Source organism: Oppia nitens, unplaced genomic scaffold (assembly GCF_028296485.1).
Source record: "Oppia nitens isolate AA-2021 unplaced genomic scaffold, nextdenovo-longstitch-racon4-pilon3 scaffold19_pilon_pilon_pilon, whole genome shotgun sequence".
NCBI classification, from domain to species: Eukaryota; Metazoa; Arthropoda; class Arachnida; order Sarcoptiformes; family Oppiidae; genus Oppia; species Oppia nitens.
Window position 1 is genome coordinate 1,298,647 of NW_026533198.1, and position 72,089 is coordinate 1,370,735.

The following is a 72,089-nucleotide window of genomic DNA, read 5'->3' on the forward strand; positions in this document are numbered from 1 at the left end:
TTAATAAATTTATATTTTTTATTAAGCCTTTAGAAGTGATTACATTATTAAACGATTTGTATATCGGTTTCGATGAAATTATCAACAATTTTAATGTATATAAAATAGAGACCATCGGTGACGCCTATATGGTTGTGTCGGGTAATTGTTTTTTTTATAATAATTTTTTTGTAATTAATTAATATTTTATTACTATTATAATTTTTCACTAATTATTTTCATATAATAAAGTATAAAAAAAATTATTGAAATAATTCGCAGAAAAAATTATTATTGAAATAATTCGCTGAAAAAAATAGTTATTGAAATATTTCGCAGAAAAAAATTATTATTATTATTAAAATAAAATTAATTTACTATTTCTAGAAATAAATTTTTTTTTTGAGCATACATTTTTAAAACAATTAGATTAATTATCCAAATATTAAATTAATTATTAATTTTTGTTTTGTTTTAATATTAACATTGTATTCTAAGTAATCAAATTTTTTTTTAGATTTTTAATAATATTTTAATATATAGTAATATATATATATAGTTTTTAATTTTAGATAATACAAACAAAAACTAAAACAAATATAATTAAATTAACAATTATTTTAATTAAAATATTTATATTGACTATTATGTCTCTAAATATGCTAAAAATTAAATTATTGTTGTTGTTGTTGTTATAGTCCATAATAATTATATAATTTATAGTTATATAGATATTAAACAATAATAATAATAATTTTTAGCTTATATTTTCCATAAAAATTTCTACTATAATAGTATTTATAATAATAATAATAATAATAATAATATTGTAGTGTTTATGTTGTGTTTTATTTGTAACAAATTGAAATGTTAAATGAACCATAAATATAATTGTTATTTATATATAAGTATAATAATAATAATAATAATGTGAAAATAATGTGTCAAAAGATATATACAATTTTTATGATATGTTTTTTTTACAGTCAATTGAATCCAATGATCCAATGTTTTAGACATGTTTTAGACTTTAATAATGGGATTTAATATATCAAAATAAAGTTATATACAGTATATATAAATATATAAAACATTTTATTTATTGAACAAAAATATTTATTTTTTAAAAATGAGAAACATTTCCAATATATATATATATAACAGTTATTCATTAATATTTATTTATTTGATTTATTTGAAAATTGAATTAAAAGTAAACAATAAAATTTTTAATTTAATATTTAATATTTATATACAATAACTTTTAACTCAAATAACTATGTGTTTAAAGTTTAATACAATAATAATGATTTACTTTGAAAAAAAGTTATTATTATTATTATTGCATTTATAGTTTAGTAATATTATATAATAGTATAGACAGCAGTTTATTAATCAATATTTGTATAACTTTGACATTACATTATTATTGAAAAAGTATAGCAAATCTCGTTTTTATTATTATTATTATTATTACTATTTATTGATAAATATTATTACAAATATGTCATCTCAAAAAAAAATGTTTATTACATACTGTATATCAATACGGGTAGTAAAGATAAATAATAATAAAAAAAATTAATTAATTAATTAATTAAAAATATTTAGATACCAAATAAAACAAATTTTTATTAGATATACTGTATTAATATATATATCTATATATATTTTTCCACTATTTCTATTAAGAAAAAAAACATTTTTGTTTGTTTGGTAATTATATATATATATATCTATAAATATATTAGTGAAGTACAGTTTAAATAATACCAGTATTAATATATATATATATATATAAAGTATATATATGTATCTAAAATAATAATAATAATATAATATATACTGATATTTGTATACAAATTTAAAAAATAAAATCAATTATTAATTACCCAAAAAAAAAAAATAACTAAATATTAATATATTATATATTATTTTTTTTTGTGAATATATTATATGTATTTTTGATGTTATTTATGATGTCTTCACCATCTTCTAAGGTCTTCCCAATCGCAATACGGATCACTCGGAAGAGATCGCCTCAATGGCACTGGAAATCCTACATTTTTGCCTACAATTCAAGATGAGACATATGCCTACCATTCCCCTGAAGCTCAGATGCGGCATACATACCGGTGCGCTATACAAATACATATACAGTATATATATATAACTGATAATATGACTGTTTTACTTATTTTTTTAGAAAATAAATTTTTAAAATAATATTTTTTATAGACATATTAGTATTAAATAGTATACTAATCAAGTACTGTATGTCAAACACCAATATATACAGTACTGTATACACAGTATATATATACATACTGTATATACAGTATATATTGTGTATATATATATACACTATAGTTTTAGTAACAATAAAATATATGTAATAAAAATAACCAATTTTTTGTTGTTGGCAATTTTGATGTCAATTTATATATTATTATTATTTTTTTATTAATGAAAAATTGTTTATAAATTATTTATAAAAAAAGTTTTGTTGTGTTTGTTTGTTTAATATTTTAAAATAATAATAAACTTTAGAAAAAATTATTAACTTTTTTAAAAAAAAATTATTATAATTTTTTTGTTTTCATATACTTTCATATATATAAGGACCGGTAGTCGGAGGAGTGGTCGGCAGTACTAATCCCCGGTACTGTCTATTCGGTGATACAGTCAATATAGCCTCGAGATTGGAAACAACGTATGTATTATAAATATATAGTATATATACCGGTATATGACTGGATATAAGCAAATATTTTTATAAAAAAATATATTCCTGTATTTTATAGTATTATTTTTGTTGTTATTGTTATTGTTATTGTTATTGAATGAATTATATTTTATTATTTTATTTACTGTATTATATATAATTTTTTTAAAAAAAAATTTTATGCTAACAATCATATTTATAAACTCTCAAAAAACATACATAAAATCTAAAATTTTTGTTCAATGGACTTAAAAATATATATATATATATATTTTTAGTATTACAAAAAAAATCATAAATTTAAATTTTCTTTACATATGTATAAATATATATATATATATATATATATATATATATATATATAGTATATATAAAACTATGTAATTTACTACTACTACTGTATAGACTCTATAATAAAATACATACATTTACTACTGTTTATGTGTTAATATTCCGGTAGTTTTATTAAATCATATTTATATTTATATATATATATATATATATATATAAAATATTTTTATTTATTTATTTAAATTATCAAATTATCATAAAAAACACAAACACACGCACATGTGTTGCTGAATGTGTTAAAAAAAATAAATATTTTTTCTGTTATTTGTTTTATTGTGTGTAACAAATTGTTTGTATATTTTATTTTCATATATATACTGTATATATATATATATATATAAATAAAAAAAATTTACTTTATATTTGTTTGTCTGTAAAAATTGTTGTTAAAACCAATTTTTTTTTGTTTTCAATGTTATTATTATGTAATAAATTATTATTATTATTATTATTATTATTATTATTATTATTATTATTATTATTATTATTATTATTATTATTATTATTATTATTATTATTATTATTATTATTATTATTATTATTATTATTATTATTATTATTATTATTATTTTGTTGTATTATTAGTAGCAAATCGTGTCGCATACACATCAGCAAAGCCACCGAAGAAAGGCTTAAACGTAGCGGTGATTACATAATCAAATACCGGGGAGAGATTACATTGAAAGGTCGGTATAATTAATAATAATAATAATTATTATAATTATTAATAATAATTTAATTTAATATAATTATATATAATAATAGTATTAATAATTTGTCTTTAAAAAAAATTATTAGTATTAGTAATATTTATTTATTTTTTAAATTTTCAATAATAATAATAATAATTATTATTATTATAATTTAATTATTTATAATAATTTAATTTAATATAATTATAATTTATAATAGTATTAATAATTTGTCTATAAAAAAAATTATTAGTATTAGTAATATTTATTTTTTTTAATTTTAATAATAATAATTATTATTATTAAAATTTTTTTTACAAATAAATATTAATAATACCTAATAATTTTTTCTATAGACAAATAGTATAATATAATCTATCGTTTTTAACTTATTAGATAATATTTTTGAAACTTTATTATTATTATTATTACTGTATTGAATGTTAATCTATAAAAACTAAATGTTAGTGTTTTTTTTGAATATATAATGTGATATAAAAAAGTGTTGTTTTTTATGTTAACATAATTTTTTTATATAAACTTTTTGTTGTTTTATTTCAATTTATTATTACACATACACAACAACAATAAGTCATATATTTTTTTGATCATAACTTATATATTTTACTAAATAATAAATAATATTCATTGAATCGTGTTTTATTACAATATAATACATTAATAATAACTTATATATATACAGTATATATATATCATTATAATATAATGGGTATAAAAATATTTATTTATTTTTTCAATATTAATGTATAATATAATATTAATACAGAATAATAATAATAATAATAATACATAAAATAAATTACTTACTAATATTTTGACTAAACTTTTTTTGTTGTTTACTTTTTATATATATATTATTAATATATTTTATTTACACTGAATTAAAAATATATTCCCAAACATAACTTAAGTTTTTTTTATAGATATATATATTAAGTTTCATTTAATTTTTTTTCACTATTTTGAATATATTTTTTTTTGGCTAAACATTATTATCTAAATAGTGTATATTATAAATCAGTTACACAATAATAAAAAATATATTTAATTTTTTTATTTGTTATTTAAGAAAAAAGTATTAAATTACGATAAACTCCATTAATTTCTAGAAAAACAGCTAATATATAATATTATATTAGTGTTAATATTATCATATATTTACATATTATTTAGTATTATTATTATTATAAACTGATAGATGATATTTATTTTTAAATAAAATAAAACTAAAATACAATATTTTCTAACTATTAAAATGGGTTTTTTAAAATAAAATATTAAATATATAGTGATATAAATAAATATTAAATTAATTATAGTTTATAAATAAACTAAAATACAATTAAATAGATTTTGAAATTTTCCTTTAAATTAGATATATTTAGTTTTAATTAAAACAATTTTTTAAACATTGAATTTTTTAAAATGTTAAATGATATGTAAATTTCGAATAATAATAATAATATTTTTATTTAAAAAAATTGTTTTTATTTACTTATATCTGTTTTTTTTAAGTTAAATCAATAAAATTAATTAATTAATTAAAATTGTGGTTAAAAATTTGATAGGACGTGGCAAACAGCCTACCTATTATCTAATGGGGAAAGTTGGTTTTGATAAACCGTTACCAACATCGACCATACATGAGGAAGAGGAGGACAATCCAGAGTATCTATTGAATACTCTTAATAAGTTTATATACAATATATATATATATATATACATATAAATAAAAAAAAATAATATAAGATTTTACAATTTTATATTTTATTTTTTTTTAAAAATAATTAATTTTTTATCTCTCTGTGTCTCTCTCTCTCTGTCTCTCTGTCTCTGTCTCTGTCTCTATCTCTGTCTCTCTCTCTGTCTCTCTCTCTGTCTCTCTCTCTGTCTCTCTCTCTGTCTCTCTCTCTCCTCTCTCTCTCTCTCTCTCTCTCTGTTTTTATTGTTATTAATATCATCATCAGTGATGACCAGCAAAATCATGGCATACCCGATGAGGAAGTGTTTACGTCGCTTGGATTCAAGAAACAAGATATTTAAGACAAATCGGATGATATTATATGATATAATAATAATTATTAGTTTTTAAGGTATTTTTGGTTATATATTAGTCTAAAAAATTTTACAAATATTTTATTATTTTCTCTCTAGAAAACAGTCGACTTATTATTATTATTATTGTTGGCACTGTTTGTTGTTGTTTGGTCTGCACTGGCATTATCTGCTATACACCCCATCACTACTACCACCACCACCACCACCACTACCAGCACACTATCATCATTGCCATCATTACCAACCATTACTACAACTACTATCACTACCACTACTTTTTACGTAACTTTTAGTATGCAATCCTGTCATCCAATTGCTTCCGGGAGTTTCGGGTATATTGTCGCGGGTTTTAATGTGTGGCTATTTAGGCCACCGATCCCATTGATGTCGGGATATCAACCTGAAAATCAATGATAGGGTACGTCTACCGCAAACTCGGCTACCGTCTACTGGGCCCGTCTTCAGTGGCCAGTACTGTCCATAATAATTGTATGCAATCGATGGCCAGTGTCGGAGTCCGTACAGTCACTAAAAAAAAAACTTATTTTCCCTATTGTTTGCGTAAAAAATCAGATGAATCGGTACCTAATTGTTTGATAGATTGATTGATTGATTGATTGATAAATAGTGAAAAAAATCAAAATTTAATTATCAATTATAAAAAATAGATACAAAAAATTAATAAATCAAATTACTTCATATAAATAGTAATTTTTTAATTGTATTGAAATTTTTTTGTGAATTTGTTTTTTGATCGTAAATAACCGATAATTTATATATATATATATATAACAATTAAAAAGTGAAAATTATAAATCATAAAAATATATAATATATCTATGTTGTAATTAATATTGTAATGGTAAATTAATTTTTAACTATAATTAACTTATTAATAATTTTTTATTAATATAAGTTAATAGAATATATATATTTTATATATATATATACTATTATATATATATATATACTATTATATATATATATATACTATTATATATATATACTGTTATATATATTTATTTATTTATTTGACAATCACTAACTACTAAATACTATTATACTATGCACTTATACTATTAAGATAACAACAACAAAAATAATCATAAATATGTAAAAAAAAATATAATTATAATTATTTTTAATTTAGTTATAATAGTTTAAAAGTTTTTTTTAAAAAAACACAATGGAAAATATTAATATAATTATAATAGTATTTTCATAAGTATCATAAAATATTATATTATTAAATATGAATAATATATATCATAATAATAGTAGTAAAGTACAGTAAAATTTTTACAAAAAATTAATTTAAATATGCAGATTAAACTATTAATCTATATATATATATTATTAATTATTAATTAATATATATATATAAACTGAATTAATCAAAATTATAATTACGGGTATTAACAAAAAAAAATTTAATACTTAATTGATAACCAAAAAAAATTATTATTATAAATGTTAAGTTTGAGTTGTTTTCGTATTTATATTATAACTAAATAAATGTTTTATTAAATATATATTAATATTTTATCAAATTATTAATTGTAACAATAATTTTTTAAGTATCATAGCTGTGTGTGTTTCTATATATATATATATATATACAGTATATATATAGTACTGTAGTAAATGTTAATTGAAATTTATGTAATAAATATCATTATATAATATGATTAAAAAATAAAATGTTCCTAAAATTATTTTTGTTTCCAATTATCGATAATAATAATAATACTAAAGTAATTGTTATTTAATTAAAAAAATAATAATATTATTATTAATTATTTTTGTGTGTAATTTAAATAGTCTATAACAACATATTTGGGATTAATTTATGTAATTTTTAAGTTTTCAAAATTCAAAATATTATTATTATTATGAATATATATAAGTTATAAACTTTAAATTATAATTAATTTTTCTATAATTTAAAATTTTAAGCTAAAATAGTTTATTACAGAATAATTTTTTTTTTAAAAATTTTACAATAAAAAATTAAAATAAAGTCAATATTTTTGCTAATATTTATGCAATTATTTTATATAAGTATATACAGCTATCCAATAGATTTCACCATGGTACCCAAATCAATTGGCACAGTTTGTAGTGCAAGATTGTAATAATTATTAATTGTTTTAAAATTTATAATAATCTGATTAATAATTAATAATAATAAAAAAAATTATTAATAATTTAATGACTAAATTATAAATAATAAAAACTATTCTCTACTAAAACATTAAAAATAGATAAAACAATAAAAAAAATGTTTCAATTCATTTATTTTATTATGTATTAATAAATTTAATTTTATAATAGTTGACAAAATTATTACAATATTATTATTATTGTTAATTATTTTTAATCATTAGTTGCTATAATACTTTCTATAACTGTCTATAAAAATCAATTATTTTTAAGTATTTTATTTTATTTAAAATATATTATATTAACAATTATAATAATGAAAACTAAATATATTTAATTTATAGTATTATTATTATTTTATGTCTTTCATTATATTTTTGTCGTTATCACTAATTATCAATTTGGTTGTTATTGAGTTTTTATTATATAAAAGTTGTATTGTTTTCTATGTATGTTATAATAATAACTAATTAAATTAATTAATTAATTAAAGTTATAAAATTTTTTTAAAAATATAAACATTTATTGTTAATAATATTAGAATTATACAAAAAAAAACTAAAACATATTTCTACAAAAAAAATTATAAAAAATTATAATTTTTTTTGTTTAAAAAATTTATTTATTTTAATTAGGTATTAATAAATTTTTCCGGGTAATTATTTCTATAATATAATTTTTATACATTTATATTACTTGATTATTAATTTGATTTAGTTTTTTTTAAGCATTAGTTGCAATAATACTGTAGGCGTTAGCTATTTGCTGGCCAACTATAGCAACATAGACTAGACTATGTTGTTGTTGTTGGCCGGTTATGTAAATATGATCAGCAAACTGGCCATCATTGACAGCCGATGACGGATGTGGAGTACTGTAGGCATAATAACCCTGTAGTTTGCCTTTAGTTGTCTGAACGGTTAGGTTTATACCACCAGCTGTTTTAGGTAAACCAATAATATAATATCGTTTTTCCTGTTTGACTGTTGTGTCCTTAAATTTTTGGCCAATAATTAGCTGCAATGGTTCAGAACATACCGTTGTCTTGAATTGATATAAATAGCTATCCATTGAACTGTATTTAGTTAGTTGTTTGACATTTTCGGGTAAATTGTATGCAATTTCTAACAATTCCCGTACATAAACACCCCGACCGACACCCCAAACCCAACTATTGATATCGGCTAACTGGGCATTGCTAACGGCTGGCTGAACACCGGGCGTTATATGGTTAGACTTGCCGTCAGTCAATACAAACATTGTCTTATAGGGTATCTGTGCTATTGGTGACGACGCCCGCATAATGTCAACTGTTTGTTGAATACCTCCTCTAGTATTGGTAACGCCATTCGGTTGTCTAATATTTCTGATTAGATCCAATCGTTTAGGTTTATTAGTTAGCGAAAAATCATAGATAGTTTGGACACCAGTTGAAAACAATACTAAACAAAACTGTCCGTTTTCTGAACTAATTTTATCGGTAACCTTATACAAGAAATCTTTGGCCATTTGAAAATCATTGGGCGCTATACTACCCGAACCGTCCAATACATAGCATAGATTAATATGTGGCGTACATTCAAATAGATCTTCTAGTTTGTGGACATCCCGAACAAATTGTTGGACATCAGCCTGGACACTAGTTGTATAATGTTGTTTCCAATAGTGAGCCTGGTCATCAATTGTTTCAGGTATAGGCTGTCCACTTAAATGCAGAAACATTTTTGAAGCCAATGCCGAATATAATGGTCGTTGCATATCATCTAAATCTAGTCGTTGCCAATCGATATCATATTTATCGGCCAATTCATAGTAAATCCCCAACAATTCCGGATATTTTTGAATTTCTTGGGTTTCCCGAAATTTTTGTTCATCTATTGACCAAATATTTGGCGATTCATTGTTTTTCGTGTTGTTGTTGTTTGTGGCAAATGTTCGGGGATTTTGACCGAAATTTGTTTCAACTAATGCCAGTCTAAATAAAAACCCTAAATCATCGGCAAACAATTTGATCTGGTTCACTTTGGCTAAACTAGCTTGCACTACATCCTGGCCAATTGATCCGGGTACCAGGGTTAAATCAATTGGATTGCAATTAATACTATTATAAACTAATTGGATAATTATTAGCAAATATATTGATTTCATTTTTTTTACTGTAAATAATAATTTCAATATTTTTTTCTAATTTAATTTCTTAAGCTTAAAATAAAAAATTACTAATTAAAAAATAAGTAATAATAAATGTTTATATATATACTGTATATTTATAACAATAATAATCTGATCGTTGCATACAAGTAAACATATATTAATAAATAATAGTATAATTAAACTAATAATATATTAATAATAATCTATAACAATATACTGTTTATTTAATTTTACTTTTTATGTAATAAAAACTTTTTGCTATTTTTAGTTTAAATAACAACATTAATGATAAATATTTATTACTAAATATCGAATAAATAGTGTATTATTTGTTTGTCTATTATTTATTTATTTATTTTATTTTATATATTATTAAAGAAAAAATATAATAATAATTGAAAACTATTTGATGTATTTTATGATAGTATATAAAGCAATATCGTTATCACTATTCGGCTAATATTTTCAAATAGGAAATTGAATTTTCATTATGAAATATATTATATCTAAATATATTATAACAAATTTATAAATGTATTAATAAATAACAGATTAATTGGATAACTTTCAAACATAATAAAATCTAGCATTTCATATAATTCATAAATATAATAATAAAAATTATTAAGATTATTTTTGTTTACAACTAATAATAATATTAAAAAAATATTAATAATTATAATTAAAAAAAAGTATTATTATTATTATTGTTTATTATATAATTATGTCGTTATTACTATTTATAAATTTTAGCTATTATTTCAGTAAACAATTATTTAATTTTTATTATATGTTATTAATATATATATATATAACTATATTATTATAACTATTATTTTTTCAGGATTTCAAACCAAAAAGTTTATTACAGTAAAGTAAGTTGTTAAAATTTTTATTTAGTTGAAAAGTTTTTAAAAAAAACATTACAATAAATAATAACTAATATTTTAAACTATGACTAAAATAAAATATTTATTTAATTTGTACTACTCTATATAAGTGTGATTTACTTTTATCATGGTACTTTTCATAAATTATACTAATAACTATCAAAAATTAATTATTTAGATAATAGTACTTTAGTTTTTCAAATAATTAATATCTATTAAATTTGATTTGAAAAAAATAATACTATATTATATTTTGTAAAATTTTGTTTAAATTATAGCATTATTGGGTCATTATTTGTATTATTATTTCTATAGTTAAAATATTAATTTTATAATATAATAAGATTTTATATTTATTTATTTTTTAAAAAAGTGAGATTGAAATTATTATGTCTCAAAGTTATGCAATTAAACTTAATTATTAATTTTGTTAACAATAAATGTTTATATTTTTAAAAAAATTTTATAACTTTAATTAATTAATTAATTTAATTAGTTATTATTATAACATACATAGAAAACAATACAACTTTTATATAATAAAAACTCAATAACAACCAAATTGATAATTAGTGATAACGACAAAAATATAATGAAAGACATAAAATAATAATAATACTATAAATTAAATATATTTAGTTTTCATTATTATAATTGTTAATATAATATATTTAAAATAAAATAAAATACATTAAAATAATTAATTTTTATAGACAGTTATAAAAGTATTATAGCAACTAATGCTTAAAAATAATTAATAATAATAATAAAATTATAATAATTTTTATCAACTATTCAAAAATGTTTCTGCATTTAAGTGGACAGCCTATACCTGAAACAATTGATGACCAGGCTCACTATTGGAAACAACATTATACAACTAGTGTCCAGGCTGATGTCCAACAATTTGTTCGGGATGTCCACAAACTAGAAGATCTATTTGAATGTACGCCACATATTAAACTATGCTATGTATTGGACGGTTCGGGTAGTATAGCGCCCAATGATTTTCAAATGGCCAAAGATTTCCTGTATAAGGTTACCGATAAAATTAGTTCAGAAAACGGACAGTTTTGTTTAGTATTGTTTTCAACTGGTGTCCAAACTATCTATGATTTTTCGCTAACTAATAAACCTAAACGATTGGATCTAATTAGAAATATTAGACAACCAAATGGTGTTACCAATACTAGAGGAGGTATTCAACGAGCGGTCGATATTATGGAGACATCCATAGCTTCTATACCCTATAAGACAATGTTTGTATTGACTGACGGCCAGTCCAATCATGTAACACCCGGTGTTCAACCAGCTGTAAGTAATGCCCAGTTAGCCGATATAAATAGTTGGGTTTGGGGTGTAGGACCCGATGTTAACGGTACGGAATTGTTGGAAATTGCATACAATTTACCGGAAAATGTCAAACAACTAACTAAATACAGTTCAATGGATAGCTATTTATATCAATTCAAGACAACGGTATGTTCTGAACCATTGCAGCTAATTATTGGCCAAAAATTTAAGGACACAACAGTCAAACAGGAAAAACGATATTATATTATTGGTTTACGTAAAACAGCTGGTGGTATAAACCTAACGGTTCAGACAATCAAAGGCAATCTATTGGGCTATTATGCCTATAGTACCCAACATCCATCATCAGCTGTCAATGATGGCCAGTTTGCTGATCAGGTTAACATACCCGGCCAACAACAACAACATACTAGAGTCTATGTTGCTATTGTTGGCCAGAAAATAGATAACGCCTACAGTATTATTGCAACTAATACTTAAAAAAACTAAATCAAATTAATAATCAAGTAATATAAAAGTAGAAAATTATTTATTATAAAAATAATTACAGGAAAATTTATTACTATATAATTAAATAAATAAATATTTTTTAAGCAAATTTTTTCTATTTTTTTATGTTTTAATAGATTTTATGTATAATTCTTATATATATATATATATATATATATATATTTGTTATTTTAATAAAGCAAATTAAAAAAATAAAATCTATTAATCATATTAATAATAAAACAAAAAAAAAATTAAAATATTTAATAATATATATATTCATAACAATATTACAATAATAATATATCATATTTATAATCAATAAAAAATTCAATAAAAATATACACCACCACCTAGACCCACCCCTATATATTATAGAATAAGTAAATATTTATATCTTTATTAATTTATAATTAAATCTATAATTTTAATTTAACATTGGTATAATTATAAAAACTTTTTATCAATTTTTTTTAAAAATGAAATAACAATTCTAATGATAAAAAATGATTACAATATATTTTATAATACTGTATAGTATTGTTGCTGTCTATAAAAATAAATTTATAAATTTTTTTATATTTTATTTTTAAATAAAAATATATTATATTAATAGTTATAAAGCTAAATCTAAAAACTATAGTATTATTTATTTATATCACAATTTATCTATTTAGATGTTTTTCGCTAAAAAAATTAAGTTTTTATTATATATTATACAGTAAAATGCACTCAACTCGGATTTCAACTCAATTTCTATGTAATTTTTAACGCTAATTACAAATGTGTTAATAAAATTTTTATACATCGAATAGCCTTTGAAATATTCGACTTTAAAGTCGAAATATTTTAAGTAACGTAATTTATAAATATAATACATCTTTTCTATGCAATTTTTAACGCTGATTACAAATATATAAATAAATTTTAACTACATGAAATAGTTTTTGAAATATTCAGAAAATTTATACATTTTTTAGTTTTTTAATTGATCTTTTAATTGATTTTAGTTTCTAATATCTTACACCTAGCTGGTAGTGATGGACATAATGTTGAAGTAAAACATATTTAATAGTAATTTATATAACTATTTTGTAAAATTTATTTACATATTTGTAATCAGCGTTGAAAATTACATAGAAATGATGTATTATATTCATAAATTACGTTATTTAAAATATTTCGACTTTAAAATCGAATATTTCAAAATTTATACGATGTATAAAAATTTTATTAACATATTCGTAATCAGCGGTAAAAATTACATATAAATCATTTAAAAATTTATTTGGTCACAAGTGGTCACAAGATATTGATGCTAACCGTAATTTTAAAATATTTGACTTGTATTACGATAAAACAATATATTTCTGTATGAACGTGTGAGAATAGTATGGTCTTATTGTCTATAGCTCTAATGCTCTCAAAGGTTTATTATTAATTGGTCCCTGCAACGTTAATTATACAAAAAATACTAAAAATAAATAAATAAAACAAATATAACATAACAAAATTTATTAGGGTAGAAAATTTTTAATTAATAAAAAAAATGTCTCAGTACAAATAAAACCAAAACAATAGCAGACGCACCACAAACACATAGATTACACTTAATATATACATACAAAAATACATATTGTTTTGTATAAACTCCGCCCCTAAGCATTATACCTAATAATATTGCGCGAATATACATAAACTACTGTGTTATAGGGTATCATTGTGTGACGGCAATTATTGTTTTGGTTTTGCTTATATTGAGATAGTTTTAAATATAATTTGACAAAAAATAATTTTGATATTACTGTAATAGTTTATTTGTAAATGAGTAAAATATATTATTAACATTAGTATAAAATACGTAATAAAGTTTAATTCAAAAATCTATCATGATAGCAAAATTGATCATCAAAGGTCTATAGCATTAACAGTATAAATTTTGTAGATCATGCGCACCGAGTTAGCTGGATTTTACTGTACATTAAGTTATACATTATATTATACATAGGGTTAGATTGAGATTCCCAGGGAGGGAAGTTCCCAAATAAAATCCCTCCAATTTTCCCGGAAAATATGGAAAATATATTATATTCCCTCCCTTGATCGTTAGAAAGGGAAAATATAATTTGTCATACATTAAAAAGTACCTAATCTCAATGACTATGTGTTTCAATTAGGACTATTATGTTAGTAATAACACAATCAAATTGTGATTCAAATAATATTAAACATTTAGTAAAAACATTAAATACATTTTGTAGACATTTACTATACAAACGTGTTTTTAATTAAACATTATGTAAAGTGAGTTAGGGTACGATAGGTGGTACCACAAGGAAATGTCTTCCCAGGGAATTCCCAGGGAACAGGGAATATAAGGAACTTATGGAAAATAAGACGAGGGAGGGAATCTGATCTAACTCTAATTATACATAACATTAAACATTAAATATATCTTTATAACTAATTATATTATAATTTATTTAATTTAATTAAACTATTAAAATATTTCAAGATAGTTAAAAATTTATGGTTATTTTGCATTAATTATACTATTTTTTTAAATAATTAATAGCTTTAAAAATTTTGTTATAACTTAAAATTTTATAAAATATAGTATTATTAAATTACTTAAAAAACATTTTTACAAAAAAATAAAGTTTTATATAATTTAATTTATTTATTTATGTATTTTTCTTCAATAATATTTATATTTTTTGTAAAATTATTTTTTTCCAGTTTAAACATTAGTTGCAATAATACTATAAGCGTTATCCATGAGCTGGCCTTCAATAGCAACATAAACTTGTTTATGTTGTTGTTGGCCGGGTATGTAAATCGGGTTATGAACATCAGCAAACTGGTCATCATTGACAGCTGATGATGGATGTTGGGTACTATAGGCATAATAACCCAATAGTTTGCCATTAGTTGTTTGAACCGTTAGGTTTATACCACTGCCAGTAGTTTTTGTTAAATCAATTACAAAATATTGTTTTTTTCTTTTCGCTAATATATCATCAAATTTTTGGTCTATATTTAGTGGCAATGGATCAGTACATACGGACTGTTTGAATGCATATAATTCACTACGAAGTCCACTATATTTAGTTAGTTGTCTAACATTATCGGGTAATTTATAGGCAATTTCCAACAATTCCTGGACATTAACACCCGGTCCGACACCCCATACCCATGACTTGATCCCTGATTTCTTGGCATTACTTAGAGCTGGTTCTACCCCATCGTTAGACTTGCCGTCAGTCAGCAAAAACATTGTTTTGTAGGGCAGTGTCGACTGGGATGACTGCATAATATCGACTGCTTGTTGAATACCGGCTCTTGAATTGGTAGTCATATGAAATTGTTTAAGATTTCTAATCATTTGTAATCTATTGGTTAAATTAGTTTCCGTATAGTCATAGATAGTTTGTGCATAATCTGAATATAATACCAAACAATAGTTACCATTCAATGAACTAATTTTTGCGGTTATATTATACAGAAAATCTTTAGCTAATTGAAAATCTTTTGGTCTAATACTACCCGAACCGTCCAATACTATACAGAGATTAATATGTGGCTGACATTCGTATAGATCTTCTAAATTATATACCTGTCCTAGAAATTTGTCGACACTGTCGACATCACCGACACGGGTAGTGTTGGTTGTATAGTATTGTTTCCAATAGATAGCCTGTTCATCGACTGTTTGTATAGGTATAGACCGGCCGACAGTTAAATGCAGAAATATTTTTGTAGCCAATGCCCCATACAATGGTCGTTGCATATCATTTAGACTAACTGTTTGCCAATTGATATGAAATTTATCCATTAATTCTGTATAAATCTGAACCAATTCCGGATGTTTGACAATATCTTTAGTTTCCCGAAATTTTTGGCTATCGATTGACCAGATATTTGACGATTCATTAGTGTTGTCGTTGGCGGTAAATATTCGGGGATTTTCACCGAAATTTGATTCAACTAATGCCAGTCTAAATAGTAGCCCTGAGTCATCGGCAAACAATTTGATCTGGTTCACTTTGGCAATACTAGCCTCGACTACATCCTGGCCAATTGATCCGGGTACCAGGGTTAAATCAATTGGATCACAGTTTATTATACTTATATAAAATAATTGAATAATTATTAGCAAAAATAGTGATTTCATTTTTTTAAAAATAATAATAGTTTTATATTTGTGTAATTTTATACTGTAATAAACAAAAAAAACTAATTTTGCTATTTAAAAACAATTTAAATCATATAAAAAATATTTATAATAAAAGTTATATATATATTTATAACAATAATAATTTGACAATATAATCAACAATAAAATTTAGATAATTAATATATAAATTATATATATATATAATAAATATTTATTAATTATTTACTCAAATAACATATAGTTAGTGATAACGATATACTTTATTGTATAAGACAACAGTAATACTATACACTAATAACTTTTATTTTTTAATATAATATAATATAATTTATTTTTAATATAATATAATTTTTTTAAAATAATTTATTGATTAAATGCAATTTTTATTATTATTTTTATTATTGCAAAATTAATTGTGAATATTTTTATTATATAAAAGTGAAATTTTATAATTAAATAATAATTATTAAAGTTATATAATTATGTATAATGTATAAAATATACAATAAAAATAAATTATTATTAATACAAATAAAATATAAATAACTTATAAAATTTAATTATATTTATATATAATACAGTATTATAATATAACTTTAGATAACAAACATTTACAGTACAGTATAGTTAGTGATGATTTGCAAAATTTTTAATATATATATATTTATAGATTCACTTTTAGATAAAATAAATATTATAATAAACTGATATAATTAAACAAAACAACAAATAAAATAAAGTACTATTCAAACAATAAAAATCTATATTATTAAATCTATAACTTATAACTAAAATAATACTACTATATTTGGTAAATTTTTTTATAAGTATTTTATAAAATTTGAAGTAATAACAAAAAGATATTAATTTATTAAAAACAATATAATAAATACAAAATAACCATAAATTTTTATCTATCTTGAAATATATGCATAGTTTAATTAATTAAATTAAATTAATATAATTAGTTATAAAGATATATTAAATATTTAATGTTATGTATAACTTAATATATAATATAATGTATAATATATTAATAAATAATTAATTTTTAAGCGATAAACATTTGAATTGATAAATAGTGATATAAAAAAGTCAGTAATAATAATAATAATAATACTATAGTTTTTAGTTTTTAGTTTTATAACTATTAATATAATATATTTTTATTTAAAAATAAAATACATAAAATAATTAATTTTTATAGATAGCAATAATACTATACAGTATTATAAAATATATTGTAATCAATATTTATCATTATAGTTGTTATTTGACTGTTTGAAATGTTTTTTATAATTATATGAAAGTGAAATTACAAAAATTATAGATTTAATTATAAATTAATAAAGATTTTATTTTATAATATATATATATATGTTATTATAATAATAACTAATAAAATATACTCAATGAAAAAGTTTTTATTATATGTTTGAAAAAGATTACACTATTGTTATGACTATATATATATATAAGTTATATATAAACTTTTTATTATAACTAATTTTATATGATTTCAATTTTTTTTTATAAAAAGCTAAATTAATTTATAACCAAATAAAATATAATAAAAATATAATTATTGAAAATGAAGTCAATATTTTTGCTAATATTTTGTCAATTATTTTATATTAGTATAATATATTGCGATCCATTAGATTTAACCATGGTACCCGGATCAATTGGCCAGGATGTAGTCGAGGCTAGTATTGCCAAAGTGAACCAGATCAAATTGTTTGCCGATGACTCAGGTTTTCTATTTCGGCTGGCATTAGTTGAATCAAAATTCGGTGAAAATCCACAAACATTTGCCGATCAAACTAACAAATCGCCAAATATCTGGTCAATAGATAGCCAGAAATTTCGGGAAACTAAAGATATTCAAAAACATCCGGAATTGTTACAGTTATACTACGATTTGGCCGATAAGTATGATATCGATTGGCAACGATTGGATATATATGATATGCAACGACCATTGTATTCGGCATTGGCTTCAAAAATGTTTCTGCATTTAAATGGACAGCCTATACCCGAAACAATCGATGACCAGGCTCAATATTGGAAACAACATTATACAGCCATCGGTGACGGTAATGTTGATGCGGACACATTCGTTCAGGAAGTCCACAAACTAGAAGATCTATACGAATGTTCGCCACATATTAGTCTATGTTATGTATTAGACGGCTCCGGTAGTATTGGTTCATCCGATTTTCAATTGGCTAAACAATTTCTATACAATGTTACCGATAAAATTAGTTCAGAAAACGGACAGTTTTGTTTAGTATTATTTTCATCCGATGCCCAAACTATCTATGATTTTACGGTAACTGATAAAACTAAAAGATTGAATAAAATTAAAGATCTTATACAACCGGATATGAGTACAAACACTAGAGCCGGTATTCAAAAAACAGTTGATATTATGGAGACATCCATAAACCAGGTACCTTATAAGACAATGTTTGTATTGACTGACGGCTACTCCGATGATGGGGTACAACCAGCCGTAAGTAATGCCCAGAAAGCCCATATCAAAAGTTGGGTTTGGGGTATAGGTGATGGTGTTAAGGATAAGGAATTGAATGAAATTGCATACAATATACCCGATAATGTCAAACAACTAACTAAATACAGTTCAATGGATAGTTATTTATATGAATTTAAAAAAACTTTATGCGACGAAATCATACATCTAATTGATGGCCAAAAATTTGATGACACGAGTGTTCAAAATGAAAAACGATACTTTAGTATTGATTTACCGAAAACAGGTGCTATAAGCCTAACGATACAACTAACTAATGGCAATACATTGGGTTATTATGCCTATAGTACTCCAAATCCATCATCAGCTGTCAATGATGGCCAGTTAGATACTAATCCGTATAACATACCCGGCCAACAACAACATAGTCAAGTCTATGTTACTATAGTAGGCCAGGGCCCGAATAATGTTTATAGTATTACTCCAACTTATATTTAAAAAAAAAATAATTAATAATAATTAAAAAAAAAATTATCGAAATTTATTATTAGATAATTTAAATAAATAAATATATTTTTGTAAAATTAATTTTTTTTACTAGAATATAATTTTTGCTTAAAATTTATTTAACAATAGAGATAATGAAAACAAAATTATATTTATTTTAACAATAAAATAAGCAAGATTAAAATAATTTTTTTTGTAAAATATAATTGTTTAAAAAATAACATACTATTATCTAAAAATAATAAAAATAAATCTATTAAATCTAATAATACAATATTATATTTTGTAAAATTATAACATTATTGGGTCATTATTTTATTATTATGTTTGTATAGTTTTAATTGTAAAGTAATATTAATTATAAAATATAAGATGTTATATTTATTTATTTTTAAAAAAGTGAGATGCGAAATTATTATAACTCAAAGTTATGCAATTAAACTTAAATATCAATTTTGTTAACAATATATGTTTTATCTAAAAAAATTATATCTTTAATTAACTAAAATTTAATTAGTTATTATTATAAAATACATAGAAAACAATATATATATATTATAACTTTCATAATATATATTTAAAAATTAAATTTTAATTTCACTTTTATATATAATAAAAACTCATCAAAACAGCCGAATTGATAATTAGTGATAACAACCAAAAATATAATAAAAGACATAATAATAATGATAATAATATAAATTAATTATATTTAATTTTTATTATTATTATTGTTAATATAATATATTTTTTTAAATAAAATAAAATACATTAAAATAATTAATGTTTATAGACAGCAATAATATTATTATAACCTATTATAAACCAAATCATATTTAGTATTTAATATTTATCATTTATAGTTGTTATTTCATTTTCAAAAAATTAATGATAACTTTTTTATTATATGAAAGTGAAATTAAAATGTTGTATTTAATAATTATGAAAGTTATAATAAAAATATATAATAAAATTTAATTAATTATTTTCTTATTTGTTAATTGTATGCAATGTGTAATAATAAAGATAATCATTTCATCATTAATTTTATTTTATAACTTTTAACATTAATTATTAATTACTAATCAGATTATTAAAAATTTTAAAACAATATTGTTAATTAATAATTATTATTTATAATAATATACTATAGAATAATATACAGTATATAGTATTGAAAATCTAATAATACATTATATTACTAAAAAGTTTTATTTATTTATTTCTTCTTAATTATGTAGTAATAATTTTCAGTAGTTTTTTTTTGTCAATAAGTTTTATTTTCAATAATTATTTTATAGTTTAAACATTAGTTGCAATAATATTGTAGGCATTATCTGATTCCTGGCCAACAATGGCAACATATACTTGACTATGTTGTGGTTGGCCGGGTATGTGAATATGATCGGCAAACTGGCCATCATTGACAGCCGATGATGGATGCGGTGTACTATAGGCATAATAACCTAATAATTTGCCTTTAGTTGTCTGAATCGTTAGATTAATACCGTTGCCACCAGTTTTGGGTAAATCAAAAATATATAAACGTTTTTCATGTTTAACAGTTGTATCCGAAAATTGTTGACCCGTTTCTAGTTTCAATGCCTCCGAACAAACAGTTTTTTTGAAGGCAAACAATTCCGATTGTAATGAACTAAATTTAGTTAATTGTTGGACATTTACCGGTAAATTGTAGGCAATTTCCAACAGTTCCTTCAGATTAACACCGGGACCGACACCCCAAACCAGACTCTTAATACCCGCCGACTGGGCATTGGTTACAGCCGGCTGTACCCCATCGTTGGACTGGCCATCAGTTAATACAAACATTGTCTTATAGGGCAATGTCGGCCGCGACTTCATAATGTCGACTGTTGTCTGTATACCGTCCCGTGTATTAGTACCACCCCGGGGTTGGCTAAGTGTCCGAATTTTATCCAATTTATTTGATTTAGTTTTTTCGGTATAATCATAGATTTTGTTGGCGTCATCCGAAAATAATACTAAACAAAAATTTCCGTTTTCTGAACTAATTTTATCGGTAACCTTATAGAGGAAATCTTTGGCCATTTGAAAATCATTGGGCGCTATACTACCCGAACCGTCCAATACGTAGCATAGATTAATATGCGGCGAACATTCGTATAGATCTTCTAATTGTTGAACTGATTTGACAAACAGTTGGACATCACCTGTAGGTAGTGATTGATAAAAAAAATAGGAGAAAAATTTATAAAATTATAAATAAAATTTCTAGAAAGTTTCTGTTAAAGAAATTTCTATTTATGGGAACCCTCCCCCCCCATGGTTAATTTTGTTTTTTTTCTCTCTCTCTCTCTGGATATTTGTTATCGTTAACATTGTTTTTACAAGTAATAATTAAAATATTATATTATCAGTATTTTAATTATTAATTATTAATTAAAAATAAAAAATTAATTAATTTAATTATATTAAACTATGATATAATTAGGGTTAGATTGAGATTCCCAGGGAGGGAAGTTCCCAAATAAAATCCCTCCAATTTTCCCGGAAAATATGGAAAATATATTATATTCCCTCCCTTGATCGTTAGAAAGGGAAAATATAATTTGTCATACATTAAAAAGTACCTAATCTCAATGACTATGTGTTTCAATTAGGACTATTATGTTAGTAATAACACAATCAAATTGTGATTCAAATAATATTAAACATTTAGTAAAAACATTAAATACATTTTGTAGACATTTACTATACAAACGTGTTTTTAATTAAACATTATGTAGTGAGTTAGGGTACGATAGGTGGTACCACAAGGAAATGTTTTCCCAGGGAATTCCCAGGGAATAGGAAATATAAGGAACTTATGGATAATAAGACGAGGGAGGGAATCTGATCTAACCCTAGATATAATAAAATGATGAATAAAATTTTTACAAAACTGATTATTATTATTAAATAAATATTAAATTATTAATATAGGTATCCAATTTGTATAATAGTATTATACAATAATCTACATAATATATGATAGTATAATATTATACTAGTATTAGTATTATGTGTCTCATTAATATATTTATAGTATTACAATAGCTATAGATATGGGGAGAGGATAGAGGGGATCCCATAATAAAACAATAATGTTAAATTTCTATAGAAATTTATTCTACGAGAAATTTTCTAGAAATTTGTCCCATCATTACCTGTAGGTGTATAATGTTGTTTCCAAAACTGAGCCTGGTCATCAATTGTTTTCGGTATCGACTGATTGGTTAAATGTAGAAACATTTTCGTAGCCAATGCTCCGTACAATGGTATCTGCATATCGTCTAAATCCAATCGTTGCCAATCGATATCATATTTTTCGGCCAATTCATAGTAAATCAATAGCAGATTCTCATGTTTGACAATATCTTGGGTTTCCGAAAATTTCTGTCCATCGACTGACCAGATATTTGGCCCGTTATTAGTTGTGGCGTTAAATGTTCGGGGATTTTCACCGAAATTTGATTCAACTAATGCCAGCCTAAATAGAAAACCTGAATCATCGGCAAACAATTTGATCTGGTTCACTTTGGCAATACTAGCATCCACTACATCCTGGCCAATTGATTTGGGTACCAAGGTTAAATCAATTGGATCGCAATTAATAATATTATTATTATAAAATAATTGGATAAATATTAGCAATAATATTGATTTCATTTTTTTTTTTTTTATATATATTATTAATAATAAAAATAATTTTTGTACACTATTAAACTAATTAAGATTAACTGATATTAGTTATAATAAAATTATATATATATATATTCCTCAATAATAGTAATCTTAACTTTGAATCTAAAATCTATTTTTCTAAAAAAATACAATTTAATTAATTATATTTATTAAACTATCAGAAAAAACTTAAGTTTAAAATAATTATAGTTTATTCATAATAAATAGGTTACATATATTAATATATATATATATATAGGTTATATATATATATTATATTTTGCATTTCACTTTTTTATTGATAAAATTATAATTATATATTTGATAATAAAGTTTTGATTAATACTTTTCTGTTTTCAATTTTATCCAACAATTAAGTAATAACTATATATTAGGAAAAAACACTTGTAATTTAGTAAATACTTAAAAAAATAAAATTTTATCAAATACTTCAATTAGTAATAATTTTATTAATATATATTTTTGCTATAGATTTAATTTATAATTTTTTAATATAGATTATTTATTATATAAAAATTATAATAGATAAATTTATACATTGTTTTATACACTAACTTATCACATAAAGATATTAGATAATAATGTACTTTAAAAAATTATATAATATATTAACTAATATCATATTTATTATAAATGTTTATTAATTGAATTTAAATTTATTTATTTAATTTAATTTAATTATGTAGTAATAAATTTCATAGTTATTTTTTGTTTTCTATATATAATTTATATTATTATTATTATTATTATTAAATATTTTAGTTAAATATTAGTTAATAATAATAATAATAATAATAACAATTATATAATATTATATAATATTATTGAATTAAAAATATTTTCATCGGTTATGTCATTATATTAATTTTATTAAAAAAATATCTAATTTATATAATAAACAAGGATCCTTAAAAATTAAACTGTTTTTATATTAGTAATCTTATTAATTATTATTAATTATTTAAAAAATTATTTTACAATAAATAATTTATTGATTAATTGCAGTTTTTAAAATATATTTTTATTATTACTATTACAATTAAAACTATTTGAATAATTATAATTAATAATTTTTTTAAACCAAGTAAATCAATTACATTTAACAGTTTTCTAAATTATTAATTAAATAAAATTTTAAATCTATTAATTATTAATTTTTTTTTATTATTATTATTTGTTAAAATATAGTTAAAATAAATATTAGTACAATCTAATAAATAGAAAATTTACTTTTTCAATTAAATTATTATAATAAATGAAGTTACAAAATTTTTGAAATATATTTTGAAAATTATTATTTGAATTATATTATAATAATTATATTTTATAACATTTATAAAATTGATTAAATATATTTCTAGTATAATCAAAAAAAAATAGTTTGTTACTTAGCTACTAATCGTTTATATTATCTAATAATGAAATTATTTGATTTTTTTCATAATAAACTTAATATAATAGATAAATAAAATATGAATAAAACATTTTATGCTGTTTTATAATTTGCGTTAAATGCGTTTAAAAAAATATTTCTACGAAATGATTGAAATAAAAATTATTTATATTATCTGTAACTGTATTTTTTAAGATAAATAATTATCTTAATAAACACTTAAAACAAAAAAAAATATATTTTATATGTTTATATTTTATAATTTTTACTTTTAATTTGTATAAAGTATTATTAAAGTTAATTAATGAAATAAAAATTATTGATTTTTTTGTTAAATAATTTTTAATAATACTAAAAATTATTGTTTTGTAGTTAAATAATTTTTTAATAATATTAAAAATTATTGTTTTTTAATTAAATAATTTTTATTAATAGTAAAAATTATTGTTTTTAGTTAAAAACTTTCTAAGAGTACTAAAAATTCTAAAAAATTATGGCCAAAATTGATAGTGTGGTAAAAAAAATTCAAATTAAAGAATTAATCTAAAAATATTATGAATTTTATTTTTTATAAAAAAATGTTAGTTAAACGCCAATCAAACGGATAAAGAATTATATCCCGAATTGGATTTGTGGTTAAATTCAGGGGAAAGTGATATAACATTTGTTTGCGACGGCGAAGAAATACCGGCAATAAAGTCTGTACTCTATTTGAAAAGTCTTTGATTTTAGATCAATGTTTTCAAACAATTGGTTGGAAAATACAATCAAAAAACATTCCTATCGATTATACAACAGTTTCGGCATTGAAAGTATTGATCGGCTTCTTATATACGGATCGATTGATATTTAATAATAATAACAACGATAATAATGATGAGGTAAACGTTGATCATATTCACGATATATTGAAATTGTCTCATCGATATCTATTGCAACGATTGCGCAATCGTTTAATTAGACATCTAATACCATTGATAACTAGTGAAAATCTAGAAACTAACTGTCAATTGGCAATTGATTATTCAATGGACGATTTAACCGATGAACTTAAAAAATTAGAATTAAATGTAACAATGGATAATTTTGAATTAATTGGTCAATTGTCTTTGAAATTTAAACTGGATAAACTAATATTATTGGTTGATGCATTTATTGAAACTAATTTTAAACAACTATTTGATAAACCCATTGACGAGTTTAATAAAATTGATAAAATTCTTGATAAACGTTTGTATAAGCAGTTGTATAGAAATTATGGATCAATAAGAAATAAAGTAAAAAATTTGACTCCTCATAGAAGTTATCGTTTCATAATAAATGGCATCACTAGCTGTGATAATACTTTTGAAAAAATACATTTGGATATATAAATATAATTAGTTTTAGTATTTTTTAGATAATAATATTTATATTATTATTATTATTATAATTATTTAAATAATTACCTTTAACAATTTTGAAAAAATTGAATAAATAAATCTATTGAAATTTATTATTATTTTTCTATTTATTAATTAAATTAAAAATATTAAAAATAATAATTAGTATTAATTTGTTAGTACAATATAATAAATAATTTTTTTAAATATTATTATATATTATTGAAAAAAATTTTGAAAATTATTATTTGAATTATATTATAATAATTATATTGTATATTTATAAAATTTATTAGAAATATTTTAATAAATATAATTTTAAATAGTTGCTTAGCTACTAATTTTTTTAATCTAATAATGATATTATTTTTTTCATAATAAACTTAAATATAAAAAAATCGTTTCAAAATCTATTGTAGATATAGTTATGAAAGTTATCAAGAAGAAATACATTTGAATATATAAATGTAAATAGTGATTTTTTAAAGATATTAATAATATATTTTTTTAAAATGTACATTTAAAATATTTTTTAAAAAAAATAATGACTAAATAAATCTATTAGTTTTTTATTATTATTATTATTATTTTGTTTAATTATAAATATAAAAAAATATTTATTAAAATAATTTTTTAGTACAATATAATAATTAAAATTTAAATATCGTTTCATAATCAATGGTATATATATATATATAGTACTACATAAGTTAGAATAAAAGTATAATTTTAAAAAATTGCTTACTTAGTTTATTTATATATTAAATAACAAATAAATTATTAAAATCAATATTAAATTATTTGTTTTTATATATATATTTTTGCTATAGATTTAATTATGATTTTTTAAATATAAATTATTTGTTTTTATATATATATTTTAGATATTGATTTAATTATGATTTTTTTTTTAATATAAATTATTTATTATATATAAAAATTATAATAGAAAAATTTGTATATTGTTTTATACACTTACTTATATAGATATAGGATAATAATTTATTTTTAAAATATATATATTTACTAATATTTATCTTAAATGCTTATTAATTGAATTTGAATTTATTTAATATAATTATGTAAATTATATTATGTATAAATTATGTATAGAATTCCATATTTATTTCTTTGTTTTCTATATATAATTTATATTATTATTATTAAATATTTTAATTAAACATAAGTTAATAATAATAGTAATAATAATCAAATAATATAATATTATTTATCTAAATATATTCTCATAGGTTATGCCATTATATTAAACTTATAAAAATTTCATTTTATAAAATAAACAAAAATCATAATAATTAAAACTTTTTTTTAGTAATCTGATTAATAATTATTCAAAAATAAAATAAAATAAATACTTTATTAATTAATTGAAGTTTTAAAAAAAATATATTATTATTATTTTGAAATATATATAAAAAACTATATCTAAAAACATAAAAAATAGATAAAACAATAAAAGTTTTATTTATTTATTTTTATTAATTATGTAGTAATAAGTTTCAGTTATTATATTTTTTTGGATAAATTATACAATTTTCAAAATAATTATTAAATTTAAACATTAGTTGCAATAATACGATAAACGTTATCTGATTCTTGGCCTTCAATAGCAACAAACACTTGGCGACGGGTATTATGGCCGGGTATGTGAATAAAATGAGTAAACTGGCCATCATTGACAGCTGATGATGGATAGTGACTATGGTATGCATAGTAACCGAAAAGTTTACCCTTAATTGTTTGGACAGTTAGATCTAAACCACCAGTTTTGGGTAAATCCAATATATAGTATCGTTTTTCCAGTTTGACTGTCGAACCGTCAAATATTTGACCAGAAATTAGTTTCAATGGTTCCGTACATAAAGTTTTTTTTGAATGCAAATAATTCGGATTTTAATGAACTAAATTTAGTTAATTGTTTGACATTTTTCGGCTGAATTGTAGGCAATTTCCAACAATTCCGTAACCTTAACATCAGGTCCTACACCCCAAACCCAACTCTTGATACCGGCTTTCTGGGCATTACTGACAGCCGGTTGGACACCTCGAGGATAGTTAGACTCGCCGTCAGTCAATATAAACATTGTCTTATAGGGCAGTGTTGTTTGGGTGGACTCTAAAATGTTGACCGCTTGTTGAATACCGCCGCTAGTGTTGGTCATATCGCGCGGATGTATAAGCATTTTAATCCGATCCAATCGATTAGTTTTATCAGTTTCCTGAAAATCATAGATAGTTTGGGCATCGGATGAAAATAATACTAAACAAAACTGTCCGTTTTCTGAACTAATTTTATCGGTAACATTGTATAGAAATTGTTTAGCCATTTGATAATCTAATGGATGAATACTACCCGAACCGTCCAAAACATAGCATAGATTAATATGCGGCGAACATTCGTATAGATCCTCCAATTGGTTGACTTTTGCGATAAATTTCTGGACATTACCTCCTGTTTTATAATGTTGTTTCCAATACATAGCCTGTTCTTCAATTGTTTTCGGTATCGACTGATTAGTCAAATGTATGAACATTTTCGTAGCCAATGCCTCATATAATGGTGTTTTCATATCGGATATATCCAATCGTTGCCAATCGATATCATATTTATCCGCCAATTCATAGTAAATCTCCAACAATTCGTGATGTCGTTCAAAATCTTGTGTTTTCCTAAATTTTTTCCTATCTATTGACCAAATATTTTGCGACCGATCGGCAAAATTGGGCGGATTTTCACCGAATCCCAGCCTAAATAGGAAACCCATATCATCGGCAAACAATTTGATCTGGTTCACTTTGGCAATGGTAGCATCCACTACATCCTGGCCATTTGATCCGGGGTACCAGGGTTAAATCAATTGGATCGCAATTAACTATACTCATATAAAATAATTGGCTAAATATTAGCAAAAATATTGAATACATTTTTTAACAATAATAATTATATATATATATTGTATATATTTTTATATTTACTGTTATATAAACTTAAATTAGCTTAAAATTTAAAATGTTATAAATTTACTTATACTAAAAAATTTTCAATTGATATTTTATATGTATTTATATTTATACACTAATAATCTGAATTTCCTATACAATTATCTTATAAGGCGTCGTTCACATTTTACGTTCGCACTTTTTAAGAAATCTAGACCCCCTCCCTCCCCTATGTTCGCAATTGTTCGCATGTAGTCATTTAAAAATGATTAATACGTTCGCTTAACCCTAACCGCTATCCCCCCCACCATAAGATATAAGATATTATCTAAATGCGAACGTTCTTAAAGTCTCTACCCCTCCCCTCCCCATCGTTTGCAAAAGTTCGCTTTGGCTAACCCCCCCTCGCCTCAAACGCTAACGTAATATGTGAACCACGCCTAATCTCTTTCTCTCTCTCTCTCTCTTTCTCTCTCTCTCTCTCTCTTTCTCTCTCTCTCTCTCTYTCTCTCTCTCTCTCTCTCTCTCTCTCTCTCTCTCTCTCTCTCTCTCTCTCTCTCTCTCTCTCTCTCTCTCTCTCTCTCTCTCTCTCTCTCTCTTCTCTCTCTCTCTCTCTCTTTTTCTCTCTCTTTTTCTCTCTCTCTATCACTCTCTTTCTCTCTCTTTCTCTCTCTCTCTCTCTCTTTCTCTCTCTCTCTCTCTCTTTCTCTCTCTCTTTCTCTCTCTCTCTCTCTTTTTCTCTCTCTCTATCACTCTCTATCACTCTCTTTCACTCTCTTTCTCTCTCTCTTTCTCTCTCTCTCTYTCTCTCTCTCTCTCTCTCTCTCTCTCTCTCTCTCTCTCTCTCTCTCTCTCTCTCTCTCTCTCTCTCTCTATCACTCTCTTTCACTCTCTCTCTCTCTCTCTCTCTCTCTCTCTCTCTCTCTCTCTCTCTCTCTCTCTCTCTCTCTCTYTCTCTCTCTCTCTCTCTCTCTCTCTCTCTCTCTCTCTCTCTCTCTCTCTCTCTCTCTCTCTCTCTYTCTCTCTCTCTCTCTCTCTCTGTAATGTAATGTCCGAAAACTGTTTATCCGAAAAGTCCATCAATTAGTAATTTCCCTGAAAAAGTTTCTAGAAAGTTTTCCTAAGAAAGTTTCTAGTTAAGTTCCCTAAAAAAGTTTCTACAAAATTTCCCTAAAAAAGTTTCTAGTAAAGTTCCCTAAGAAAGATTCTAGAAAATTTCCCTAAAATAGTTTCTAATACATTTCCATGAGAAAGTTTCTAATAAATTTTCCTGAAAAAGTTTCTATAAAATTTCCCTAAAAAAGTTTCTAGTAAAATTCTCTAAAAAAGTTTCTAGTAAAGTTCCCTAAGAAAGATTCTAGATAATTTTCCTTTTTAAAAGTTTCTAGTAAAGTTCCCTAAGAAAGTTACTAATACATTTCCATGAGAAAGTTTCTATAAAATTTCCCTAAGAAAACAAAATTAACCATGTGGGGGGGGGATCCCATAAATAGAAATTTCTATAAAATAAACTTTCTAGAAATTTTCTTTATTATTTTTATAAATTTTCTCACTTTATTTTTTGTTGTTGTCAACACTATACACACCCATAGGTAATGTCCAACAGTTTATCCGAAAAGTCAATCAATTGGAGGATCTATACGAATGTTCGCCACATATTAATCTATGCTATGTATTGGACGGTTCGGGTAGTATAGCGGCCAATGATTTTCAATTGGCTAAACAATTTCTATACGATGTTACCGATAAAATCAGTTCATTGAACGGAAATTTTTGTTTAGTATTATTTTCAACCGATGCCCAAACTATCTATGATTTTCGGGAAACTGATAAAACTAATCGATTGGATCGGATTAAAACAGTTGTATATCCAAGGGGTTGGACCAACACTAGTGGCGGTATTCAACAATCGGTAGACATTATGCAGTCAACCGCCGGCACCGAACTACTGCCCTATAAGACAATGTTTGTATTGACTGACGGCCAGTCTAACCATCCGCCCGGTGTTCAACCGGCTGTCAGTAATGCCCAGTTGGCGGGTATCAAAACTATGGTATGGGGTGTCGGTCCTGATGTTATGGTCACCGAATTGTTGGAAATTGCCTACAATTCTGCCGAAAAATGTCAAACAATTAACTAAATTTAGTTCATTACAGTCGGAAATGTTTTCATTCAAAAAAAAACTTTATGTACGGAACCATTGAAACTAATTTCTGGTCAAATATTTGACGGACTCGACAGTCAAACAGGAAAAACGATACTATATATTGGATTTACCCGAAACTGATGGTTTAGATCTAACTGTCCAAACAATTAGAGGTAAACTTATCGGTTACTATGCATACCATAGTCACTATCCATCGGCAGCTGTCAATGATGGCCAGTTTGCCGATCATATTCACATACCCGGCCATAATCTCCGACGTCAAGTGTTTGTTGCCATTGAAGCCCAAAAATCAGATAATGTTTATCGTATTATTGCAACTAATGTTTTAAACTAAATTATAGAAATATAAAACTTATATAAAAAAAATACTATTGAAAATTATTACTACTTAATTAAGTTATTATTATTATTATTATTATTATTATTATTAGTATTAATTATCAATTTTTGTTGGTGTAATAAATTAAAATATGCTACAAATTTTTATGATGTAACAAATATATTAGAGTAATATTATTTTTTAAAAAAATAATATCTTAGCTATAGATTTAATAGTTATTTTTATAAATTTTTTATTAAATTATTTTTTATAATTTTAATTTAAATTTAATGTAATAATAATATTATTATTTTCAAGATTAAACAAATCATAACTATAAATAATTTTTTTATTAGTATTATGATTAATAACTTATAATTATCAATAAATAATTTTTATTTATTTCAATTATTTTATTGATTAATTGCAGTTTAAAAAAAATTATCTTTATTAGTATTATTATTATTATGAAATATTGCATTACATAAAAAACTATTAACTTTACTAATAAAACAAAATAATTTATTAATAATGTAATAATAAGTTTCAGTTATTTTATTTTTAATTTCTATTCATTGTATTTTTTTTGAAAATAATTATTTAGTTTAAAAAATTAGTTGCAATAATACGATAAACGTTATCTGTTTCCTGGCCATCAATAGCAACAAACACTTGGCGACGGGTATTATGGCCGGGTATGTGAATATGATCGGCAAACTGGCCATCATTGACAGCTGATGATGGATAGTTAGCTCATGTATGCATAGTAACCGAAAAGTTTACCTTTAAATTGTTTGGACAGTTAGGTCCTAAACCATTTGTCGGTAAATCCAATATATAATATCGTTTATTTTTTTGTTGCTGTTTGACTATCGTATCGATCAAATAGTTGGCCAATAAAACAGTGTTTCAATGTTTCACAACATAATTGACACAACAGTTTTTTGACAGTTATTATTGCCAACTAATGTTGAAATAATTTATTTTATATTTATAATTAAAAAAAAAAATGTAAACTTATTTAAAGTTTAGAATAACTATTGACTCAATAAATAAGTAATTATATAAAAACAATGTTTTTTAATAATAAGTAATCTAATAATATCTAATAAGTAATTTGTTTAAAATTTTTATAAAAAAAAATCTATTAAATCTATTGATGAAATATTTTATTTTTTTTAAAAATAAAATAAAAATAATATTACTATATTTGTTACATCATATAAATATGGAGTATATTTTTAATTTATTAAATCAACAAAAATTGATAATTTTTCATTTTGTGTGTGTTATTATGATATTATTATTATTATTTTAATTATTATTAATAATTTTTCGACTGTTATTTCATTCAAAAAAAAAATTAGATTAAAAATATAAGAAAAACATCTTTTTAATATCTATTTTAAATATTATTAAATAATTATAAAAAAATTTAAAGTATTTTAAAGTATTTCATTTGTTTACTTATTATTATTTTTTTGAAGTTTCAAATTATTCAAAATTATTTATACATTTAATATATATATATATATATATATTTAAAAAATTGTTTGAAACTTTTTTTTTTAAGAGTCAATAGTTATACTAAACTTTAAATAAGTTATATATATAATTATTTCAGCATATATTTAATATATTTATATAATTAGCATATAAATATATAACATATTTTTAATCTATTACATCAATAAAAAAAATATATAATTATTATCAGTTATTTTTTCGGCTGATATTTCATTATTATAAAAATTTCAATAAAAATAGTCACAAAAAAAACAAATGATAACTAAATATCAATACTATATACTAATAACATAAGCAAAAAAAAATAGACAGATAAATGTATTTTTATATAAACTAATAAATTATTGATTTTATTGGATGAGTGGAAAAATAAATTGTTATTATAAAATAATTGTATATCAAAACAAAAAATAAAAATATTACTATTGTATGTGTAATATGATATAAATATATCAATACATATACAATATACTGTATAAATAGTATATATAAACGGTTTAAATTTATAACAAAATTTTAAAAGCATTTTGAAATTTGTTAGCTTTAAGTTTATTACAAAAATATAAATTGTATTTTTATTATTAATTGTTGAAAATGTATTCAATACTATTGCTAATATTTTATATTAGTCTAATAAATTGCGATTCAATTGACTTGACCCTGGTACCCCGATCCAATGGCCAGGATGTAGTCGATGCTACCATTGCCAAAGTGAACCAGATCAAATTGTTTGCCGATGATCTGGGTTTCCTATTTAGGCTGGCATTAGTCGAAAGTAATTTCGGTGAAAATCCACCAAATTTTGCCGATCGGTCGCAAAATATTTGGTCAATAGATAGGAAAAAATTTCTGAAAACACAAGATTTTGAACGACATCACGAATTATTGGAGATTTACTATGAATTGGCGGATAAATATGATATCGATTGGCAACGATTGGATATAACAGATATGAAAACACCATTATATGAGGCATTGGCTACGAAAATGTTTCTGCATTTAACTAATCAGTCGATACCGAAAACAATTGAAGAACAGGCTATGTATTGGAAACGATATTATAAACACAGGGGTAATGTCCAACAGTTTATCCAAAAAGTCAACCAATTGGAGGATCTATACGAATGTTCGCCGCATATCAATCTATGCTACGTATTGGACGGATCGGGTAGTATAGCGCCCAATGATTTTCAAATGGCCAAAGATTTCCTCTATAAGGTTACCGATAAAATTGGTTCAAAAAATGGAAATTTTTCACTAATATTATATTCATCTAATGTCCAAACTATCTATGATTATACTGAGAAATCTAAGACAAATAGATTGGATAAAATTCGGACACTTAGACAACCCCGTGGCGGTACCAACACTCGGGACGGTATACAGACAGCAGTCGATATTATGAAGTCCGGCCAAACATTGCCCTATAAGACAATGTTTGTATTAACTGATGGCCAGTCCAACGACGGGGTACAGCCGGCCGTAACCAATGCCCAGAAGGCTGGGATCAAGAGTCTGGTTTGGGGTGTAGGTCCCGGTGTTGATGCTAAAGAACTATTGGAAATTGCCTACAATTTACCCGTAAATGTCCAACAATTAACTAAATTTAGTTCATTAAAATCAGAGTTATTTGCATTCAAAAAATCCTTATGTACTGAACGATTGAAACTAATTGTTGGCCAAAAATTAGACGACTCGACAGTCAAACGTGAAAAACGATACTATATATTGGATTTACCCAAAACTGGTGGTTTAGATCTGACTGTCCAAACAATTAAAGGTAAACTTATCGGTTACTTTGCATACCAGAGTCACTATCCATCATCAGCTGTCAATGATGGCCAGTTTGCCGATCATATTCACATACCCGGCCATAATACCCGTCGTCAAGTGTTTGTTGCTATTGAAGGCCAGGAATCGGATAATGTTTATCGTATTATTGCAACTAATGTTTTAAACTAAATAATTATTTGCAAAAAAATAATACAATTTATAGAAACAAACAAAAAACAACTAAAACTTATTACTATATTATTAATTAATTAATAATAAATAAAACTTTGATTATTTTGTTTTTTTAGTAGATATAATAGTTTTTTTAATGTATATTTCATATTAATACTAGTAAATAATATTTATTTTTTTTAAACTGCAATTAATCAATAAAATATTTGAAATAAATAAAAATTGTTTATTGATAATTATTAGTCATATTAATCATAATAGTAAAAAAAAAAAGTTTTTTTTTTAAAAATTATAATTATTATTTGTTTAATCTTTAAAAATAATATTATTATTATATCCAATTTAAATTTAATTATAAAATATATAATAATTAATTTGTTTCATATAAAATAAAAAATATATTAAATCTATAGCTGAAATATTTTAAAATTTTTTTTTAAAATTTAAAGATTTTAAAAATAATATTACTATATTTGTTACATCATATAAATATTAATATCTAATATATTTTACTTTATTACACAAACAAAAATTGATAATTAATTTTTTATGTTTTTTTTCATTTTGTGTTATTATTATTATTATTATTAATATCAGTGATGATAATGAAAATCTTAGCATAACTGATGAGTAAGTGTTTACATATAATAAAAAAACAGTATATTTAAATCAAATGATATGATTATTATTATATTTATAAACTTATTTTTTGGTATTATTTTGTTTATTATTGTAATATAAAAAAAAATTAAATTAATTAAATAACTATCAAAGCTATCAAAATACTAGTCTATTAAAAAAATAAACACAAAAAACATATATTTATATAATTCTAACTATTGATTGAATAATAGAAAAATAAATTTTTGGTTTATTTTTTTCTCTCTTTCTCTCTCTCTCTCTCTCTTTCTAGAGAACAGTCGACTTATAATTGTTGGCACTGTTTGTTGGTATTGTTATTATTTGGTCTGCACTGCCATTATCTGGTGCACCATCACTACCACTACCATCATTACCACCATTACTACTATCACTACTACTTTCCGTATGTAATCCTTCATCCAATTCCTCCCGCGATTCGGGAATATTGTCGTGTTTTGCCGGTTCCTTAGCCAACGACTCTTTGATGTCGGATATCTGAAATCGATGATAGGGTACGTCTCCCGGAGCTGACACTGCCGTCGATGATGTCGTCGACTGATGTTTACCATCGTAGGCAATCTTAGCCATCTCTTTCAGACTCTGGGCCATACCTTTCCCGGTCATCCGGACCATCGACGTGAACAGTCCCTGATCGTTTTGCAACAATAGATAGGGTTCATCATACTCGACTACCCGGCCGGCATCGAGCACCAGTACCTTATCCGAGTCCATAATCGTATGCAATCGATGGGCAATAGTCAGTACAGTACAGTCGGCAAACTTATCCCTAATTGTCTGCTGAATCAGTGAATCGGTACTAAAAAAATAATTGATTTGATTTGATTGAATAGAAAGAAAATTAAAACAAAATTAATTATCAATTAAAATGCAAATAAAATTATTTCTAAATATATACATATATAAGTGTATCTATAATATTATATAATATATATAACATAATTGTTTTGTAAAGTTTTTTAATTTATTAATTTTTTTGTTATGTGTCTCAAAATTACCTGCAATTTATTTTTTTGATTTATGATTATTTAGTAATAATAATAATAATAATGAAAAAAATTAATACAGTATATTATATATTTATAGTAATTGATAAGTAAAATATTAACATTAGCTATTTTGTATCTAATATTTATCTATTATAAATTATAATACAGTACAAATTAATGTATAAATTTTTTAAACTAATCATATAAAGTCATATAAAGTATATATATATATATAAATGTTTATCAAATTAATATCAAATAAAACTAATATGTTATTAAAGTATAGTAAATAATTTTTTTAAAAAAAACATTTAATTATTTTCATATATTTCATATATATTAAACTTAACTTTTATTTTTTTAAAATTTTTTTTTGTTGACTACCAGTAATTATAATTTTTTTAATTTATTTACTACACTTTAATAACATATGAAAATAATTAAATGTTTTGTTTGTTTGTTAATCAAATATAGTAATAAAAAATTATTATTAAGTATTAATTAAAAAAAATATTACTAATAATGATATTTAATTTTAAATATTAATATATTTTTTAAAAATATTGATAATAATTTTCTAACTATTGATACTGTATTAAAAAACACTATTCATAGACTTGTTTGTACTGTATATCAAATTGTATACCAAAAAAATAATTTGTTTTTAATAAATATTTTTAATTTTATAATGTCATAAAAATTTTAAAAAATTTGTTATAATTATCCTTAATATTAATATTATTAATATACTAATTATACTGTATATTAACATTAAGGGTAATTATTAAAAAAAATAAAAAATAATAATTATTATTAATATTAATAATTGTTATTCAATTCAATTAAAATACTAATATATAACAAAAATCGTCAATATTTTTGTATTAATAGTTTAGTACAGTATATAATATATATATATATATACAGTATATATATATATACAGTATATATATATATATATATATAATAACTTACGTGGGATCGACATTAGCAGTCGCCTCGTCCAACACTAGTATCCGATTTTGTTTGAGTATAGCCCGGGCCAGACATATCAGCTGCCGCTGGCCTACACTAAAATTGCTGCCACCTTCGGCAATATCGGCCTCCAGGCCGCCACACAATTCGGTAACGGCATGTTTCAGCCGGACCTCATCGAGCACTTCCCACAACCGTTTATCCGTATGATTGTTAAACGGATCGATATTACGGCGAACCGGTCCGGCAAACAATACCGGATCCTGCGGTATAATCGACAACTTATTACGCAAATCGGCCAAACTTATCGATCCACTGTCGAGGCCATCGATTTTGATGATACCCGAAGGCGGTGACATCCGAAACAGGGCCGCTATCATTGACGACTTACCGGCACCGGTACGGCCAACAATACCGATCTTTTCGTTACCTTTGACCGAAAATGTCAGATTCCTCAACACTGGCGGATCTTCCGGATTATACTGTAGGCTAACGTCCTCGAAATCAATGTCACCTCTGGCCGGCCAATCATTGGGCGGCCGTTTACCGTCCGGTGTCGACTCCAGATTATGTTCGGCTACTAAATGGCTGTATTCGTCGACCCGTTCCACTGATGTCATCTGACTTTCCAGTTCGGCCGACTGGCGGACACCCCACTGAAACATACCCGACAACGATATGGCCGACGATACCATCAGACCGATTTCGCTGGCCGATCGGGTTTCGTACGTGAATATCATTGTAATGGTCACTGCGGCCAGATATACCCAACAAAGCCAGTCCAGTAAAATACCGAACCAACGGGTCGAACAAATAAACAGAAACCACGACGACGTATGACTGTCCTGATAGTCGTCAAACTTCCTCTCAAACGATTTCTGGGCACCGAATGCCCGAACAGTGGACAAACCGTACAACGAATTGGACAAATGCGAGAACACTGGACTACGGGTAATACCTTCCAAACGTTTGACACTACGAGCACTGGTTATGTAGTATTTCCTTAAATAATAAAATATAACTATCAGTATAACTGTCGGTATCAGTAGATAGGGATCAATGATGGCATTCATAATGATTACGCCCAACAATTGGACAAATATCTCGACGGCATCGAAAGCCGTTGCGGGAACCATATCATCGATTAGGCCTAAATCGCGGGAACACCTGTTCAACAGTACACCAATTGGGTTGTTATCGAAAAAACTTATCGGCGCCCGTATGACACTCTCGAATAGCCTATTGTGTAATGTAATCGACGATCGCATACATATTGTGAAAAAAATGGTTGTCCTCACTAGCGATAGTAGAAACAGGCCGCCGGTCATCAAAGCAAATATAATAAGCATCCAATTGCTGTCCAATCGGCGGACCCAATCAAAATTGATAACATCCTGTTCCATATCGGTCCATAACGATAGGAAATACTCGGAACCGGTAAATAGCAATTGGGTACCAATATTGGACAGTATCAACAGGGTCAGCCAAAACCAATTGCTACCCGATCGGACATACAGCCAATAGATAGCCGCCCTGACCGACCCACTCCGCTGAAACTCTCCTCTTTGGATTTGTGCCTTTTCTCCCTCGATATAGTTTTGTAGCTCATCGTCCTCTTCGACACCGGTATGCGACTGACCCGACATTGATATAGACCGCGGCTGACCTCCTCCTCTAACTGATCCACTCCTCGATAGACTCTTATCGCCGCCACTGGTCGTCAACTCGGCTCCCGTTTTGGTTTCCGGTTTTTCGTCGCCCGACATCTTTATGAAATCAATACCCGCACTGACCAGCTCCGGATAGGTGCCCAGTGCCTCCGTATGGCCATCCCTGAGCACCAGTATGTGTTGGGCATTCCTGATAAACTGCAACTGATGGGTAACCAATAGGACTACTTTGTCTTTCAGATACCCCCGGATGCACTTCTCGAAGATATGTTTAGAAACGGCCGCATCGACAGCACTGGTAGTTATATATATAAAAAAAAAGGTATTAAAAAATAGTAGTTTTGTTTGTTATGTTTACACAACATACCTGAGCGGATCGTCCAATAGATAGACATCTGCATCGCAATACAGAGCTCGGGCTAAATTGATTCTGGCTTTTTGGCCGCCACTTAACGAGACACCCCTTTCCCCGACAATAGTCATATCACCTGTTAGTTAGTTAGTTAAGTTGGTTGTAATTATCGATAGTTTTTTTTAATGGTTGGATATAATTATATTACAAACCATTAGGAAATAGTTGTAAATCTTTTTCAAGGGCACAGACATGTAAAACTTTTTTATATTTTTCATCATTGAATTCACTGCCAAACAATACATTTTCTCTAACGGTTCCCGCAAATGACCAGGCCTGTTGACTGGTATGTCCACAAACATATATATACACAAAATAAATGTTTAAAATTAATTAAATTAATTGTATAAAAATATATTACCTGGCATAGGCTATTTTGCCGTTAACATTCATATGACCCGATAGGACAGGTATTTCGGCCAAAATACTCATCAGTATTGAACTTTTACCCGAACCGACCGGACCTAATAAAATGGATGGACGGACGGATAAATTATTATTATTATTATTATTAAAATATTTTTAAGGTTTTAGGTATGTTTTGTTAGTGGTTTATGTTACCGACTATTACAATCAATTCGCCCGGTTGGACACCAAACGTAATGCTGTTCAAAGTGGGCTCTGTTTGGTCACCCCCTGCCCAGGAGGCGGTCATATTGTCTAACCAAACACCGGTATCTTTTTCTACTTGACTTTTGGTTGTATTATCTTGTTTTTCAATACAAACCGATTCGACCTCTTTTTCTTCAAGTATTAAAAATTCCTAAAATAATAATTTTATTAATTTAAAAATAAATTATAGTAATATATTAATTGATATTAAGCATATATTTATAAAATAATAATAATAATATATATATATCTTAAAAATTCATAAAAATTAAAAAAAAAATATTTTATTAATTTAAAAAAAATAAAATATAGTTAGATATTAAATATATATTTATAAAATAATAATAATATATATATATATACTGTATATATAATTTAAATATCTTAAAAATTGCTAAATAAATATTTTATTAATTTTTAAAAAATTAAAAATAAATTATATTATATCAATCAAATTAAATATTAATTGATATTATATATATATATTTATAAAATAATATTAATATCTATATATATATATACCTCTATTCTGCCAATAGAAATCAGTGCTTCCGATCCCTGGGATATACCGTACGGAAAAAATAGGGTCAAACTTTGCCGTACATTGTTCAACAAGGATAGGGCTACAAAAACTAACTGGGCCTCAATCTGGCCAATTTCCTTAACAAATACTACAAACGTTATCAGAATCATTGTTTTTGATGATACAAAAAACAATGCCATATTGACACCCCTGAGCATCGATGTAAACTTGATTTTCTTGACCTCCCGGCGCCGGGCAATCTCAACCATTTTGGCGAACGGCTTCTCCCAGGTATACATTTTGATGACTCTCATCGACGGTATAATTTCGTTCATCAATCGGATCCTCTCATCCGTAAGGACAGCCGTTTTTGACCGCAACTGCGAAAACAGCCGTCCCATATACATCTGAAACGGTAGATAGACGACCAGTACGGAACAGCCGACTAATACTGACCACTGGAGTCCAGCCCAGTATAGATAGGCCAATGAGACAACTGTCTGAAACGGTGCGGTAAATATGAACGGTATGAATATAAATGAATTATCAAAACGGTTGACATCGTTGGACAATAGGTTAACCATTTGGCCGACAGTTGTCCGGCCGAGGGCTTTATGGCTCAATCGTAGGGCTTTCTTGTAGACCAGATTACAACAGGCTATCCTATTATTTAGTATTAATTAATTTATTAATTATTTAATTAATTTTAATTTTTAATTATATATTAGGGTTGAGGTTGTATAGTGTATGACAAACGTAATATAAATAACTAATTTTTATATATATATATTAAAAATATTTTTGTTGTTTGTTTGCAATTAATTGTTAGTTTAATATTATTATAATTTCTGATTATTACTATTACTACTATTACTAAATAAATTATAATAAATAAATAAATTAATTAATTAATATATTATTGAAGTTTATTAAATTAATTTTTTTAATAGTATATTAGTTGAGGTATTAAAAAAATAACTAGTTTTTTAAAATTTAAAATATTTAAAAAAATATTTTTTGTTTGTTTGCAATTAATTGCTAGTTTAATATTATATTTTCTGATTATTACTATTACTAAAAAAAAATAATTAATATATTATTGAAGTTTATTAAATTATAGTTATACTGCAATAATTAATGTAATAGTAATAATTAAATTATAAAAAAATACTAAATTTACAAAAATTTAAAAATTAATTTATTATTATTATTTTTATCTGTTTATTGTTGGCCACTAGTGTTTAATGAATTTAAAAAAACTAATTTAATTTATATTAAAATTTTGTCAATTAAATAGTTACAGTTTTTTTTATACAAATGTTATTATTAAAAAAAATACTTTATCTATCTATCAATCAAATTGAAAAATTACTATAATATAATTATATGTTTTTTTAGGACTACCCCCCCCACCACTCAAACCCAACCACCCCACACACCTACCCACCCATCCAAACATATAATCCCTTACCTCAATTGCATGCCTTTACGTTGCATTTTGAAAAAATACGGATGATACCATAGTATATAGATAATACCCAATAGTATAATCATTGCGGCCATTATATAATAATTATTAAGTAAATCATTATCCGGGTCCTTTATATGTTGTGTATGTTTGTACGCCTGCATAAAGTAGACCATATAGCCCATAGCTATCGGCTGGAGTGTCCTAATTATGCCTTCCTATATATATATATATAAATATACACAATATATATATATTAGTAAAAATTTTAATAATAATAATTATAATAATATTTTAATAGTTATTAATAGCTGTCAGCTATTAATTGACTATACGATACCTAAATTGTTTTTTTTAATTAACAATTAATTTTAATTAATATATATATATAGTTATAAATACTAACAATCAAAACAAACAAAAATTTTCAATACATATATTGTATAATAAAAAAAATTTTAGATAAAATAAATCTTATTTTTAAAGTTTTTAAAAGTTTATTTGTGCCTGATAACATTGTATGGTATTTTCTAACATATTATTATATAAGCTAGGTAAAATATTTAAATATTTTTTAAAAATATGTAAACAGCAGGTATAGTTAAATATTTGTTTTTTTTAATTTTAGGTTTTTTTGTAATTATAAATAATAATTATTTATTTTGTGTTTACATTTAGTATGGATATTGAACCGGACATAAAATACCAGAAACCAAATGCCCGTAAAATAGCCCTCAATAGACTGGGTCTACGTTTTTTATGAAACGCCGTTTCCAACTCATTATCCCATTCCCTATAAAAATATAAAAAAAATAAAATAAAAGTATAAAAAATAAAATAATAGTATAAAAAATAAAATAATTGAATTGATTTTAATTATTATTATAATTGTTTTTGTTTTTTTTTTGGAAAAAAATTATGTGAATAAATATAGTTTTAAAATGTTTTATTAAATTTAATTATTTAAATTTTTTTTCGGTAAAATTTTTATAGAAATATTTAGTATTATTTTTTTGGTTTGTTTTTGTTGTATTAGTATTACTATACAAAATAATTCGTAATAAATTCATATACAAAAAAAACAATAGAAATAGAAATAAATAATTTTGTTTTTTTAATTTAAAAACTAGTTTTTATTATTATTATTATTATTTTTGAAAATAAATTACAGTATTTTTTTGAAAATACAGTATTAGTTTTCATGTTATTTATTTAATATGTTTTTTTTAACAATCTATTGATGAACCCTACAAACACACATATTATTATAATAAAATATATTTTGAAATATATATATATATATATATATATATATATATATATATATACTTGTATTATATTATTGTTATTTTTGTTGACAAATTTATATTTATAGCTATCATCAAATATACTGTATATACTGTACAATAATTTTTATTTTTAATTTATTAATTTATTATGTTAAGTTTTACCACAAATAATAAAATAATATTTTGTTTTAAAAAAAAATCAATAATAATAATAATAATATTGTTTTTATCTTAATATTTATTTTCTATATTTGAAGAAAATATTTGTCACAATACTTGTTTTTAAAAGTATTTTTTGTTTTGTTTTGTTTTATTATACAGTAATATCTTATATCAATAACTTATATATAAATTTATATATATATATACTTAAGTAATAATAAAAATAATAATAATAAGTAAAGGCAAAAGTTTATTGCTATGTTTATTGATATTTAAACAGTATATTAGCTTAAATTTAAATTGAAGTTTTTAACCTCATTACAGGGTATTAATAATATATATATAATATAATATATAATATAAAAATGGCATCAATTTGTGATATTAAATGATAAGAAAAAAAGTATAGTTTTATATTATATTATATATACAGTATATATTGTATGTATATTTTTATATAGATTTTTATATACAATATATTAATAAATAGTATGTATTTCATGTGAATTTAATAATAATTTTGTTATTTACATATAATTTAATATAAGTGGTGCTAAAAAATGGGCTATAATTTTCTTAAATAATTATTATTAATAAGAAAAAATTATAAATATATTTATATACAGTATTTTATGTTTGCTTTTTAAATACAAATATTAGCTAAAAAATGTGAATCTATTTATATATAACTGTATTTATTTATCATTAAAATATTATTTGTAAATTATTTATATATATATATACAAACAAATAACTGTAGTTATTTTTATAAATTTGAAATACATCTAATAATGTGTAAATAGCAAACAATATAATAAAAATTTATAATAAAAAAATATATAATAAAGATTATTTTATATTTAAAAAATAAAATATTATATAATTTAGCATCTAAATAACAAAATTTTATATTAATAGTAATTATTAGAAATATACACAAATTATTATTACCATAATTACTATGATTTTTGATTATTTTAAACTAAAAAAATTTGAAATATTAGAGATATTAATAACGGTATTTACTTTAATATTAAATATTTTTAAGTAATTATATATATATATAAATTATTTAAAAATACAATGGTTTATTAATATTTTTTTTTAAATTGATAATAATAATAATAAACATTTAATTACATGATTTAAATTTTTTTTGATGACATTAAATCTTATTAATATATTTTTTAAATAATACATTAGTATATTAACATAATATCATTAATTACAAACACTTTATAATAATGAAAAAAAACTAAAATTAATTACTAATTTTATTTTGTTAAAAATAAATTACAAGATTTAGCAATATTTTTTTGAAAAAAATAAGTATTTAAAACTTTTATATTATATATTGTTATAAACCATTAGTTTTTATAGTAATTATTATTTTTTCGTTTAGCAATTTAAAAAAAATTATGTCTATTACTTAAATAATTTAGACTATAATTTTAATTTACTAATAATTTTGTTTTCTCACAAAAATTTTTGTTTTTTAGATAACCTTAACAATCAAACAAACAAAACAAAAAAAAATACAATTAATTAAAAACTAAATTATGACTTACTTTTCAAGTTTTTCGCCCAATCTTTTAGATGAATCAACTTTTGGACACTTATATAGATCGCTAACTTTTAGTTCATTACTATAGCCCTGTTTGAGGAATGGGTTAATCCACCTGTGCTTCAAAAAATAAAATAATTTAATAGATAATAAAAGTATTTACCAAAAAATTAAAAAATTATTAATTAATTATCTAATAACAACAAATTTTACACACAATTATATAGATGACACTAACATATAATACATATATAATTATTATTTTATATATTAAAAAAAAAATTTTTGTTGTTGTATGTGGTCTGAGATAGTTTAAAACTTTCTCAACATTGATCGATAAAATTTTTTTTTATACATATATATATATAATTTTATAATATGATAATAACTTAATTTGTATTAATAATAATAATAATATATATAACAATAATGTATAACAAAATTTTAATATATATTAATAATAATAATAATAATAATAATAATAATAATAATAATAATAATAATAATAATAATAATAATAATAATAATAATGATTACAAACCAGAAAAAATTTCGGTTAACAATGTTTGCCGAATCGTATGGATTTTTTTTGACAATTTGTTTTGTAAAGTCCATTGTTTTTTTTGTTTGTGTGGTTTTTATTTAAATTTTTTTTTAAAATTTTTTGTTATTGTCTTTCAACACAACAAAAAATATTTGACATTTAAATACCACACAAACACACAGTTACAGAAAAAATTAAATCCAAATTATAATTAATTAATTTTTTTTTGGTGTTACTGATGATCTAAATTTTTTTTTCATAAAAAAAATCACATAATATTTTAGTATATTTTTTTAAAAGTATATATTTTGTTAAATTAATTAATTTATTAGTATATATACTGTATATAATTTTTTTATTATTATTATTATTAATCACTGAAATAATAATGTTTTTTCTCGACTTTTGATTACTTTTATTTGATAATTATAATGATAATAATAATAATAATTAATATTAGTAGTAGTATAGTAATAATAATAATAATAATATAAAAAAGTGAAATTTAATAGTATTTACTAAACATAAAATTGTATGATTTGTTTTTGTGAAACTTATAATATATATATAGACAGATATATACAGTATATATTAAAAGTATCACAAAACAAATCATACAATTTTGTTACAATACATTCAATATTGTCATTAAATGATGTCTTAATGATAATAAAACACAATATTAATGAGTTAATTGTCTTTTATTTTATTTTTTATTATTATTATTAAAGCAATTAATAAAAACACTGTCTATCTGTTACTGTAGGCGTCGTTTACTATAATATATATATATATATATATATATATACAATGATTTGAGATTTTACTATCAATTTATATATATATATATATAATATAAAAATTATATATTAAGTATATATATATATATATATATATCTATACTGTAATTTCCTAAACAGTATCTAAATTTATATTACTATACTATACTTATAATAATAATATTATTATTATTATATATATATATATATATTAAATTTATACCTAAATTAGTTCAACAACAAAAAAAACAATATACAGTACATATCAAATAAATTATCAAATATATCAATAATATTATTGAATATATTATTAGTTTATTAATACATCAGTTTTAAAGTCAACGAAATATATTTATATATATATATTTAGTTGAAAATTATTTATCATTCAATTACAACCTATATATATATATAAATATTTGTACAAAATTTGTCTTATTATTTGTACTGTACTTTGATCTGAAAATTTTTATAAATATATTGCAATATTATTGCTATTATTTTTCATTTGAATAATATCTCATTAAATCTTAACTATTAATACTATGTTTTAAATTAAAAATATGTAAACAATAATTGCAAAAAAATTAATTAATTATCACTTAACTTCATAGTGTATTTAACAAATTTCAACAAAAAATAATCATAAATTATAATCAATTAATACATTTAATTAATTACATCACTAATAATAATATGATGATATAATTTTATTAGTAAATTATGAAATATTATTACTAAAAAAAATTTTTTTTTGATACTAAGCTATAACTAATTGTACTTAAATGTTATACAATACTATATACAATAATCTGATAGTTATTAGAAAAAAATTTTACAAAAAATCTATGTAATTATTATCATAATATTTAATATTGATTTATCAACAACAAAAAAAATAGTACATTAAGGTTATCATATAATTTTTGATACATTAACTTGTAGTCTATATTATTATTATTTTTGGGTAATCAATTTGATTATTGATAAATGTAATAATAATTAGTTATAATTATCTATTGTATCTAGGTAGATAAATCTATTAAATCTATCTAGTTTAATAAAAAATAAATATAATTTTTGTTCACATTAAGTACTAAAAATAGTAATCATTGATTTAAAAACTAATTCATCTAGCTTAATATATTTTTAAAAAAATTAGTTTAACACAATTATATATTTTTAAAAAAAAATTTATATCAAAACTAATAGTTTAAAAAATTATTATTTAATTTTGAATTTTTAATGTATAAATCAATTGTTAACTCACTTTATTTTGATGTCTCTCTAAAAAAAAATGTTTTTTCCCAACTATAGTAACACAAAATAATTACAAAAACACAACAATATTTAAAAAAATAACTTATTATTATAACATTTTATATTAAGCAAAAAAAAAATATTATTATTATTTTTTTAGCTAATTATCTTTAAACTCACTTTTTTTTGTTTATTTAATATATAATATATATATTTTTTGATGATATTAAATATTAATATCAAAAAAAAAATTAAATATAAATATTATAATAATAATAATAATAAAGAGAGAGAGTGTTACCTAACAAACTAATTTATATAAAAAAAAATTTTGTTGGTTTATTTGATTAGACATTTACACTGGTAATAAAACAATTAAATTTATCACCAAAAAAAAGTTATTGTTATCAATTAATAATCATCATCATTTAATTTATTTTATATATATATACTGTATATATATAGTCATACATTTATATAGATATAAAAATATATATATAATTATTAATTATTTTTAACATTACAATACACGTTGAAATTATTAGTATTATTATTATTATTATAACTAAATATTATTTTGTTGATGAGTTCAAGATTTTATTTTGTTAAACAATATATCTATATATATATAAACAATATTTACTTTAATTTATTATTTCTAATATATTATATTAATAATGATAATAATTTATTAAATAGCTATTTGATTAATAAACACAATACATCATATCATTTATATATTATATTATAAATTTTATTATATTAGCACATAATTATAATCATAATTACCGACAATAATTTTTTTTAACTTGTTTTTGAACTCAATAATAATAATAATAATAATTATTATTATTATTATTACAATTATTACTATTTATATCTTCTTAGAAATATTATAATTAATTAGATATATATATATATTATCAGTAATATCATAATATAGGGGAAACCCATTTAATGGTAATTTTGTCATAAAAAAAATAATTAAAAAAATTTGTAGTTTAAACAGGATAAAACAAACATATAATGATAATATATATATATATACATGTATAAAATGTACAAATAATTTATACAATAATTAAAAAATAGTATATAGTATACTATATACTGTATATCAAGATTATTGAAAAAACATTTCTATAAAAACAAATTAATAATTTACATTTACTATATTTTTTTAATATTTACTAGTTTATACTGTATATATGAAAAATTATAACAAAATATTTGTTTAATTTTCACATTAGATTTAAGTTAAAACATTTAAGTTGATGGACAAACATATAAATATAATATTATCATATCGTATTTGATAACATGTATATTATTATTTAAAAGTTAATTATTAAAGTTAATTAATATTACAGTATATAACAATAGCAAATGTTTTTTTTATAAATTTAAGTATTTTATTTATAAAAACATTTTTTTAAATTGTTAAATAATAAAATTTATTTTATATAATAATATACTATTATCTATATAGAAACAAATGTTTTTTTTTTAATTTATAATTTATTTGCATATATAAAAATTATTTTGATATAAATTTAATATTAAAATAAACTTTACATTATAAATATATATATATATAAATATAAATGTAAAAAATATAAAAGTATAATTTTTTATTATCAAATTTTTATATAACAATTATTATATTAAAATAAAATATTTTTATGATTTAAACATATTTGTTACATAAATATAAAGCAATATATTTCGTACTCAAAAAATATTATATACTAAATAATAATTTTTTAAAAAATAAAATATATTTCATTTTATATTACAATTAATGTCATAAAAATAGTTTTCATATATATATATATATATGTTTTATATAAATCAATTAATTAATTAATTGTCTAGTCAATTATATATAATAGCTAAAATGTTTTTATTTTGTTGCTAAACTAAAATTTTCATAATCTAATCATTAAAATAATAAAATAAAAAAATTGTCATAAAATTTATTAAATCTACAATTTTTTTGTTTGTTTCACATTTTCAGTACAAATTCATTTCTATATAAATCATTTAATTTAGTTATACTGTATGTTAGAAACAATTTAAATATACATTTATATATATATATATATATATGTATACAATGTTTAATAACTTATTATCAAATGATAGTATAGATTTTATCTTTAAAAATAAATCTAATAACTAATATTGATATATGTTTTGATAAAAGTAAATATTATTCTCAATATTTAACTTAATTTTTTTTTTTAATTTTATAATTATATAGCATTTATTTGATATAATTAAAAATTTATGTTATTTTCAAAAAAAATGTTAGTTTTGTTATTTAATTTCATTAGATATTTATTTTATAAGTTAAATAATAATTAATTTATATTTTAATAATATTTCTATTCATAATTATAATTATTTATTTATTTTTTGAATAAACAAATTGATTTACAATTTTGTTTTTTATATAATATATTTGTTTATTATTATTATTATATAAGTGTCATTAAATCACAAGTTTTTTAATGCATTTCTATTGATAATACAAAAAAGTATTGAAAGTTTTGTTTAATAAAAAGACATTTAATTTATTATTATTATTTTTTTGTTATATTATATAATACAAAGCACTTGTATGTGAACAGTGAGAGAACCGTTAGCTCATTACATACAGTATATATATACTGTATAATTGATGGCTATATTATATTACTTGACAAATATACAGTATATAAGGAAATTCATATTAATTATTCAAAAAATGCTTTTAAACTGGGGTCTAGTTCATAAGATCTAAACTCATTTGACCCAAACTTATTTGACCCAAATCATTTGACCCAAACTTACTTGACCCAACTCATTTGATCCAAACTCATATGACCCAACTCATTTGAACCAAACTTATTTGACCCAAATCACTTGACCCAAATCATTTGACCCAAATCATTTGAACCAAATCACTTGACCCAAATCATTTGACCCAAGCTTATTTGACCCAATTATTATTTTATTTTTTCAAACTATATAATTATATATAAATGATACAAAACTTAATAAATAGTTATAAAATTATGAACATTAATATTTATTACATATTTATTTTTTAACCAATTGGTAATATCTCTGGCTTTTTATATTTTTTAAAAATTAATGTGTAATAAATAAATAAATATTAATAAGATCTAATTTTTATAACTATTTAGATTATTATTTTATTAAGTTTTATATCATTTATATAGTTTGAAAAAATAAAATAATATTTGGGTCAAATAAGCTTGGGTCAAATGATTTGGGTCAAGTGATTTGGTTCAAATGATTTGGGTCAAATGATTTGGGTCAAGTGATTTGGGTCAAGTGATTTGGGTCAAATAAGTTTGGGTCAAATGAGTTGGGTCAAATGAGTTTGGATCAAATGAGTTGGGTCAAGTAAGTTTGGGTCAAATGATTTGGGTCAAATAAGTTTGGGTCAAATGAGTTTAGATCTTATGAGTGCGACCGTTTAAACTGTTATATACCACCAGTGCAATTGAAAGCACTGGTAGGCTATAATACTGTACATCAACACACACACACACACACACACACACACACACACACACACACACACACTCATGTCATCAACATCATCATCATCACCAGCTTCTCTATGTGAAAGGCAAAAGTGCTTTTGTATTAGATGACAGTCCAACATTGTGTATGTACTGTATGTATGTGTGTGTGCACCTGTGCCACGTGCAATGCCTCTCTCTCTCTCTCTCTCTCTCTCTCTCTCTCTCTCTCTCTCTCTCTCTTTGTATGTGTCTATCTATACAACGGGGGGGGGGGGGGGGGGTGACGTCTACCCAGTGACACGACTGCCCAACTACACACACACACACACACCGATTGATTTACACCAACTAATGCACAAAACATAAAACCAAAAAATAAAATTAGCCGTCAATTGATTAGCAAAAAAAAGTAATAATAATAACAATAATATTAGATTACTTGTGTGAGCCTTGAGTTTATTACACCAACAATCATATTAATGTATCATATTATCAATAGTATTGTATATATATATATATATATATATATATATATATATATATATATATATATATATATATATATATATATAGTAAAGTACTACTGATTATAATACTGTATTAATAATGCTTTATTTTTAATATATATACTGATATACCAAGGGATAGACCTAATTTTTGTTGTTATTATTGTTAATGATGATGACACTGATGATTTGTTTGCATGATTAACATATATATATGATACAAATTATACGATAACTGTCTAGTCTATCTACCCCTCTCCCCTCTCCTCCCCCATGTATTAAAAGTTTAATTATATCACCTCTCTCTCTCTCTCTCTCTCTCTCTCTCTCTCTCTCTCTCTCTTTATATATATATATATATATATATATATCACTTTACATTTTCACTATTAATTTTCAAAAAATCATTAGTATATATTATATACAGTATATATACATACATGTAATACATGAGATACATAAGCATTGTTGTGTCTATTTGTTTGTCTGTCTGTGTCACTACGGGTCAGACATATCTGTTATATATATATATATATATATATATAACATAATATCCAAACTATTTTTTTTAAAAAACATTAGTATTTTTAGTATTTACTTATTTTATTTTTTTTGGTCATTTCTTTTACTAATAGACTAGAGAATAGAGAGAGAGAGAGAGAGATTTATAAAACTATTGAAAGTTCAATAACAAAAAAAAATGTTATATAATTTCACTTTTCAATTAACTTTTTTTTTAATATTTAACATACATTTTAAACCAAACACTTACTCACTCACTCACTCATTCATCCACCCACTCAGTCACTCACTCACCCACTCATTCACACACACACACACACACACACACACACACAGCAGTAGATAAATGATAGGCCGGTGAATGTTGTGTCCCACTTGTCATTCATATAAAACATAATATGATGTCTTCATATACAGTAGTAGTTATTATCCATTATAACTAAATATAATAAAAAAAAAGTTTAATAAATTTTTAATGAATTTTGACAAAACATTTAATACAATTGAGGCAAATGGCAACACATACTGCGATAGAGTGATAGATATGTACACACAAAGAGAGAGAGAGAGAGAGAGAGAGAGAGAGAGAGAGATATGGGAGACACTGATTGCTAGCTCCGGGATTGCACCTGAAAATCAATGCAACCTTTACTACTACTACGGGCACTGGTAGTGGTGTCGGTGTCGTTGAAATGGCTTTTAACATACAAATTAATAATTAATGGCTTAATCTTTTTAAAAGATCGCATTTCATTTAACATATATACTATATATATATATATACTGTATGTATATATATATATAACCATCGATGAAATAAAATGATTGAATGTATTATATATATATATATACTGTATGTATTCAATTGCTATTCAATTTTATCGCTGCATTTTATCACCGCATTTGCCCACAAATACAGTTTAAATACTAAATAAAATCAAAAAATAAAAAGTTTAGTCAAATAGTAGTTGATTTGTTTGATACCAAATATATATATATTGAATATATATACAGTATATACAGTGAACCTAATGGCCAAATAAATATCAATTAGATTTATAGTTATTAGATTAGCATAAAAAATAAAAAAATAAGTTTTTTTTGACGATAGACTAGAAAATTAAAAATTTAAAAAGTTTGATATAATAATAGGGAGGGGGTAGTTGTGTAATATAAATAATAATAATAATTTGTGGGGTAATGGGTCGGACACTACCGGTTCCGGTTGCCTGTGAAGTTTGTGGCGATAAATCATACGGGTAAATTTTTTTAATATAAATTTATTATTATTATATTATTAATATAATTAATATTATAAAATTTATGCCAAAAATTTTCCCATATATTATACTAATCTTTTTTTTTGTTTAAATAATTTTCAATTGACTTTTAATAATATATATATTTAACTAAATAATAGCAAACATTATGGTGTCTATTGTTGTGACGGGTGTTCCTGTTTTTTCAAGAGAAGTATCCGACGAAAAGTCAACTACCGGTGCATAAGTATGTATTAGACTATAGTATATATATATATATATATATATATATATATATATATGAGATATACACTACTTTATGTTAGGTATATATATATACTTATATATGTATGTATATGTATACCCCATATATCTAACATACACATCAAAAAAAATAATAACTAAAACACATTATTATTAGTTATTGACTTATGTTTTTAATAATATACAGATTTTTAAATTTTTTTATTTAACTATAAAAAATAATTTTGATAAATAGCCGGCACTGATGAGTGCATCATAGATAAGGCCCGACGAAACTGGTGTCCCTCTTGTAGACTACAAAAATGTTTTAACGTCAATATGAATCGCTATGGTATGAAAAAATACATTGAATTAAATTATTAATATATATATATAATATTATATCATAATTATTATTATTATTTTTAAAAATTTTAAATTTATAGACAATTTATTTATTTTAATATTGTTTCTCATTTTCAAAAATCATAATACTGTATAATATTATATATAATATTATTGTGTTTTATATTTGATGCTCTCATTTGAATTGATTGCATGTTTTTATGTATGTTTTTTTTGTTTTTGTTTTTTTATTAAACAAAATTTTAAATAAAAAATTTACAAATTACATGTTAAATACACAATAGGAAAATAAATACCAAAAAAATAAAATAATTTAAATGATTAATTTGTTTTTTATTTGATTTGATTTCATTGTTTGTTTGTTTTATTATTATTATTATTATTATTATTATTTATTTATTTTGCTAAACGCTTTTTTACACCGTTTATAATGTAAATTACAATACAAATTATTATCATTATATAATTATTTTATTACTTGTATTAAATAATATTTTTTTTATAAATTTTTTTACACTATATGTGTTCCCAATATTAATATCTATTAATTTTGTTGTTGTTGTTGTTGTTGTTATTTAATTCAATAATAATAATAACTAATAGTTTTTTTATTGAATTAATTATTATTATTTTCAACAAAAAAATAGTTGAGAAAACATTTAATATTTATTCAATAATCAAAAAAAAATAATAAATAAATAAAAAACTTTTGATTTTTCTCACACTCAATATAATAGACAGTAATAACACATAAAATATATTTATTAGTTATTATTATTATTATTATTATTTTAAATACCGATTCAATGGGTTTTTTTTCTAACTATCACTTAACCCATCCATAGCTGTCCAGGAAGAGAGAGGTCCACGAAAAGCAAAAAAATCAGTCAATAATAATAGTCATAATAAACATACAATTAATATGCAATTAATAAAAGCTATTCATCATCGGTCTACTAACGGATCAAATCATAATAATAATAATAATAATATAAATAATTATAATTTTTTAACAACAAAAAATCCATTGATTAACACCATTGAGACCAACATTAATAAGTTAACTAAAACATCACACAAACAATCATCAATTGTTGGACAAACAACAACTGTGCCATCAATAGTGACAACACCGTCACCGTCATCATCATCATCAGCACAGATACCTATAATACCCAATACTACTATACCGGGGAACAGTAGTAGTAGTAGTAGTAGTATAAGTTCGCTAATACCTATACCATCGTATTTTAGTAGTAGTAGTCCATACTTAACAGCTAAACCTAACCTATCATACAATGATTGTCTATCAACTATCCATAGATTGCCATCAAATCATTTAATAGATCTTAGATTAGCTACAGCTTCCAGATATACCGCCACCGCCTCCGCCACTAATAACACAACTGTCTCCTCCTCATCGTTCAGACACTTAAGACATCCATTTCCCGATTTACATCCATTTCCCTATCCGTTTACCACCACATCAACAGCAGCAGCCTATCATCAGCTAATGCCATACAGTTTGATGGGTCGTAGACTACTATACGAGCATTTGATGCCCACTTACGATACTACCAGAGCCGCAGCAGCAGCGGCTCTATTGATGGTACCGATGACTACCACTACCACTACCAATACCAACACTACCACCACAAACATGAGCACCGGTAGTACAAACAGTTTAGTTAACCATAACAACACATTGACAACTAGTTGGCTAATGTCTAATCTGCTTAATACTAAATAAGTTAATTGTTTATTTAAAAAATAATTGATAATTTATATAACTATACTGGCATTTAAACAAATAAATTATTAATATGTATTAATAATATGTAAATTAAGTTATTTAAAAAACAAATACAAATTTTCAGTACAATGAAAATGTAATTACTATTATCTAACAACAAAAAAATACTTAAAAATATAGTGTGTTTTAAATATAGTGTAAAAAATTTATGTTAATATTATTATTTTTTTGATTTTTATTATTTTTATCTATCTATGAATGAATGAAAACCGATTTTAATCAATAAATATAATTTGATTTGAATTGTCTATTAAAATCTCTGTACTATATAATCATTCAATATATTTAAATCTAATTAAATACTATTTAATAATAATAATAATAATAATAATAATAAAAACATGTAATTTATTCACATTGTATTAAATTATGTTAAAACAATCTTAATAATAATTTTATTATTATTATTGTCCTTATTTATAATTGGTGTGCAATATTGAAGTATTATTTAGTATTTAAAGTATATATATATTGTATTATTTAGTAATTATATTATATTATAAAACAAAATAAATTATTCAAATGTTTTTATGTATATAATGTTTGTGTGTATGTGTGTGTGTGTGTGTGTGTGTGTGTGTGTGTGTGTGTGTGTGTGTGTGTGTGTGTGTGTGTGTGTGTGTGTGTGTGTGTGTGTGTGTGTGTGTGTGTGTGTGTGTGTGTGTGTGTGTGAAGATTTAAACTGCAATGTAATTGTAATATAACAATAAAATTACAAATATTTTTTTCCAACATTATATTATAGCTTAATATTTGGTTATATTAGTTATATATGTTATCTAATCTTTTGATTTTTTTTCAAGTTTTACAAAAAAAATAAAAATAACTATTTAATTCATTTATATGAATACTAAAATGAGAAAAATTTTTGCTTAATTTAAATTATAATTTTTTTTATTGCAATTAAATAATTCAAGTTTATTCAATTAAAAAAAATTTTATAATTAAAGATTACAATTAAGATTTTGTTTGTTTGCAATAATAATAATTACATTTTCATATATATATATAATATGAATAAACATTTTTTTTATTTCTTAAGTATTTTATTATATTCTGTATAAATATCTTATATATATATTTTTAGTGTCACTAAATAATAATAATAATAATAATAATAACAGGTTTAATACCATATATTTTGCATATAATAAACAAATTTTTTAGATTTAATTATATCAACAAATAAAGTATTGTATTGTTATTACAGGTTTTTTTGTATATATATTAAATGTTGAGTTAAGTTTTGATTTTAAATACTATATATAAATATAGTTAGTTTAGTTAACTAATAATACCTAACTATTATAAATATATTGATAACAAAATAACAATATTTATATATATTTAAATTTTATGCAAATTTATTAAGCAATATAAATTAAAAATTTATAAATATTGACCTTTACAATAAACAATAACAATTAATTTTCAATAAATAGATTTTTACTGTGTTAATTAATAGTGTATAATAAAAATTATTATTATATATAAATATTTATAACATTTAATACTGTATATAATAATAAAAATTATTATTCAAATCAAAAATAATAATAATAATAATAAAAGTTTTTAATTAATAAACATAAATTGTAAGTTTTATTTTAATTCAATGGTATTATTTAATATTTATTTACAGTATATTGTTATAGAAAATAAAAACAATTTTTATTTTATTTTTTATTCATTCAAAATAAAACATTTAAAATCGTGATTTTAAAAAAATAATACAAAAAACAAACAAAATTTATATTAATTAGTTATTAATGAATTTTGAATAAATCACACATTAATTAATAATAATAATTATTATAATTAGTTAATTTTTTTTGAAATAAATGGTTTAATATAATTATTATAATAATAAATCATCAATAATATCAGTTGATTAATTGTAAAATTATTAATTAATTATATTTTTTGTATAATTTGTAAAAATTTATAATTTTATAATTTAGTAATTATTATTATTATTATAAAAGTCTATTATTATATTATAGTAATGTTTTAATTTTAGACAACAAACAAACAAACAATAATAATAATAATAATATTATTATAGTTATTAATAATTATTAAATATATCTTAAAATAGTTACTAATAGACGGCTATAGTTTAAAATTAGTAAATATCTTAATTTAGTTATATAATTATAATTATTATCATTTAAAATTAAAACAATTATTTTATTTTTAATTATTAATTACTATAAATTTAGTTATTTTTTTTATAAAAAAAAGATGTTATTAAAGGATTGAAAACAAACAAAAACATAACAAAAAATAAAACAAAAATTAATGTTTCAATTCAAACACAAATTTATATATATATAAAAAATTAAAACATTTTGTAAATATGTATTTTACTTTTATTTAAGTTAAATTTTTTTTATATATATTATTATATGTATTTACTTATTATTATTATTATTATTATTATTGTATTAAATCACATATAAAAATAAAATAATAATAATAATAATAAGCAATAATAGGATGTTTTTTTATATATGAGAGATAAAATACAAACATAACTATATATATATATGTAATGGACTTTACAATAGAAATATTTGCTCTAAATTTTATTTCATTTCATTTACACATTGTTTTTCAAATAATATAAAGATTCAAATTGTATATAAAAATTTCAACAAAAAATTTTAGTTTTTATTTTTCTCTCAATTATTATGATTTTGTTATTATTATTATTATTATTATTATTATTATTATTATTATTATTATTATTATTATTATTATTATTATTATTATTATTATTATTATTATTATTATATTTTGGCACGAATTTAGATCACATAATCTCATCATTTATTTAATGGTGTATTTAAAACACACACAAATAAATTGTTTGACTAAATATTTGTATTAATAGATTATTATTATTATTATTAAAAAATCAAAATCAAAAAATCACTTATATATAGTTATTGATGATAAAGTTATTATTCAATAATAACAATAATAATAATAATAATGTACTAATCGATAATTATTTATTTTATTTTTTACTATTATATTTATATCATTGATTATTTTTAGTTATAGTTTATTATTATTATTATTATTATAATTATTTGCTAAATCAAAAAATTGTTGTTAATATTTAATAATAATAATAATAATAAAAGAGAGATTAATGTCGACTAAACAATAATAATAATTTTTACAACCATTTAATACATACATACATACCTATACCTGTATTTATAAATAAATAAATATTTTTTTTTTATATATACTGTATTGTACCGTACAATACAAAATAAATAATAATAATAATAATAATAATATTTATATCCATAGCAGCATAAAAATAGAAATCATATATAATTAAAAAATAAAATATAATATATATATATATAAATTTATATAGAAAAGCGAGTCATAAAAATATATTATAAATATATAATAGTATTATTAAAACCCATTGAAATTATTTTTTTTTGGTCGCACCTACTTGTGATGTGATCGACATTGTTATACAAAAAAAAAATAATAATTTCAAACAATGAACTTAAATATAAAGATATTATCATTATTATTATATTTAGTAATATTATTATTATAATGAAAATTAAAAATTATTTATTATTTTTCTGGTAATCATATTAAAACTAGTCATACATTATAGTTATATAACTTAAGTTATATAATAGGTTACAATATGTATGATATATAATAGGATAGTATAACACAAAAATTCATGCAAATTATATTATAATATGAAAATGTTTTATAAATATTATATTTATAATTTAATATTTTACACTTAACGAAAATAATACTTTAATAATCTTATTCAAAAAAAATAATTATTATTAAATTTTTATTTAATCACATTTAACACACAATATTTAATATAAATACAATATAAATCATTAAATAATAAATTTAATACTCGTATAAAGATTAATCAATGAAATTGTTTAAAAAATAAATAAATTTTTTTACTTATTTATTATAAATATTTTTATCAGATAAAAGTTTATCTATAACTATGTTTCAATTATTTCTAATAAATGATTGAATTATATATATATATTAATATCAATTTAAAAAATACTTTTTTTAGGGAAAAACCGATTATCAATAGTTTCTAATCATTTCAATACAAACTATACATAAATTATATACATATATATACTGTATATATATTTTCAATATCCCATTATAAGCTAATATTTTTTATTTTTTATTGTTGTAAATAATTTATGACATTAAATATCTGTGTGTGTGTGTGTATATATATATACCCAAAAAATTTATTTAGTTTTTTTTAAATTTTGCAAAATAACTCATTACATAACATATTTGAAAATATCAGTGTCATCACCCCCTCCACGGGTGTCTGTATATAACATACACTTATATATATAATATACAGTATATACAGTAAATACCTGTATATTATTACTACTATAAATATATAATATAATACTCATATTGAATATATATATATATATATATGCAGTATATTGAATGACTAATTTGTTAGTTAGTTAGAAATAATAAAAAAAAACTACAAATAAATATTTAATAAACAAAAAAAATTATTTTTATTTTTTTAAAAATTTATTTAAAGATTCAAACATTTTTTCTTTAAAAAAATAAATTTCGGGTCAAATAACTATTTTCTAATAAATAAATAACTAAATAAATAAAACAATCAAAAAGTTAACAAAAAAATGAGAGATTTTCTTATAGTTATATTAAAAATTTTGTGACACTTTTTATTTTGCAAACATTTAAAATATTAATCAACACATAAATAAATTATTTTAAATGTTAATATAGTTTTTAACAACAAACAAAAAAAATCAAAAATAAAATTATAATTTTTATTAATAACTGTTTAAATTATAGCAATAAATAATAATATTAATAATAAATCTTCAAATGATTAATTTAAAAAATTAAATGCTATAAATAAAATAAATAATTTAAAAAAATTTATACATGTTGTTATTTTGTTATTATTAATATCAATATTTAAAAAATAATCAATTACAATTTAATTAATTAAAAATTTTTAATAAATTAAATAATATAATAATAATAATTAATATAATTTTAAATTATTATAATTATTTAATTTTAAATAATTTAAACAATTTGATAATTTACTAAAAATATGTGATTGAAAAATAAATATTTTTAAAAAAAATAAAATAATAATTTATTATTTAATTATATCACTATATAGACACTTATATTATTATTATAACAATTTGTATATAATGTTTAGATCAATATATTAATAATAATAATAATAATATATTTATTTATTCACATTAGACAATACACATTGAGAAAAAAAATTGAATTAATTTTCAACTATTATATAAATAATAATAAAATATATTTTATTTGAATTAATTTATTATAATATATATTGTATATAATATATATATATATATATATATATATATATAAAACAAACAAACAATAGTTATTAAATATTAAGTTATTGATGATGAAAAAAATTGAAAGTGTTTTTTGTTTTTTTTTAATAATATAAACATAAACTTTTTTAAAACAAACAAATTTTTTATATTATATAAAGTATATTAATAATGATACACTTCCTGACCATATATTCATTATAATAAAAAAAACAAAACATAACAAAACAAATACAACAAAAACACTGTATTAATACATATTGTAAACAACATATACATAGAGAAAAAATTTTTAACTTAAAGTTTCTTATAATTATCATTAAAATAAATATAATTCAAAAAAAATTTAAATTATCTCATTGTTTAATATTGTAGTTAAGTCTCTCTCTCTCTCTCTCTCTCTCTCTCTCTCTCTCTCTCTCTCTCTCTCTCTCTCTCTTTCGTTATTAATATTATTATTATTATTATGATTACCTGAGAACACCTACTATTTTTGGGCTCATTATTATGTTAATTATTTTTTAAGTGTTACATATAATGTATAATATAGTTATAATAATAATAATAATAATAATAATAATAATAATAATAATAATTATAATAGTGATGCAAATTTAACATAAGTATATTATATATATACATAACAACATATAATAATAAAAAATTTCAAAAAAGTTTTTTATTATTATTGATATAATATATATAACTTTATATATACTGTATATATGTCTTAGATTTTCACTTTTACTTATTAATGAAATTTATTTATTTTGTTTGTTTGTCACAAAGTTTTCCGGATTTATTATTATATTTTAATAATACATATAAAACAATTAAATAATAATAATAATAATGAATTATTGAAATATTTCTATTGAAAACTATTATAATTAAATTAAGACAATTAATTTGTTTGAATTTTTTTTTTTTTAAACTTAAATTGAAAGTTTGGTTTTAAATGACAATATTATTATTATTACTTAATTTATTATCATTTGATTAATAAATAACAATTCAATTAAAACAAAATAATAATTTTATGCCTATCTTATAAATAAATTAATTAATAAAAAAATATTATTTATTTATTGTATTAAAAAAATAATTGATCATTAAAAAACATTACAAAAAACAACAAATTATTATTGTTATATAAATATTATTTATTATATAATTTATTGTTAAAATTAAAAAAAAAATAAAAATCATTACTAACTGAACTAAACAATAAATTGAAAATTAATATATAAATTTATTTATTTATTTTTGTTAATTAATTAGAGAGCCTTTTAATATAATAATAATAATAATAATAAAATTGAATTTAAATTTTTTGAATAACAATATAAAGTTTAGTTATAGATTAAATGTAACACAAAAAAACTTATGTATATATATATATATGTATAATAGGTTTAATATTTCCTATCAAATCAATCAACAAAATCTAGCAAATGATTTGTGAATTATAATAATAATAATAATATTTAGTATAAATTATTTTTTTTGATACAATAAAGTACTACTACTACTACTACTACTACTACTACTGTTAGATAAATGAAACAAAAAAACAAAACAACAAAATTAATCAAAAACTATCACTCAATTAGTTTTGATTGAAATTTGTATACAACATAAAAACATGTTTGCAATAATCAAAAATATTTTTAAAAAAATAAAATAAAAGATTAGATAATATTTTATAAATATTTTTATAAATATTTTGCTACTGTGTGTATAAATATATACAGTATATACTGTATATTAATAATAGTTATCTAAAAATATGATAAAATTGATTATTATATTTTAGTAATAGTAATATTTTTGTTTTTGTTTTATTTTATATTCAAATAAATGCATTATTATTTAATATATTATTAAAACGTGATTTTAATTTAAATATTTTTTATTTTATAAATAATTTAAGAATTTTTAATATACTATAAAAATATTAATATATATATAGTATATTCATCAATGTTTAACAATTTATGATATTTTTAAAAAATAATAATTATAAATTTTTAAAAAAAAAATTAAATTAAAAAATATATTAGAAAACATTTATGTCAATAATTATATATATATTTGTTAATAACAACAACAAAAATTATTTTTATTAAATACTAATAATAAAATTTTTACTACTTTTTTAGATATTACTAAATATAAGGTTAGAGTTTTGATATGAGTTTTATGTTTTTGAAAAAAAAATATTTTATTTTTATATTTTTTTAGTAGAAAAATATTTGCCCAAAGTTTTACACCATTGAGAGAGAGAGAGAGAGAGAGAGAGAGAGAGAGAGAGAGAGAGACTTTATATAGCAATTGATTTTTTGCTAAATATTTTTCATGTATTTGTAGAAACTTATTGTTAAGTTTATATAAATATATATATATTTATATTGAAATATGAGCTCTAAAAATGATGAGTATAAACAACATTATGAATGAGTGAGTGAGTGTGTGTGTGTGTGTGAGTGTGTGAGTGAGTGAGTGATGCTATTGTAAAAAATACAGTATTATATATAAGGAACGACCTCTTTTCGTGTCATGGGGTCAGTCAGTCAGCAGTCAGTAGGTCCGGGCGCTTAGGCAGCTCTCACTCACTCATACACTCAGTCTATACCTGTATTAAACACCATATACTGTATGCCATCATATGATAAGCACAGCACCACTACTACTACTACTACTATTGACTCCTCTTCTTCAACATACCGGCCCTTCTTTAGTCATTTTGGTTATGAATTGAATTGAAAAATAAAATGATTGTTTCGGTGCTCTCTCTCTCTCTCTCTCTCTCTCTCTCTCTCTCTCTCTCTCTCTCTCTCTCTCTTTGTTAGTATACACTATAAAAGCATTTGAAAATACTTTAAGCATTATATTGAACTCTCTCTCTCTCTCTCTCTCTCTCTCTCTCTCTCTYTCTCTCTCTCTCTCTCTCTCTCTCTCTCTTTCCCATCCCATCCCATGCCATCCCCATACCATCCCTAAGCCTCTCTAAGTCGTCACTCTTTTATTATTATATTTATTTTGAAAACATATATGTATTAAATATTATATATATATGTATGAAAACCACTTGTCCTCAACTATTTGTTGTTGTTATAACTTATAAGTTATATAACTGTTTGTATAAAAAGCATTGAAATCTTTCTCCTAAAAAAAGTTTTCTCATTTTATTATATATAAAAGTTTCTCTTTAATTGTATTTTATTTTGAAAAAACTGTTTATATATATACAGTATATTGTATTTAAAATTTTCTCTCTATTTTCTAATCCTTATATTATTAAAAAAAAAGTTATTATTATAAATAATAATTAAAATAAGTTTTTTTTAATTTCTATCAACAATTAATTTATTATTATTCTCTCATTCAATGTTATTATATTCAATTGATTGATGAAAATTTTGAAACTTTTATTATTATTATTATATATATATTTTAATAAATAGTAGTTATTTTCAGTAGTTATTGTTTATAACTAAAGATAGCTTTTTTTAAATTAAAAAAAATTATTTCAATGTGTTTTTTTTGTTGATAATAAATTTTGTAATTAAAAATTGAAATTTACTTTATTTTTTTGTTTAAAAAATTCTGTGTCCCATCAAAAAAAAAAACACTTTCAAACAAAATTTTTTGGTATCAAATAATATGTGAAAAACTTTTTTGATTGAAAGTAAAAAATATTTTTATTTTAGTGGAAAAAAGTTTGAGACAAAAAAATTTGATTCACAAAACTTTTTTATCAATAATACTTAATAATACTAAATGTTTTAATATATATATATATTAATAAAAAAAAATTATTTGAATAATATATCAAATAATAATAATAATAATCAGTTAATATGTTATTATTGAATCAACTAAATGTTTTCAATTATTATTATAAACTATTATTATTAGTATTATCATTACTAACCATATGTTTATTAGATTACAATTGTAATTGTAATGCAAGTCCTAATAAACCTAACAATCCTAACATCACTTTCAATACGACATTCAAAACACCGCTACTGAGGACAGGTGGCTGGACACCCATACCAACCAACATTAATAATAATATCAATAATAATAAGCATCTAAACGATGATAAAGTTGCCAGTGATTCAATACAAGTGCCGTCAAGAGTCAAACAACCACCGGTACCGCCGGGAACGGTAGCTTCGGGTGCATCGGAACAACAATCATCGGATAGTAGTAGTAGTAGTAGTACTAAACGATCGCAAGACTCTGAGATGTTGCCCATACCGGTCATCAAACCTCATCGACACGGAGCCACACTGGGCTTCGACCTACCCGACCAGGGACTGACCCTCTACTTGGACATCAACGAGTTGGCCACCAAACCTCTGATGCAAAATATCGGTCTCAAAGTAGTATCACACGACTCACATCAGGCTCAGCCATCGTCACCGCAACAGTCGTCGGCCCAGAGGTCACAACAGCAGAATAATAAACAACAATTGGCCGCTAATTTAGTGGACAGTAGTCACCGACAGCAAACAAATGCAAACTTCAATAATAATAATCAGTTATATAATAGCAATGAATCGCCGCTTTCGCAGTTTGTCCACAAAATCCAATCGTTGAACAACAATGGTATCGGCGGTAGCGGTGTTGGCGGCGGCGGCGGCTCTCAACAGCTAAAGTCACCGATATCTGTGGCAAAGATACAGAAGCGTATAAAACCGATCCGAAACAACAACAACAATATCGGTTCCTATGAGGGAAACGGTGGTAGCAGTGGTGGTGCAGGTGCTGGTAATGGTGGTGGTGGTAATGGACATACATCTACTACATCCACATCAGCCGTACCCCAGAAATATCAAGTGGGATATATGCGGCCAAATGAACTGCAAAATGCGCTCAAAGAGGTCGGCCTATCGCACAGCACTGGTAGTAATCATCAGCAGTCATACGGCGGTAATAATAATAATTATCATCAAAATAATGGTAACTTTAATAATAATAATAATAACAATTATCAAACTAACGGTAACTTTAATAATAATAATAATAATAATAATAATAATAATTACAAGAATCAGATGTTTCAACCAACTCCGCGAACAGTTGTTATTAATACCCATTCCTTAAGTAATAATAATAATAATAATAATAATAATAATTACAATAATAATAGACCATTAAATAATGGTCAACAAATTGATCCCAGGGTTAGACAACAGGGTTCAGCTCTCGATAGTTTTACAAATAATATTAATAATAATAATAATAATAAATATTTTCATTCAACGGCAGCTCTCGATAGTTTCACAACTAATAATAATAATAATAATAATAATAAACACTTCACCCCTAATATGCCACCCGTATCGCCGGCAAACTTTATATCCCAGCAAAATAATGGCCAATACAATAGCGCTAACCGTCCACTACCGACCAACGGTGCCAACAGTGCACCGGCACCGGCAGCTCCGGTATCATCCTATTCATCCGTACAGATGCCTATCAAACCATCCACTAGTAGTAGTAGTGGTAGTCAATCATCGTTTCCAGTCTTTTCCCAACAGGAACAGGAAAAGCCGGAACCGGTAGACAATCAACAACAACAGGAACGGGAGAGACCACCAGTTGTTGTTCAGCAACAACACACGTCTCAAGAGGAAGATTTTGATTTCCGGGACAATGATGTGGTGGACGACGTCCAGCCGACAACCCGTAGACCAGCAATACTGCCGCCAGCATTACCGCCACAACAGGAGGACGAACAGCAAAAAGGATTTGACGACGATTTTGTTGAACAACAGGTACTACCGATACCGACAACAACCACACAGCAGCCGTTTGTCGAGCAAACTCATCATCAGTTTGAAGAACCGCAGAGACAGGTGTCGGGCACCGGTAGTATAGGTACGGATACTGTCGACGAGGACAATGGTATGGATCAGCCGCAGCAGATCATTGACAACCAAAAACCCTCACAGATATCGGTATCGATGCCAACGGCCAGCGCTATAACACAGACAGTAGATGATGACGACTCGGATACTATTGTAAAGCCATTTCCAGCAGCAGCGCCGTCGGCGGCATCGACTAAGAAACCGACTACAACTGTTGTCCAGGAATTGATGGATATTACTACTACTACCTGTGCCAGTCAATGCCAGTCCCAGCAACAGTTAAACACATGCGACGCCCGAACCGATAACCTGGTGACCGATGCCAGCGATATCCGTGAAATCCTAGAAAAACTCAGCGCCGACCTACTGTTCCGTGAGTTACCCGCACTGGAGGATGAACTACAAAATATTGTATCGTTTGCTTCGGCAACCGGTTATACACTAATATTACCGTCGAATGAAGCGGTCAGTCGATTGCCGCCCAATTTGATGGCCGATTGGAAACAACAAACGGCTGGTGGTACAGAAAAATTAGGTCAACTATTGGACAATCATGTACTGGACAGTCATCAGTCGCTGGAAGACATGCGTTTGGCTGACCTGATTCAGCCGAGAAGCGGCGGCCGACTGAGGGTACAGAGAGCCCATAACGATAGCTATACTGTCAACGGTGAACGGGTAGCCATTGGCAATCAAGTGGGACCATCGGGCGGTACTATACATGTTATCGACGGTATACTATACCCGACAGCTGCTAAAGATATTGTCGATACCCTGAAATCGTGCAATCGTTTGGACGGTTTTGTAACCCTAGCCGAGGGAACCGGGTTTGCGGATATACTCAAACAAAGTTAGTGTCAATTAATTATTATTATTATTATTATTATTATTATTATTATTATATTATAGTATATATTGTGTTCAAAAAAAAAATTATATATCATATATGAAATTATAGTATAATAATGTGATTATTAAAATATAAAGACCACAACAAAACAATAAAAACTATAATAATATATATATATATATATATATCAAACCATTCCTATGTTTAACTCTCTCTCTCTCTCTCTCTCTCTCTCTCTCTCTCTCTCTCTCTCTCTCTCTCTCTCTCTCTTTATACCTATAATTAAATTATTCACATAATGTGATAATCGCCTTATAAAACAAAGACAAACTTATTATTATTTTGAATTTAATAATAATAATAATACTATTATTATATCATATTATTATGATTTTCATCACTAGTTATTATGTGAATATAATTTTTTATTTTGTTACTACCGGTTAGCTAAATATATATATAGTATATACAGGTATTAAATAATTTATAAAAAATATCATTAAAACTAAATCAGTGATGTGTTTTCCCTTTCATTGGACCAAAAAAAACATAAAAAAACTATTTTTCATAAAAATAAGTGTTTTTTTAAAAATATATATATCATATCTAAAAATTTTGTTACATAAATATCTTTATTATTATTATTATAATTATTATTATAACAGTCTTATTATTATTATTATATGATTACTATATTATATTAATTTGTTTTTTTTATTTGGTAGTAATAAATGTTTTTACTGTACTATTATTTATATATTTTTAATACAAAAAAAAACACATAAGTTTTCCTTATATTAAATTTTTTTATGAATCTTATCTATTATATTCACCAAAAAAAAAATCTAATTTTAGTTTTGAATATCATTATCACATTATTTTTTTTGTGTGTATAAAATTTTTGATTTATTATTATTATATTATCATTTTGTATGAATACCTTTATTAATAGATGGACCGTATACTGTGTTTGTGCCCAGCAATGAGGCCCTCCAGAAGGTACCGGACGGTGATCTCGATATTATCAGAAATAATATGACTGCCCTCAGAGGTTAGTGATCTCATACACATACATACATACACACATACATACATATATACATACATATAGACACATACATATAGACACATACATATAGACATATACATATACACACATATATATACACACATACATACACACATAAACATACATACATACACACAGATACATACATACACATACACTCATATATACATACACACACACACACACACACACACACACACACATACACATATACACACATATACACACATATACACACATAAACACTCATACATATACACACTAACTCACTCATTGATTAACACATAACTGTCCAAAACAAAGACAACATTATTATTATTTTTGTTGCTTACAAATAATTTTATTATTTTTAAACTACAATCTAAAAAAAAACTTTTAGGCATTATCTCAGTTTTATAGTGTAGTAATAATATTCATATATTATTTATAATAATATAATCTATGAGTGTATGTATGAATAAAAAAATTTGTTTAAAAGCATATAATTTTAAGTTAAAATCTTTTACTTGTATTTTTTGTTGTGTGTGTGTTGTAAACTACTCAATCAAATACATTTTTTTGTGTGTAGTTTTTATGATTTTCAATGTTAATCGTATACTAATAACTAAATAATAATAATAATAATAATACAAATGCTGTTTTTAATAGTTGAATGAATAGTTACTATTATTTTAACTTTTTAAGATTATTTTTTGTACATTAAATTTTATAACTACTAAAATAATATATATATTTAGTCATACAATATTATAAATATTTTATTATACAGTACTTAATATATATATATATATATATATATATATATATAATATAATATATATAAATTCAAAGTTTATAATTCCCGATGAGTTTCTATATATATATATATATATATATATATATATATATAAAGTTTACTAATGTTTTGTGTGTAATTTAAATGCACTTTTCTAGTCTAATCTTTTAACAAATAACTATTAGTTTTTTATTTGAAAAAAATTATTATTATTATTATTATTATTATTTACATTGTATTTAAATCATCAAAACACACACACATAGACACAGACAATAATATATTTTTAAAAAAATATTTAAAGTAATCACAGATTAAGATATTTTTTTTTTTTTGAAAAAATAAAAATAATTTTCATTGCTATGTGTGTAACCTAATTGTCAAACACAAAAAAAACTGTTAAATAAGTATTACATAATCTATACGTTAAGTGTATGTATGTTTGTGTGTGTGTGTGTGTGTGTGTGTGCTATCACATGTACACACAGTTAGCTATATTAGGGGGTATAGTAGTAGTCTATATAATACAGTGGTAGGTATTTAAGAGGTTATACAACATTATCATCATAAAAATATGACATATAATATCTATCTATAGTTAGCAACGAGTTGTTTAAAAAGCTATTATGATGAGTATGTGTGAGTGTGAGGGACAGGGATGATAGGTTGATAGGTCTATCCCTATTGTATTAAATAGTATTATTATTATTATTATATATATATATATATGCCTCTCTCTCTCTCTCTCTCTCTCTCTCTCTCTCTCTCTCTCTCTCTCTCTCTCTCTCTCTCTCTCTCTTTCTCTCAATATGTTTATAATAAGATTTTTTTTGTGTTTTGTTTTGTTTTTATTGTTATGTTGTCTTATTTGCACTTATATTGAAAAATGTGTAATAAATATACTAAAAATAATTTTTTTGTGTCTTATAAACCGTATATATATATATATATATAAAAGTATTATTCAATTTTTTTTTGTTGCAATGAACTTGTGTTTAGCATAACATATCAGTTTTGATATGTATTTTTCAAATAGTAATTTGCGGCTCAACTGAGATATACACAAAAAAAAAGTCAGATATAAATCAAAATTTCAAAAAAAAAATATTTTTTAGTATTATTTTTAATAGTAATATCTTTATCTCAAACAACTACTACTACTACTACTAATAACTATGTGTTTGTTTTATTTGTTTGTTTGTTTGAATAGATATGTCTATTTGTTTTAACTATTATTATTACAAACTATTGTTTTATTTTAGAGTCTCTCTCTCTCTCTCTCTCTCTCTCTTTCAGTTAATATTAATAGTATATATCATAATATTTGACAATTTATTTTTAAACCTTTTTTAAAAAAAAATATAATATAATTGTAGTGTCAGAGAGAGAGAGAGAGAGAGAGAGAGAGAGAGAGAGAGAGAGAGAGAGCAAACAAACAACTTATTAAAACTAATTTTTATATTTACTTATATAACAAA

General features: G+C 22.7%; 6 protein-coding genes across 6 annotated transcripts; 1 reads left to right on the forward strand and 5 right to left on the reverse strand.

Moving 5' to 3' along the window:
* Window positions 1-8,712: 8,712 nt before the first annotated feature.
* Window positions 8,713-10,297, reverse strand: LOC128966171 (uncharacterized). The gene is made up of 2 exons (XM_054312986.1): window positions 10,288-10,297; window positions 8,713-10,100 (listed from the first exon to the last, which is right to left on the reverse strand). The coding sequence occupies exons 1-2, from the start codon at window positions 10,295-10,297 to the stop codon at window positions 8,713-8,715; spliced, it is 1,398 nt and encodes a 465-aa protein (XP_054168961.1).
* Window positions 10,298-15,576: 5,279 nt separating this feature from the next.
* On the reverse strand, window positions 15,577-17,250 carry LOC128966172 (integrin alpha-E-like). The gene is made up of 2 exons (XM_054312987.1): window positions 17,240-17,250; window positions 15,577-16,963 (listed from the first exon to the last, which is right to left on the reverse strand). Exons 1-2 carry the CDS (start codon window positions 17,248-17,250, stop codon window positions 15,577-15,579), a joined length of 1,398 nt encoding a protein of 465 aa, XP_054168962.1.
* A 1,432-nt stretch (window positions 17,251-18,682) lies between these two features.
* Window positions 18,683-20,005, forward strand: LOC128966173 (integrin alpha-E-like). Its single transcript, XM_054312988.1, has one exon. The coding sequence runs from the start codon at window positions 18,683-18,685 to the stop codon at window positions 20,003-20,005; it is 1,323 nt and encodes a 440-aa protein (XP_054168963.1).
* Window positions 20,006-21,251: 1,246 nt separating this feature from the next.
* Window positions 21,252-23,706, reverse strand: LOC128966097 (uncharacterized). The gene is made up of 2 exons (XM_054312910.1): window positions 23,203-23,706; window positions 21,252-22,206 (listed from the first exon to the last, which is right to left on the reverse strand). The coding sequence occupies exons 1-2, from the start codon at window positions 23,702-23,704 to the stop codon at window positions 21,317-21,319; spliced, it is 1,392 nt and encodes a 463-aa protein (XP_054168885.1). The 5' UTR covers window positions 23,705-23,706; the 3' UTR covers window positions 21,252-21,316.
* Window positions 23,707-28,087: 4,381 nt separating this feature from the next.
* On the reverse strand, window positions 28,088-29,845 carry LOC128966174 (uncharacterized). Its single transcript, XM_054312989.1, has 3 exons — window positions 29,831-29,845; window positions 28,458-29,355; window positions 28,088-28,341 (listed from the first exon to the last, which is right to left on the reverse strand). The coding sequence occupies exons 1-3, from the start codon at window positions 29,843-29,845 to the stop codon at window positions 28,088-28,090; spliced, it is 1,167 nt and encodes a 388-aa protein (XP_054168964.1).
* A 6,466-nt stretch (window positions 29,846-36,311) lies between these two features.
* LOC128966096 (ATP-binding cassette sub-family C member 4-like) lies at window positions 36,312-46,452 on the reverse strand. The gene is made up of 11 exons (XM_054312909.1): window positions 46,317-46,452; window positions 45,780-45,890; window positions 43,433-43,553; window positions 42,764-42,978; window positions 41,292-41,955; window positions 40,719-40,920; window positions 40,519-40,621; window positions 40,310-40,440; window positions 40,113-40,233; window positions 38,076-40,040; window positions 36,312-36,910 (listed from the first exon to the last, which is right to left on the reverse strand). Exons 1-11 carry the CDS (start codon window positions 46,388-46,390, stop codon window positions 36,361-36,363), a joined length of 4,257 nt encoding a protein of 1,418 aa, XP_054168884.1. The 5' UTR covers window positions 46,391-46,452; the 3' UTR covers window positions 36,312-36,360.
* Between the last annotated feature and the right edge of the window lie 25,637 nt (window positions 46,453-72,089).

Coding starts and splice junctions, on each gene's coding strand:
- LOC128966173 (XM_054312988.1), top strand. CDS start 18,683: ATGGTACCCGGATCAATTGGCCAGGATGTAGTCGAGGCTAGTATTGCC.
- LOC128966097 (XM_054312910.1), bottom strand. CDS start 23,704: ATGAAATCAATATTATTGCTAATATTTATCCAATTATTTTATAATAAT. Junction 22,207..23,202: donor ACAACATTATACACCTACAG/GTAATGATGGGA, acceptor CACTACCTACAG/GTGATGTCCAACTGTTTGTC.
- LOC128966174 (XM_054312989.1), bottom strand. Junction 28,342..28,457: donor CTACAATTCAGCCGAAAAAT/GTCAAACAATTA, acceptor ACGGTTCGACAG/TCAAACTGGAAAAACGATAC.
- LOC128966096 (XM_054312909.1), bottom strand. CDS start 46,390: ATGGACTTTACAAAACAAATTGTCAAAAAAAATCCATACGATTCGGCA. Junction 43,554..45,779: donor TTGGGCGAAAAACTTGAAAA/GTAAGTCATAAT, acceptor ATATTTTTATAG/GGAATGGGATAATGAGTTGG. Junction 40,441..40,518: donor GGCAAAATAGCCTATGCCAG/GTAATATATTTT, acceptor TGGACATACCAG/TCAACAGGCCTGGTCATTTG.